We start from the raw sequence: 72,089 nt of genomic DNA on the forward strand, positions 1-72,089 counted from the left end.
TTCCGCAGTAATCACACGCCACTTGAACATTGTTGGAGTGGAAGCTCCTCCTGGTCACTGAAGCTGCTGGTTCATCTTCTGGTGTTGTGATAATTCGATGAGCGGAGATTATTAAGCCATAGACATAAGGGAAGCCAGATACTGCTGTAAATCCCAGAGCTCTCTCATTGCTCTTGGCATCCATTGGAAATGCAGGGTTCTGGCTTGCTCTGGCAAGGTAGGCATTGGTGGCCTGTTCGCAGCTGTGCATGTTGATAGCCAATGGAAAAGCATGGTTTCTTGGTTTAGCAAGCAGCAGGTCCTTCTGCAAGGGGTTATATAGATCAGTGACATCCATGCTGGTGAAATGCAGACTCCTGCACAGCTCATCAGAAATATCCAGGAATGTAACTCCAGGCCTTTTGGCCCTGTAGGGTGTATTAAGCCATCTGCAAACAGTTCCCCTCACTTGCTCTCTCCTAACAGGCTCGGGGTATGAACATATGAAAATACAAACAATGACAGATAGAAAAAGGTCCTCTGGTCCATCGAGACTAACTCACAAAATTACAATATTAAAAAACGTACAATCTTTACCCTAGTCAGTACCATGTGATTACCTGGGATCATGCTGTTCAATTTGCTTTTTCAGGCTTTTGCTGCTGCTTCTCTTCCTCCAATTGTTGGTCCATCCATAGGGGTGAATGGAAAACATCATGCAGGATGAGTGGTGAGTAATAATGAAGGTAGGTAATGGAGAAAAATATGAAAAAGAAACAAACTGGAAACTCTGAACTGGCCTGGAAATGCATCACTTACAATGGCACACATATTCTAATGGTCTAAACATCTACAGTGGGGTACCATTTGCCTCCAGTCATGTCAGTTAGTTTGTGAAACCCGTCACAGTAGCATTGATCCAGTGAGTTGGTCAGGACATCTGATGCTCCAGTTAAGATGTGTCAGAGCCCAAATGACATGACGGACCCTTATTTGAATCTGCTCATGCGACCCACCCCTTTCTGGAAAGTGCATTTATGATGGGTCCCCTCTACAGCAAAAATGATAGTCAGGAGGTCTCCAGCAGGAATGGTGAACAAAATTAATTTTTACAATTTGAACCACTAACCGTCTTTTTCCTGCCACCCAGATTGAGTTAAAATCAGGTCGAGGTGTTTGATTAAACGCACACCAAAACAATTCATAAAGGTTAAATTGATTTGGTTATTCTTGTCAAAGTGACTGACTGAACCAATGCTGCCTCTAAACAGCATGGGTGCATAGCCATGCAGCAATCAGGAATGTGCTGTAGGGAACAAATTCACTGTGCATGAGCAATGTTCCCTTTAAGAGGTGGAATGCATGTCTGCGCACCACTCTTAAAGGGACTGCGCAATGCAACAAGCTAGCTGTGCACAGCAAACAGAAGTTTAAGGAAACATTGGACTGAAGTCAGTAAATAATTTGCCCTGATCTTTACAAGGATGGGATTTCCATATGGAATGGCTGTGGAGATATGGAGGAAGAGTTTTGGTTGGATGAACTTTTAACTCCAAAATGTGCATTTCTTCTTTTTGACAGGATCCTCTGGCCGTCGTTCTGATTGATTGACTTCCCTCCCTATCAGGCAGGAAACCTTGCTGATGGGGGGGTCACACCCCAGGAGCAGGTAGGTTTCCAATCACCAAGGAAGAGATTGCAAGGTGGGTGGGCCGGGTAAAGCCCGCCTGAAGGCTTTTGGGGGTTTTCAAGGGTGATCCTGGGGCTCAGAGAGAGATGGTGACAGAGAAGGGGAGCTTGGACGCCTCAGCGATCATGGAGGGGGTGAACGATCAGATGGTGGGGGTGGTGTGGTTGATCCATTTCAGGAGGGTCCAATTGCAGGATGGGTCCAATCGCCAGCAAGGGATGGGTTGTGGGGTCTAATTGTGAGGAAGGGGAATTGCGTGGAGAGGAGCAGGTTAGCTTGGTCAACTGGAGGGAAGCTCTCCTCTCCCTCTTGGCCCACAAGCATTGTAGTGGCACTTACCTGTTCCATGCAGCAGAACTTGCCTCCGTTTAGCTGAAGGTTTCCTGAAGCCTGGGAAACCTGGCTGATTAGGGTTAAACCTGGAAGTTAGAAAAATCTGATGCTTGCAGTCTCACTACATGATTTAACTGACCAACCTGTTTCCTGGGAGCCTATTGGTCGCCTCCTGACACAGCTTCCATAAAACTGGAAGTCGGAGGGGTTCCAGATGGGTTGGGTTTGAGATTTTTTTAAGATTTAACATCCCAACTGACTTAAACCTACTCATTTTGGCGAGTTAAAATTTTCTCCAATGTTATTGATTCAATCTAATAATTAAATATCTGGTTAATTCATTGAACATATATAAATAATTAACCGTGCAATCAACATATGAATTTATAATAAGCTGTGTTATATGAATCCATATAATCTGTCTGTGAACAACATAATGAGATCAGCTATTATTGAATAGAATGTACAAACACTTTATATTTTCATCCTTTACAGTACACATCAGGAAGTGTTTTCCAGACCCCAGATTTACTCTGATCTACTAGTGATTTACAAATTAAAAAGAATTTGCATTCATCTGCAAGTATCAGAAGAGTTTGCTCTCTAAAGAAAGCTGACATTGAAAAGGAAATGAGTTTAGTAAAAACAAACTTTGGATCCAGTGCATTGATTTCTCAGTAACCTCCTCTAGCAGCAGTGCATGGTGATCAGTTGCTAATGTTAACTGTTTGTGTCAGCTGTCAGTTCCCAGTTCTGCTTGAGTTTAAACAAACTGACATTAGTAAAGGGCAAATTGTTATTTTAGATTCTATCTGAATGATCAGTTGTTTCTATTTACTCTCTCTGGAATGTTCAATCCTCAACTTTGAAGCCAATTCATTATAAACACTTTGGGGCTCCCATCTGTGCCTCAGTTATATTGGGTACAGGGAGTTCTCACCTTAATCCCATTCTTGCTGGGTGTTAGCTACATTGTGAAATCAACGGCAGGAAAAAAGTAGATGTGGGTAGTGACCATGGGCTAGATTTTCCCTCCAGGGGTGGGAAACAGAGTCAAGACTGTTTCTGGGTCCTAGCCCCACCCTGGGGGAGGGGGGGAAACGGGGGTAAGGGGAGAGCAGCCCTTCCTTGGGCTTTTGACAGAGGGGTGCCCTTTAATTGGCATCTAGACAGATTCCATGTCCAACTAAGGATTGCAGGTGAGCTCTTGAAACTGGAGGCCGATCAAAGCAGGTTGCAGTGGAGGCTAAGTAGATGAGAAGATATTTCAGGACGGAGTCTCTCTATGATCAACTTTTTTAGAACTTAAAAAGAAACAGCTAAATAGAAAACCCATTCAATGGCCTTAAGTCACCATTGTGGGGTGGGCTAGGGTGAAGTGGGGGATTTGGGGGGAGTAGGGAATCCCTCTACAGGATGGATTTTGGTTGTGCCCACACCAAGGCTGGCAGGGAGGACCTTTAGGCCTGCCTGGAGCAATGGCCCTACAGCCTGCTGCTGTTTGCATGCCTACAGGCAGTTGAATTGCCCCCATCGGGCCAGAAACTGGAGGCTGATTGGAAAATCCTAATCAGCCTTCTTTGACAGTCATTAACAAGGCTCACAATGAGTCTAATTGGCTACCCGCTCCAAACCCCCCTTGGCACCAGGAACAGAGTCAGAAATCCAGTGTGCTAGCCGGCGACAGTGTGTTTGGGCCCAGTCCTCCTTCGTTCCCACCCTCTGGGGGGCCTGAAAGTTCAGCGCTATGGACTGGATTTTACAGGACACCATATTCCCCACCCTCCACCCTTGACTAAAATGTTAGTCGTGAGCCCAACAATGCAATAGCTGGATGCTCTGCAACTATTTTCTCTGGGAGTAGCATTAATTGGCTCAGAATGAGACTCTGCCCCCATCTGGGGAGGAGGTCTGCTTTAGAGAGCTACTGGCAATCTGATTGGCCTCGGGTGGCGGCCACTGCTGGGACCACAGGCAGTCCCAATGAAGAAGAGGCGATGGAGCCCAGACTGACAGGTAAGCCTGGAATATCGGTCTGCTGGGCTGGCAGATACCAGTGATGGAGGGTGAGGCGAGTTGGGGACTGGGTTTGAGAGGCCAAAGTGTACGAGTAAGGCCGGGGTATGACTTTGGTGGAGGGAGGGGTACCTCTGATGGGCACAAGGAACACCCCAAATGAGATAACACCTCCTCTCCTTCCGCCCTTCTTGCCAGACACTAGTGAAAACTGCCAGGCTACTAGCCTAGCCTGGGACTTCCCTTGTAATGAGTAATATGCTGGCGGAGATGGAATGAAGCCCTTAAGTGGCCATTAATTGGCTGCTTATTGACTTCAATAGGCCCAAGGTCAGGCAGGTTGCTTTAATTTCTGTTCCCTATTTGTTCTATTACTTTTCTTTCCACCTTTCCCTTCCCCTCTTTTAATTATTTTATTCTTCCTCGACCCCACTCTCCTGTCATCATGCCTCCTTAAATTTCTGCCCTATGCCTTTCCCAATTCCTACACCAACCCTTCAGTACTCCTCAATCTTTCTACTTTCCTGCCACCACCCTAACTCTTGACTTCCTCTTAGATGAACATACAGTTTTGCTTCGTATCTCCCTTGGCATCCTCTGAAGGGCCCATCAAGGCTTTTGTCAGTGCCTCCTTAGGAGCAGAAATGCCAACTGCCCAATCCTACCTTCTTGTTGACCTTCCTGCCCAGCGCACCAGCTTGGATCAGACTGTGTTAAACTTCTTCCTGCCCAACTCACCCTTCCTACTGCTGACCCTCTGAACTCTGCCAATGGATTAGCTTTGGCTGCTCCTCTCTGCATCTCCCTCTAGAATATCCATTTACTTGTGAACAAGGCCCATGCCACCCATGATCTTATTGTCGATGATTTCATCAATATCATGATCTTGACAGAAACCTGGTGAAGGCATGATGACTGATTCCCCCCGACCTGAAGCCTCTCTCTCTGACTATACCTTCCTTTTGGGGGGGTGCGGGGCAGGGTAGGGGGAGAGCCTTTGCAAGACCATCACAGTGTGCTGTGGTACTTATTACTAGCTTGGTCTGTCTCTTTACTCCTCTGGCACACTCTCATCCTTTGAGCATTTCATCTAGTCCACTGCCTCATCACTCACTTAAAATCTTTGTTCTCTACTGTATACCCAAGTACCACAAACATTTTCTCACTGAGACATCTTCACTGCTTTCCTCCCTGAGCCAAGGTGATTTCACCTTCTATCTCAATTTTTCATGTTCTCTCTCTCTCTTTCTCTGAGTTCACTCTGCTCATATCCTTCGTTAATCTCACCCTCCAGATAAACTTCCTGTAACGACCTGACGTACCGGACTGGTTTCTACTTGAAACAGATAACTTTATTACAGAGAGATTTTCAGAAGCTACGTGCTTGAACCAGGTCCTCGACTAGAAAGCCATGCCCCCACCCCCCTGCCCCGACCCCAACCTGGATTACCCACGCTTAGGGCTCATTGGTCAGAATCTCCAGGAACAATCACCTGATCCCTGATAGGCAGTAGGAAAGGCTACATCTTCAATTACTAAATTTCATCTCCCTTTAAGTTTTTACACTTCATATTTACAGAGAACATTTGAATTACCCACAACATATACATATATACAAGTCAGGTGATTAAAGATTAAGGGCTGAATTCTCCTGTCTGGGAGGGTTGTGTGGGGGCGGGTGGGAGCGAGCGCAAACCCGATCGGTGCCCCCGATTGGGTGCATGCCGCCATTTTACGTCGGTGGGCCAATTAAGGCCCGCCCAGCATTACGCTCGCCCAGAAGCGCTGAGTCACATGAGCTGGGAAATGTCAAGGAACATTAATTTAAAAATTTATTTAATTTATAAACACTTTATGAAACCTCATCCCACCTGTGGATGAGGTTCCATGAAAAATGTGAAGGCCGCCTGGGCTCTTTGCCTGCCCACCAACCCTAAGGTTGGACAGGCAGCTCATTTAATTGGTTTAATTAGTTTTAAACAGGCCTTAATAGGCCTTTGACAATTCAGCGAGCGCGCAGCTGACTCGAGTGCGTGCCCACTGAACTTAAAATCGAAATGACGCGTGGTGACATCGGGGCGCACCCCCGACATCACCGTGCATCATTTTATGCATCGGCAAGTGGGCCCCTACCCGGCTTGCTGACCTGGGAAAATTCTCCTCTAAGTCTCCAAGGTGCTTTCTTTTTTAGGTTAGACCAGCGTAGCTTTACCAATTGAGGTTCTCCCACTGGATCAGGAACTGCAGCATCAGGTAACCATTAGAAAGTGGCAGTTCAGGGTATGGCATCTCTACAGAGATATCGGTTATGTCTATTCTAGGTCAATCTGTCACCTCAGGGATTAATGGTTCGATGTTAATCACAGGCAGAATAACTAGGTTGGTGGAAAGTCTCTCGATTCCTAAGATGATCCACATGTTTTCCACTTCTACCTGGAAGGACAAGGGATAAGTTCCTGAGACAATTGTATCAAGAACTCAACAAGGTCCAATTCCAAAATTCCACACAAAAACTGTGTCTCCTACAGTAAATCTTCGAGATTTGCTATGAATTTCGTGATTCAATTTTGGATTACTGTAGTCACTGTAGCTTTAAAGACGTAGTAACTGTCACTTTAAGGAATGTAGTGACTGTAGCTTTAAGTCTCATTGTACTGTGTGGTATCACGTGACAGTGTGAACAAATCAGCCTGCAGGGCAGAGAACCTTAAGGGTGGAGTTGGTGTCGAGTTGTAGATCTTGATGGAAACATGTAACTGCTGCTGAAGCTCTGTAAAAAAAAAGTTCAATTTTTTAATGAGAAACCTGTCTGGAAAGTCAAGTGTATAACAACTGGCAATGAGGATAATTTATTCCGGCACTTCCCGCGCCCAGTGAATGTGAGTATTTTGTTTTAAACAGAAGAAAGGGAAAATATACTCACCAGGTATGCCACTTTTTGGCAGGATAGGCCACTTCGACTCATCCACAGAGGATTGGAGTCAATATATAGAACGCCTCAGTTTCTTTTTCCAAGCAAGAGAAATAACAGTGGAGGAAAAAAGGAAAGCAATTCTCCTAAGCATCTGTGGAAGTAAAATTTATAATTTAATCTGTAGTTTGAAGGCCCCGAATGTTCCCGATTTGAAGGCCTTCAGCAAATTGGTAGATCTTGTAGAAGGTCATTTTCAACCCAAACCCTCTGTAAATATGCAGAGGTTCAAATTTAATTCAAGAGTAAGACTCCCAGGGGAGACCATAGCAACATATGTAGTGAAGTTGAAACAGCTAACTGAATATTGTGACTTCGGGGAGACCCTAAATGATATGTTATGGGATCGTTTGGTCTGCGGTGTGCATGATGATGCCATTCAACAATGACTATTAGCTTAAATAAATATCGATGTTAAAAGAGCATTGGAAATAGCGCTTGTGATGGAAAGTGCCAAGCGGGATTTGAAGGCCTTACATGGTGTACAAAATGGTGGTATCTTCCAGTTGGGGCGGGAACAGACTGCTGGATGTGCGAAAACCAGGGAGTCATTGCAAGGCGGAAGATAGTCCCTGCTACCCGAAAATTTACAAAATATACAGGAAACAGCTCAGCAGCAAATCTGAAAATGAATTGTTACTGATGTAAAAGTAATTGTATCCCTGAAACTTGCCGTTTTAAAGAGGTGGAATGTCATTATTGTTGTGAAAGAGGTCACATACTGAAGCAATGTAATGCAAGATTGAGACAGACTCCCAGGCAGCAAATTAAACCGATTGAAGTACATAATATGGAAGAACCACTAATTCCAATGTTTATTCTTTATTTAATGTGAAAGTAGGGAAAAACAGAGCCAATCATTGTTACTCTGCATGTCAATGGAAAACCTTTAAGGGAGCGGATACCGATGCATCAACCATTGTAGTGGGGGAACACACATTCAAATATGTAAACAAGGGTATGCAACAATTGAATATGGAGTAGACTTCAACCAAATTGAAAACGTATACTAGTGAAGACATACAAGTGAAAGGTATTACCACTGTACACTGTTTATTACCAGCACCAGACAGCACAGTTCCCTGTGATTGTAGTGGAAGGTGAATGACCAAGCCTTCTAGGTCATGATTGGTTAAAAGAAATTAAACTAAATTGTTCTGAAATTTCCCAGCTGAGAGCTGGAGTACTGCCAGAGCTGCTAAAGAAATATGACAATGTCTTTTGAGAGGAACTAAGGAAAATCAAGGGCCTGCTGGATTGGATCTATGTTGACTCTGAAGCAACTCATTTTTTTAAAGCCAGGCCTGTGCCTTATGCCCTGAGGGAGAAGTTGGCACCAAATTAAACTGTTTAGAGAAGCTGGATATTGTTCAGCTGATTCAATTTTTGGAATAGGCAGTACCCATAGTTCCTGTCTTGAAACTGGATGATTTCTGTGGGGATCACATAGTAACAGTAATAAGGCTGCCAAATCGGACAAGTACCCTATCCCCAGGATTGATGATGATCTGTATGCCAAATTAGCAGGACAGAGAACTTACACTAAATTAGATATGAGTCACGCATATCAGCAGCTGGAACTGTATGATACATCCAGAGGATTTGTAGCCATACACACACAAAGGGTTGTATCAATACACGTGTCTGCCTTTCAGTATTTCTTTGGCCTGCATGATTTTCCAGAGGATGATGGAGAGCTTTCTATAAGGACTACCTCGAGATGTGGTCCACCAGGATGATGTCCTAATAACTGGGTTCACAGAAGTGGAACACTTGGCTAACTTGGAAGGAGTCTTAAAATGATTCTTGGAAGCAGGGGTGCACTTGAAAAAGGAAAAATGTACCTTTAGGCAAGTGAAATTGTTTACCTGGGCCACTGGACGGATGCCCAAGGGTTAGACCCGATAGAAGAAAAAGTTAAAGCTATTAAGGAAGCACCTTCACCTACAAATGTCTCAGAGCTCAAGTTATTCTTGGGTATGGTAAATTTTTATGGCCAATTCCTACCCAATTTAGCAACGGTCCTAACCCATCTGCACTCATTATTAAAGAAAAACCAACATTGGTCTTGGAAGTCACCTCAAGAAGAAACCTTCACAAAAGTTAGCCAGCACTTGCACTCTTTGAACTTATTAGTACACTAGGACCTGACAAAAGAATTGGTGCTAACTTGTGACACCTCCCCTTTAAGGAATGTAGTAACTGTAGCTTCAAGGAATGTAGTTACTGTAGCTTTAAGACTTATTCTACTGTTCAATATCACATGCCAGTGTGAGTGAATCAGCCCTAAGCACGGGGAACCTTAAGAGTGGAGCTGGTGTCTAGTTGAAGTGCTTAATGGAAGCATGTAATTGCTGCTAAAGCCCTGTAAATAAAGTTTAATGTTTCTTATGAGAAACTTGTCTGGAAAGTCAAGTCTGTAACAATTACCCTGATTCTTCTCTACCTTCCCCTCTAAGTTTGGAAACACCAGTCTTAACCTTATACATAGGCGGCATGTCATCAATAATTCAGACGGCGGTGAACCAATGGTTGAATGATGCACTATACAATAATTGAGAAGAAGGTGGGAAAGTCGAGTTTTTAGAGTACCTTCGGATAACCTCGTCATTCCTGATTTGAAAGTTTGCACATCTCTTTCAGCTAACCCATTTGTTGAAGGGTGATATGGTGCTGTTTTAATATGTCTGATTCCACTTAAACTCATGAATTTTTGAAACTCTGTACTGGTAAAGATAGTACCATTATCTGAAACAATGCCTTCTGGTAGGTCATGTATATTAAAACATTGACACAGCTTTTCAATAGTTGCACTCGTTGTTAGTGATCTGACTTCATACACATCCATACATTTAGGATGCACATCTATGATCAATAAAAACATGGTACTGAAGAATGGTCCTACATAATCAATGTGTAGTCTAACCCAGGGTCGACCAGGCCACTCCCGCAGATGCAGTGGAGCTGAAACAGGAAACTTCTGTTGTTGCTGACACTGGAGACTGTGCTTGACCATGCTTTCAAATGTCACTGCCTATGTCTGGCTACCAGACATTGCTTCGCGCAAGCATCTTCATCTTCCATGTGCCTGGATGTGCACTGTGAAGCTCTGTCAAGAGTGGTTCTCTTCCTTGCGAAGGAGCGATGACTCTTGATCCCCACAACAAGATTCCATCTTGAGAACTTAACTCTGTTTTTCGGGCATGGAATGGTCTCATTTTTTCAGATAAATGCAAATTTGACCAGCGTTGCAATACAAGGACTTGGACTTTTGACAAAATTGGATCTCTGTTCATAAAATTCCTAATTTGCTTCGTGCACACAGGCAAAGAATCCAAGAAATTCAGTACAAGCACCACTCTTTGTGGCACTGGAGCATGTACAATGCTATCTGATAATGAGAGATGACTGAGTGCGTCCGCATTTGCAATATGATAGCCAGGATGGTGCATAAAGCTATACTCATACACAGTTAGTATCAAAACCCAACATTGAATTCTTGCTGAGGCTATTGGCCGAAAGGCTTTATTCTCACTGAATAAACCCATTAATGGTTTATCGTCCGACACTATGGTGAAATGTTGTTTATGAAGGTACTGGTGGAATTTCTTCACTCCGAATATCATTGATAAACCTTCCTTTTCTAATTGTGAATAACCCTTCTTGGCTACAGAGAGATAGGCATAAGGCCTTTCAGATCTGATCCTGTCTTTTCTTCTTCTGTTTGTCACAGAGTTTTGTCTTGTTCTTTATTTTGATTTCACAATCGGTCAAATATCTCTCTGGTGAAATCTTAACTTGGTTCAGTTTGGTAGTTGAGCTACCCATGGCTTCATTATTCACTCACATCTTGGAAAGTTCCAATGCCTCTTTTGTTTCATTCAGCTGATTCTTCAGTTCTTCAGCCTCTTTCTTGTGTCCCTTGGCTTCTTCCTGGAACATTGAACATTGTTGAGTCTTCTCTGCCAACTGTTTCTTCAGTTTGTCCAGAGTGGCACTAAATTCATTTTGTTTCTCTTTAGGGGCAGAATTTTACACCTTGCAGGCAGGTGGGCACACGCCCGACCCGATTGGGTGTAAAATAGCACAAGAAGACGCAGGGCGAGCATCCTGACGTCATCCCACTTGCGTGCAATCTTCAGGTTGGTGGGCACGCTCATGTGTTGGAGCTGCGCCCCCTGTCAATTAAAAGGCCACTTAAGGCCATTAAAAACCCTATTGATCCAGATCTTACGTTGCCTGTGCAATTTTGCGCTCATTGCATGGGCAGGCGGGCAGCCCACATTTGCAAAACCTCATCATCCAAGGGCGGGATAAAAAGGGCCAGCAGTGTTGCCATTGTGAGTAGTGAGGAGTTTAGAAGATAGGTTGCTGCTGGTTGCTTATTTCAACTTGACTGCTTCATCTCTGTCCTAAGCTTTATTCTTATCTTAGCATTTCCAGGCTTCATTTCAGGATTCATTATTGTGTCCACGGCCCCTGGAGGATTTTGACCACGTGAACCCTTCCAGGTATTTGACAGCCTTTTGTAAGCCTGGTAAGCCTGGGGATTGTGGCCTCCACTGGAGGCACCTCCTCTGAGGAGGAAGAGAGGGGCAGAACAGAGGGGAGTCCAGGTGTCCGAATGCAGCTTCCAGGGGATGGACCTGTGGGCGGAGAGGTGCAGGCACAAGGGGGGCAGGGCCAGTAGGAAGTCCAAGGTGGAAGGGGCTGCAGAAGACGCCACTATCCTGCTGCCAGTGTTTACAGGCAGCTACCTCAATATGTCCAAGGTGCAATGCTGAAGGAGGCGCTACCTCTCCATGGAGACTGTGACCTCCATTTGTCATATGATTGGGCCTGAGATCAGCTCTGACTGTGCAAGTGGAAACTCCATGCCAGTGGCTCTGAAGGTCACAGTGGCCCTCAACTTCAATGCCTCTGGATCTTTCCATGGGTCTGTGTGGGATCTTTGTGGAGTGTCCTAATCAGCTGTCCACAGTTGTGTCAAGCTGGTGACAGAATCGCTGTTCGGGTGGGTACTGATCTTTATTCTTTACCGTGCGGATGAGGCCAGCCAAGCTGTGTGAGCCAGAGTCTTTACAGCGATTGCTGGATCCTCCCACATCCAGGGTGCAATCGACTGCACACATGTGGCCATCAAGGCGCCAGCAGATCAGTCGGGTGCCTTCGTCAACAGGAGGGGATTCCACTCGCTAAATGTCCAGATAATGTGTGACTACAGGTCTGTGCAAAGTACTGGCAGCTCCCATGATGCTTTTATCCTGAGAGACTCCAAAGTGCCGGGGGTCTTCAGTGCCCTGGCCCGACTGGCTGGCTGCTGGGTGACAAGGGCTACCTGTTAAAAAGGTGGCTTATGATGCCTCTCTGCCACCCAAGAACAGAGGCAGAGCAGCATTATAACAGGTGTCATGCCTCCACATGGTCGCTGAAAGAAAGGACCTTAGATATTCTGAAGATGTGTTCCTGATGCCTAGACTGTTCAGGGTTCCGTGCTGCACTCTCCACAATCTGGCACTGGCAAGGGGGGGACTCACTGGAGGAAGAGGATCTTGACGCAGGTCCACAGATCACGGAGGATAAATTCAGTCGTGAATCAGAACAGGAGCACGGTGAGGAGAATTTTGAGGGTGTGGAGGCAGACCTCTGTCTCCTTCAGGGAGGCAGGGACACCAAGAGCTCCTTGATCCAATGCTCCTTCAGTTAGGCTACCAAAGATCTGCTTCCACCTCATGCCAGGGCTGCTGCCTCCATCCTGGGTGTCTGAAATGACCCTTTCATTTGAACTCAAAGTCCACTCAGTGCCTGTGCAATAAGGTTTAGAGCCACTCATGTCCAGCATTACATACTGGTGTACCCTGTACTAAAAAAAAAGGTGAAGCATACTCAGGCCATTACAACAAAAACAAAATTTATGTAATTTTCACAATCAGAACAAAGTAATATTTCCATCTCTGGTGTTCATTTCTACACCAGTAAACATAAACAAAACATTAAAGAACAGAAGGTGACCTGTGACCAGTCCCTCTTGTGCTCATGGTGGTTTAAACCTACATTTATGAGTGCTGCGTCTTGGCACAACTCCGCCCCACACCCCCCTTGCTGGCAGTGGCATTGGAGGCAGCCTGCTGACTCTGCTGTCTTGTTAGCCTTGATCTCCTTGGCAGGTGTCCTCTGGCCAGTGGAACCTGTGCTGGCCCCAACTGGGAGGGAGTGGCCAGTTCCATGGCTGGCATCTCCCCAGCCATCGCTGGCTCATTAGATACCACACTCACTGGCATAGGGGTGGAGGAGCTGCTGCCATCATCCAGGGTGCCTGAGAGGAGCCCACAGAGATGACAAGCAGCTCATGGGCCAACGTGAGGTTGCTCTGGACCTCCCTGCTCACCATTGATGGACAGGCATTTAGCTGGGATACTGGGTGCCACATCCATCTCCCACACTGGCACTGACTACCTGAGGTCTTTCAGGGACGAGCACAATCCCAGGAACCCCTGATTCTGTCCCTGGAGCTGCCTCCCATGAGAGTCACCACTCTCTCAATGGAGGAGGCAGTGTACTCGGTCATGAGGGTCAACTGCTTAGGTTCCACATGAACTCCTCCACAATAGAGACCATGGCATACATACCCTCATTGATCTCCGGTAGACCCTCCTGCACATCCCGCTGAACATCCAGCATCTGCTGCCTAACGGACAACTCCAGAGGCTCATCATCTGCCTTCGACTCAGCATCGTCCTGGTCTCCAGCAGTCCTCGACTGCTGGTGCTCTGGGTACTCTTTGTCTCCGCCTCTTCCTCGGAGTGTGATGTGCCCTCACTGCTGTGCTCCGATATTCTAGCCGAAGATCTAATGCCCACCAAGGTGCTGGTATCCGCGCTGGTGCCTTGTTCAGAGACCGGGTGTGATGCAGGTGCATCTGAAGCCTGGCCATCCTCTGGCATCAGGGGTGGCTCTTTGGGGTCCTGCGACAAGTAACTGCCGGTGAATCTAAGGGAGAACAATGACATGTCATTAGTTTAAGTCATCACACTGTCACTGTGCATGCCAGGCGTCCTGGTGAGACAATGGAGATCTGCATCATGGTGCCATCATCTTTCAATGACCAATGGGGAATCCAGTTTTGAGGCTCCCATTAATGATGAGACTACACAAGAATGTTTGAACAATTGGAAACTCTCACCTCCGTGCACTGCTTCCTACCTTCGTCTGGCACCCCAGACTCTCTGCAGCCGGTTGACTGAGGTGCATGTCGCCTCTCCAGCTCCAAGGTGTCCTGCTCAAATCTCGTCAAGATTAGGAAGTTTGGGGGGCCTCCACCTGTCCGTGACCTCTCAATTTGGTTATCGCTCATCTTCTCCTGAAAGGACAGAGGAGCATTGATTAGTCCATACCCTACCTGCAGCGCCATTGCAGCCTGGCCAACCCCAGCTGAGGAACACCTTGCAGGGCACATCTGAGTAATGGCCCTTGAGCAGCAAGGCACTTAGTCCAATCAGCCAGGGCTCACCCCCTTGGCCAGCTCTGGCATCATTGCCAGTTGATACTCAGACTCTAACACTTCCGATCACCACGGGGAGCAGCCAGCCCTTAACACTTCACCACACTGATCCATGCTAATATGGTACTCACCCTTCCCGAGTGCAGCAGGTCATTGAACCTTTTGCAGCGCTGTACCCATTTGTGCCACACAACGTTGTGGCTGCTGACCTCGACTGCCCCCTCCTCCCAACTTTTTTTGTCAGGTGCGGTGGCCTCCTCCTTCCACCTCTGGGGATGAGGGTGTCCCTCCTGGCAGTCAGCTCCTTCAGGAGGACCACAAGGCATTCATCTGAAAACCGGGCAGCTGAGTGCCCATCTGACCTGCCCTACCATCTGGCATCTCCAGCCTCAGTTGAGGCCATAGCTTTGGTCTCCAGAACGCAGAAGATATGTTCTTCCCTGGCAGCCTTCAAGGAGCTGCCTGTGCCATTTTTAAACCACCCGCTCGGTTGCCATTGGACCCGGTGCCCAACAGGCCCCCTCCCGGCCCTGCCCGACCATTGGGAAAAAGCTTTTCATCTAGGCGGGCCTTAATTGGCCCATCAATGTTAAATCGCTGTCATGGACTGGTCTTGGGTGGGGGCCTGTTTCCTGACTGGTCCGGGGCTTGCTGATTGCGTGCACCCGCCAAGGGTAAAATTCAGGCCTATGATTTTCCAGAGGAATCAATTCTGACCTGAGGGATCCTGCATCATGTGAAGGTCCTTCAATTCTCCTAACTCACCCTGAACTGCATTGTCATATTCCCTTAACGGTTCAGGAACTCCTGTTCTCATGTGAAATATTTCAGACCAATTGAGCTTAATTTTTTGTAGCCAGTCTTGGCCCACAAGACTCGGTCCTTCACCTGTGCCTGGAAGCTGGGCTGTCTGTTGCCTATAGGACACAGTTACTGTGGCGATGCCCTTTACCTGTATGGATTCTCCAGTATATGTCTTCAATTGAGCCATTGTTTGTTCAAGATTCAGTGGCAGGGAACCTTTATTTAGGTATTTAAACGTGTGCTCTCCCACCACTTTGGTTGAGACTCCCAGATCTACCTCCATTATTAGTGGCTTCCCATACACTTGGATTATGACGGTTATAGGTTCAGTTTTTACTGCTGTGACATTGTACAGGGAATAGATGTTGGTATCGGCAGCTTCAGGTTCTGTTATATCATTAAATTCAATCCTGTTGGTCTGCTGCCTTATGAGCTGTTTTGATTCTGCCCTGCATTGCTTTATTATGTGACCTTTCTTAAGGCAATAATGGTATTCTGCCTCCAAGGCACCCTACATACTGGCTCCAGTCTTCCAAATTCACGTCATAGGGATCGATTTTTAAAAAAATTCTTTCATGGGATGTGGGCTTCACTGGCTGGGTCAGCATTTATTGTCCATCCCTAATTGCCCTTAAGAAGGTGGTGGTGAGCTGCCTTCTTGAACTGCTGCAGTCCATGTAGTGTAGGTACACCCACAGTGCTGTTAGGAAGGGAGTTCCATCATTTTGACTCAGCAACAGTGAGGGAACGGCGATATATTTCCAAGTCAGGATGATGAGTGACTTGGAGGGGAACTTCCAGGTGGTGGTGTTCCCATCTATCTGCTGCCCTTGTCCTTCTAAATGGTACTGGTTGTGGATTTGGAAGGTGCTGTCGAAGGAGCCTTGGTTAATTCCTGCAGGAGTTCCTCAGGGTAGTGGGAATGTTCACTGATGATTGCACAATGTTCAGCACTATGCACGTCTGCTCAGATACTGAAGCAGTCCATGTCCAAGTGCAGCAAGACCTGGACAATGTCAGTTCTGCTGAAGAGTGACATGACTGGTGAGTATATTTTTCTTTTTTCTTAAGATCTGATATACTCACATTCGCAAGGCGAGGTGCAGCATTGGAGCTATTTTACCCTCGTTGCCAAATGCAATGACTTTACATACTGGACAGGTTTCTGTTTGAAACAGGTAACTTTATTACAGACAGATTTTCAGAAGCAACATGCTTGAACCAGGCCCTTGACTAGAAAGCCACGCCCCCAGATTACCTGCGGCCCGTGCTTAGTCTCCAAGACCCATGCAGTTGGAGTCTCCAAAAACAATCACGTGACCTCTGATAGGCAATAGGAAAGGCTATACCTTCAATTACTGCTCCCCCAACCCATATTGACAGCTACCCTCTTGACCATGCCATCTCATGTGGCCTCACTACTCCCTTCATGCCAATCACAGATGAGGCCATTCCTGGTCCCGTCCTGAATCAATCTTCACCCACATCCCCCTTTCCCTAGCCAACCCTAAATGTAGCTGCGTCCGTCCCTGAAAACGCTCTCTCCCAATTCACTTGCAGCTTCACTTTCAAAATCCCACTTTCCAACCTTTGGCCATCCTCTTTTGATGAAAGGCAGGCACCTCAGAGACTTCTCCTGGCAGAGCTGGAGATAGGAGAAGTGCTCCCTGAAGATCTTTCTATTGAGAACCCTGCTCCCCTTTGTCCCTCTGCTCACCACCTCCCCTCTCTGCTGCCAGTGCTTCAGGTGCAAATCATGCTGTAATCCAAGATAAGTACAGCTCTCATTACTAAAGCAGACTTTCTCCTTCGAGGCCAACGAACTTCCCTGACCTCCTTGTCAAGATCCAGTATCATTCCCTTGTAAGTCCAAAAAGTTTGCAAACCTCCTCCTATAACACACAATGCAGTATTTCCAAAATCTGCAGCAGCAAAAGAAGGTTGAAAGCACCTCAACTGGAAATTGGATTGTTAACTCTTTAAATAGCACTAGTTGAGCGTGGGAAGTCCCTTGTACAGCTGAGCACATATTGAGCTGTTGGTAATTAAGACAAGGCATTAACCAGACCTGCATGATAGTAGATTATGCACCAAATTAGTGTTAGTGGCTGTTAATCATCATGATCCACCCACTCTGCATGTTTTCAGTGCCTGCATAGCACATCTGTGCCAACACCCTATTAGTCAGTACACACAGCACGGGCCACTCTGGAGATGGCCAGAAGTGTTCTGGCCGCCAAGTTTTGAGTTCAGGGTTTCTGTAGCACGAAACCCAATTTCACAGCTATTAGATAGTAAATGGTAAAGAAAAAGTTAATTCAGAATATTGTTCTAAATTAAATGGTGGAACCAGGACAAGGAGATACAGCTTCAAATTAGTAAAAGATAACTTTAGAATTGATATCAGGATAGTTCTTTATGTAGGTAGTGCTCAACATTTAGAGCAAAGTGCTGGCATACTAAGGGAAACTTACTGCCTGTCTGAGCCCTGAGGTTCTTAATTTCATTGCTTAAATCAGCAGTTAATTTGATGCATTTGTTGTAAAAATGTCACAGAACCTTTTAGGCCAAAGTGACACATCCCTCATAGTTCCAGTTACTGCGGAATTACTTTATGCAACTAAGATTTTGGATGAAAATGCAACACTGAGCCCAATCTGAAGTACATGGAGGAATTGAGGTAAATATGAAAAAGTCTGCATTAATAATAATTTAACTTTTAAAAAAAATAAAATTTCCATATAAATCCAAATATACCATAGGCAGGAGGCCAATATATCGACCGAACACCTCATAAAGGAATATAAAGATGGATGCAAATTAGCGAATTAGGTTTAAGATCTGAAATTGATTAAAATATATATCAGCTGCCAATCTTAAGCTCCACCTCAATCTTAATCCTTTTCATTGATTCATAGGCCCCTATATTTACAGGGAATCAGGGAGGCGGTGGGGGAGTGGGATATTGATTGAGGGAAACTCATCAAAGCCAAATTTAATGGCAGGATAGCTGTAATTTTGTCCTCCCATTTGCCACCTGGCAGCTTGCCGCAATGATATGACCCGCTGCCAGGCAGGAAAGTCAGCGACCCTTGGGTATGGCCCTATAAGTGATCAGGAGAAATCAGGGTCAGTAGGGAATCATGCTGAGCTGAGGGAGGGGGCCCAAGCAACAGAACAGAGGCCTTAGGCTTCTTTGAGGTGCCTATGGAACCGCTCCTGTTTCTCTTGGCCAACAAAGAATGCTGTAAATGTATGCACCTTCTTGAGCCGGCTGCTCCTTCCTTCTTTTCACTGCCAGTAGGTTTCCTGATCCTGGAAGACATGGATGGTAATGGTTAAATTGAAATCAGGCTCCTAATTGCACTGTGGGAGACTGATTGAAATATGTTATTGAAGTGTCCTGCTTTTCTCTGATGGGACACTCAGGCTCCTTGAAACTGTAAAGACAGCTACAGGTGTGTATGTGGTATGTGCGAACACATTACCCATTTTAAAATTTTTAACCCTCTCCTGCCTGCATTATGGTAGCTAACATTGAGGCTCTCTGACAGCACAGAAGATTTCAAGAATAAAAAAAAATCACTAAACCTTTCCCCAAAAGTCCAATTTCAATCCTTCACACCCTTAAAAGATCATTTAAATCACTACCATAATTGGACTTTATCCATAACTGCATTCAACATTCTAATATATTGCACAGAAAATAGACTGGAGACAATTGCAAATTGTATATTTGATCCAAAACTGTCTGCTATTAGAGCACCAGACATTTTGTCTGTATTTTTGATCCATGCAATATTTAAAAATTCTGTACTTGAATTTAAGAAGCACTCTGATTTTCTCAATAATGCTCATTGGTGGCAAGAATTCACAGATTTAAATCTTCAGTAACCTGCCAGTTGAAACACTGAACCAAAATTACTTGAATGAGAGGGAGTGAAACCCAAGATTCCTGTGGAAAAGGGGAAGGGTGAAGAATTTGAGTGGAATCTAGATCCATTCAGTTTTCATCCAAAATGCTCCAATCTAAATTTTGATTGGATTGTGGATGAGACATATTCTTCACCTGCCCTATCCTTTATATCCATATTTGGCTTTGAAAATGTACTTGGATGCATTGCTATGCTACCCCAGGAATTTTGGGCAATATGCTGTGCTTAGGCCCAATAAAAGCCATGCCTGCTGAGAATTGCTGTGGGTCCCTTATGTGCTAACGAGAGACCCCAGTAATGTGAAAAGTGAAAGGTGATTGATCCCAGTGATCACCTTTTGACTCCTTCTTATTCATTTCAAGCTTGGAGACATTAAAATCTGGCAAATTACCTCTTCGCCTTGCTCTGCTCTACTGTTGTAGCAGGTGTTATTCTGATTTTCTAGCTCGTCAACAGGGCAGGAACCTCTGTTGTTTCTTCTCAGGTAGGGCACCCATTTTCTGAATATTAAAATGCCTTTGTTTCATGGATCTTGGGCGTTGGCCAAAGGTGTGATTTGCTGTCAGTGGGGAGCCCCATCTTGCTGCATTTCTAATAGAGGATTGGAGGATCTCAGCAATTTTAGGCCTGAATCAATATAAATGGAAAGATGTACCAGATTTCAATGATTGGTTACAGTCTTGATGAGAAACAAGGCTTATGTGGTTCATTGTAGCACATGGCTGTGGTGCCTGAAGACTAAACAGGGCTTTATGCAGAAGATAGAATTAGTCCCATTGTCACTCTTTCTGTCTTAACCTCACTGACTCAAATCTTAATCACTCACTCTATCCTCACATCACAGCTATCACACGCATTGTAAAAATTGACGGTGACAATTGGGTATTAATAAGGTAATAATGGAAGACCTTCACCTCTATGGATAGTTTATCCATTAATATTTAATTCCTTACACTTTGCACTAAGGCTCTAATGGCTTATAATGCTCTAATTATATTCTACCCAGGAAACTGTTGTTCCAACAGTAATACTTGGCTTGAGTAATATCATTCAACTGCCTGTTTAACTTGCTATATATTGGTGTTAAAATTAGACTCTGGATTCAAGGCGATGAATATGGCTATAACTAGGTATCATTATCTTTTTGAACAATAAAGCAAAGCCTGCCTTGCAAAGCTGCTCATATTTTTTTGAATTGTAGGAATGGCCTGCCTGGCAGAGCTGCCATTGTATGCTTTCACAGCCAGGGAGTTACACCTCAGAAAGCTGCCTTTGCCTACTCCAACTTCCAAAATAGGCAGTGCCTACTCCACCAGTTGGGATCATCCAAATTTACAAGGTCATCATTATCTGCACTTCTTGAATAGATATTTGAGTATTGCTGAAAAAAGAGACATGCTGTTGAAGCTTTTTATCTTGCACTCATCAGGACAGTTTTGCAAGAATACCATTAGTAAAGGGAACAATAATTTATATTGCACGAAAAGAGAGTGCTGATTGGTTGGCAAGTGGACCCTGATTGGTAGAGGCATTGCCATCGAGAATGCACCATTTTGCTAACTTTAAAAATAAATTGAGCAAGAGATGAAGCTAGCTGTTCCATATTGCTATTACGCAGTAGCAACACAAGTGATATTCGCCATTAACTCTACCCACATCTGTTCGGACAATGCAACATTCTGTAATAGGACCTTCAATATATCCCCACTTTTCCCCAACCGAGGATTTACCCCACCATGTTTAACAGGGCATTTGACTATGTTCATTCTATTTCACGCGCTTCTCCTTTCATCCCTTTCTCTCCCTCCCAGAACCATGATACGGTTCTAAAAGAGATAGCCATAGTATCACAGTATACTTACAGTGCAGCAGGAGGCCATTCAACCCATCGAGTCTTCACTGGCACTTTGAAAGAGCATTCCACCTAGTCCCACTCCCCTGCCTTATCTCCGTAACCTTCCACAGTCTCTCCTTTCAGGTAGCAATCCAATTCCCTTCTGAATATCTCAATCGAACCTGCCTCCACCAGCCTCTCATGTAGTTTGTTCCAGACTCCAACCACCCTCTGGGTGAAAATATTTTTCCTCACATCACATTTATTCCTTTTGCCAAATATTTTGAATCTGTGACCTCTCGTCCTTGATGCTCTCTTCAGTGGGAACAGTTTCTCACTATTTACCCTGTCCATACCCCTCAGGATCTTGAATACTGAATACCTCATTCCCCTGTCAGGGAAAGGAAGAGGTGGGGGCGGGGTGGTGATGGTGGTGGTGAGTGGTGAGGTTGAGGGGTGGGAGTGATGAAGGTAGGGGAATTATAGATAATGAATACAGTTGTTATGATTTTCCAAAATTCCCTAGATCCTAGAGCAGTCCTGGAACTTTGGAACTTAGGAGTGACTAATAACGAATATTGGTAGATAGCTTTGCCCCCACCTTCCACTTCATCAGCCCCCGAAGGAATCTATTTGGGATCCTGCCATTCACTCCTCCTCTGGGCAAATCCTTTGTTTATTTATTTGCCCCATTACCACTCTTTTTGCTTTTGCAGCATGAAACCATTTGTCATTTAATTTTCTTGCTTTCTGCCCAATTAATGCTTCTCCTTTGTTCTTTTTCCCTTTCTACCCCCCTCTTCAATTGCTCAAAACCTATTACATTTCTAACTTTTCCCAGCTCTGATGAATCCCAGATCAGAAACATTCACTTTGTTCCTATCTCCGCAGATGCTGCCAGACCTGCTTATAATTTTAAAGACCTCAATCAGGCCACCCCTCAACCTCCTCTTTGAAAGAGAAAAGAGACCCAGGCTGGGATTTTTGATGCCCACTGGCATCGAGCGTGTGCAGACAATATGGCGAGGTCAAAAATCGGTTTCACGACGTCATGAAATCAACTTGTGATTGTCTGCTCCGCCCGCTGATGACGGGCTGCATTATCTGCCATCAGACATTAGGAACCTCATTTAATACATCAGCATATCATTGTAAGGCCAGCCCACTGGACTCATTCCCCACCTGCTGGATCACCCGCCTATGTTGGTGGGAAAATATGTCGGTGCAGAACATGCCTTGACAACGGTGACATGCAAAAGTTGAGACATCGCCAGGGCCTTGCTCACATCGTGGACATCCATGGAGCAGAAGATGCTGGAGCCGAAGAATAACGGGATCCTGGAGGAATGTCCATGGCATGCTGGGATTCTCATGGACATGGCTGTGCTGCAAAGCAGCTCACAGAAGTTGGAAAGTCACCGTTGATGCTCACCATGGCCGATTTTCAAGGGGATGGAAGAGGAAGGTCTAGAATCGACTGGGAGAGGAAGCTGTGTCGGCTGTGTGAGGTTGGGGGGTGGGGAATGAAGGTGTCGGAGGGGGTGAGGTTAGGAGGTGGTGAATGAGGGTGTCGGGGGTGAAGTTGGGAGGGGGGAATGAAGGTGTCAGGGAGGTGAAGTTGGGAGGGGGGAGGGAGTACAGGGAGGAGGAGGTATTGGAGGAGAAGATGGCAACTGGGGAGGTAGGTGCAAGGGGGGATGCAATATGTAAGGGAAGGAGTTCAGAGGGGGGAAGGTGTGCAGAGTGGGGAAAGAGTCCAGAGGGAGGAAGGTGTGCAGAGGGAGAAAGGAGTGTGAAGAGGGGAGGGAATAAGGGTGGAGGAAGAAGTAAGGGTTGAAAAAGGAGTAAGGGTGGAGGAAAGAATAGGGAAGGGGAAAGGAGTAAAGCTGGAGGAAAAAGCAAGGTTGGAGGAAGAAGTAAGGCTGGAGGAAGGAGTTGGTGGGGGAAGGACTAAGGGTGGTGGAAGAAATAGGGCTGTGTGAGGGAGTTAGGAAAGGTTAGGGATTAAACGGAGGGGTGGGGAGTCCAAGAAGGTGGGAGGACTAAGGGTGGGGAAGGGGTTCCAGGGGGTGGGATGTCCAAGTGGACGTGCAAAGGAGGGGTCTGATGGGTCCATGACTGTCTCCTGGGGAGCTCCGAACAAGGTTCCGAAACACCTTGCCACGCACACACACTTCTTCCTGCAGAATTACTTGTTTGCCAACTGCTCCCTCTGTGATGGCAGAGGATGAGGCTGAGGGGCTCACAGGCAAAGGGGACTTGGAGGGAGAGGACAGCCTCTGAGATTTCTGAGTGGATGAGCAGGGGTGATCAGATGCTGCTCCTCCTCCCTTCGGGTGCCCGGGGACTCTGGCCTGATTCCTTGAGGGGAAGGAGTACCAGGGGTGATATCGAGGTGCCCCATTTCCCTCCGCATTGCCACTGCAGGAACTCACCCATGGCTCCCGCGACGGAGTGCAGGTCTGCACATATCTCCATGTTCTGCTGCACCAGGGTCTCCATGGAGTTCACCATCCTTCCCATGAAGACCTCCATGTGCGCACTACTTCATCAGAGGACGCACTCCTCTGACTCACGTGGCACTCTGCTGAGGGCTTTTAACAGCTCTTGTGATGCTCCCATGCCTTCTGCTGACTCTCCAGGATGAGTTGGAAGGCCAAATCCAGAGGCTCTTCATCTGATTCAGACCTCACAGGTGCCTGATCCCCAACAGTCATCCGAGTGCTGGAGAGCTCGCACGAGCCTGTCTCCTGCTGCTGTGGATATGTGTTTATGCGGTGACCACCAAATTGTGAACTCGAGCCTGATCTAGATCCCACCGAGTGTCTCTGCGCTGGTGCAGGGTTTGGGTAATCACTGTGATGGGTCTTCCAGGCTGCTTATTTCTAGCTCTTTAATGGAGGAGGTGTCCTCATGGCTGGAGGTGAGAACACGGATGGAGCTGAGGGACTGGCTGGCTGAGGGTGTTGGTCGCTTGGCAGAGCTCCCTGTGAACCAAAGTAGAGATAATTAGTGCATGGCAGCAGAGTCAAAAGCAGGAGAGAGAGCACTCACATTTGCTTTGAGAGAGGGATGATGTGATACAGGATCCTCATGTGGGTATTTACTGCTGACCTCATCATCACCGTAGGCATGGCCCATATCTTCACCAGTCAGTGCTATGGCATGCTCCTCAAAGTGGGTGGAATGTGGGCCACTCAACCCTCAGCCTGGGACTTCTTCCTCTTCCTGCTGAATCTGGGCAGGCTTCTCTTGCATGAAAATAGATGGAGAGAGTGTGAGCAGGACACATGGCACTGTGTGGAATGTTTGTGTGGTGAGCGGAGACATGGACAGGATGAGGATGCGAGCTCCAGAGGATATGAGCCTGATGGAGATGTGAGGGTGTGTGTGAGAGTTAGTGGTGTTGACCCTTGAGGTGTAAGATCCCTGTGGATGTGTGATGGGTTTGTGAGCGAGTTGAGAGTGATGACAAGAGTGAGTTACCCTTGTGGAATGGATGAGACCATTCATCCTGTAGCAGCACCAGGTGCCAATCCTCTTTTGAAGGCGTTGTCATTGACCACCACTGCCACTGCCTCCCAAGCCAGATTAGTGATGTTGCTACCCATCCTTTGGCCAAGGCGGGGGTAGAGGACATCATCGTGAGCCTCCACTGCATCCAAAAGGTGCTCAAGGGGCAGGTCATTGAACCTGGGGGCTGCAGTCCTTTTGCCTTTCGGGGCCATCCTGCCTTTTTTGTGGCAGTCGTGGGCTGGAAGCACTGAGATGTGTGCATGCGGCTACACTTTAAATAAGGTGCCTGGTGTGATGAAGCGGCGAGGTGAAGGCGTGGCGATAAATGAGAGCCTGCCCACCATGGAAACAGCATGTTTCTTGGGAATATATAATTAATGTGGTGGGTTTGGGATGATGCAGCGTGAGAAACTGCCATTGTGGCCAGAGGGTATAGTGTCATTTACCCGCCCGCTACCCAACTTAGTGCAAACCTGGGATGATTCTGTCCGCAGTCTGTTCATAATAAAACCAGAAAATATGGGAATACTCAGTGAATCAGGCAGCATCTATGGAGGGAAACAGGGCTTATGTTTCAGGTCTGCAACCTTTCATCAGAGCTGCTGGAAAGAGGAAGAGTCTTCGTAATGGTGGCCATTCCTGGAAGAGATGTGACAGTAAATGATTCACTAATACAAAAGCCAGATACTGCAGATGCAGGAAAACTGAAATAAAAACAACAGAAAATACTCCAAATGCTCAGCAGGTCTGGCAGCATCTGTGAAGAAAGAAACAGGGTAATGAGTGGGATTTTGCCATAAGAGTGGAGATCCAGTTGTTGGGGTGGTTTTCAGGCAGCTGTTGCACTCAGTGGGAAGTGAGACCTCCCCCACAATATTGGCAGGAAGTGGCAATTAAGAGCTGGCAGATAGGGTAAGTGATCAACTAAGGACAGTGGGTGGGACACCCACTCTGTTTGCCCAATTGGAGGGCTGGCAGCCCTGAAACCATGGCAATGCCACTGAGAGAGATGGTTGCTGCTGAGGTAGCAAGGAGAATGTGAGGGAACCTCCATTTTGAGCTGCCCTTGCAAGGCTGAGCATTAAATACATTCTTAGGTGGGCCAAACAGGAAAGCCTCGAAGAAGAGGAGAACACCCTCCAGTGGCAGCATTTAGGGTGTGGGGGCGTCATTTGTTGTCTGCAGCCTCCTTCCTTCACCACGGAATGGTTTTGATGGCACCTCTGCCCCTGCCACCATGAGGCCTCTGCTTCTGGTAAAATGCCAGCTGCCCTGGGAAAGTCGCCCTTAGTTGGGCTGTTAGTCATTGAAATTGACTACCTGCCTCAGTTTGCTGGACAGCTGAGCTACTTCTGTTCCCACCATTAGGAAACTTCCCTGGTGGCTGGACTGTGTGGGGGATCCATCCTCACTTAGTTTCTCAGCATTTTATTGGACCCCCTGCCTCCATTCCCATCAACCAAGTGACAGTAAAATTCCACCCAATGTTTCATTTTTTCCACTTTCTGGAAAATTCCTATGTGGATTATAGTTGACCAACTAGTCCAGGGAGTTCATGGTATGTCACGCCTAAAAATGTGTCAAGGCCCACTTCAGACAGAGACACTTGAAAAGGAAGAAATGCAATGCAAAAGACTGAACATTAATCTCCTGTGGTTACCACATCTCAGCAGAAACCATCTCCTGTTGAGTTATATCTCAGAATGTGGAAATGGTCTGAGTTGAAAGAAAGCCAATTCTGGGCAAAAGACATGTTTGTTCTTTCCCTTCCAGGAATACACAGGAAAAAGGGGTTAAAAAGCAAGCTGCACATCTGATCTGCATGTTCTAGTTCTGGTGTGCTAGTGTGTGCTGTGAAGGTCACATCAGAAGAATATCAACTAGCTATCACTGCAGCTTGCAGGTAAAAGTCTCTCTCTCTCTCTCTCTCTGGCTGGAGGCAAGTTAGCAAAACTACAATCAAAAAGGAAACAGGACAACTCCTTAAGCTAACCTGCTGAACCAAATGTCTCCAAACCAGCTACTTAACTGTCAAAGACTGGGATCACCCAACTTAATGGCTGCAATGTTTCGCCATCTATCCCTCGTGGACATGCCAAAGACTGATTCATCTATCTTTCTTAACTTTTATCTTTGGACTCAATGTCTCATTTCTGGTCTGTGTGTATGTGTGGTGCATTTTTGTTATTTTTTCTCGGGTTTTTAGCAAGTAAAGAACTTACTCTTTCTTTGACTCAAGAAAGCCTGGTTAAATTGGCTCCTTCTAAAACCTAAACACATTTGGACTGGGAAAAATTATCCCCCATGGAAGGGATCCTTTTTAAATTAACCTTATTGCGACCAACCAAGGGGATTGAATAAATAATGGGAACCAGGACATTCCTCCTCACCCGGAAGCATAACAAAATTGGGGTCCCATTTGGGAAGTTAACAATTTGGCATATCTCGGCCGGGATTATAACAGATGGAGGGACCTAGCCCAGGGACTGGTCGTAACATAGAACTAGTACCGGTATCAGTACCATTTCTAGTCTTAGTACCAGCACCATTACTAGTACCAGTACCAGTACCATTACTCATACCATCACTAGTACCAGGACTAGTACCATTGCTCATAACAGTATCACTACCAGTAACAGCACCAGTCTGTTCACCCTCTCCTGACTGATATAGCTTCACAGTTCTGGTAAAAACAATTATTTTTTGCAATCTCTCCGGTGGTTCTTTATTTTAATATTATGACCAGAATTGTACACTGCTCCAAGTGTAGTCCAACAAGGTTCAATACAAGTTTAGCATGACCTCTACTTTTCACTTCTATCCCTCTAGAAATAAACTTTAGAGCTTGGTTTGCTTTTTTGATGGTCTTATTAACTTGCATCACTACTTTTAGTGATTTGTGTGTCCATACTTGCAGATCCCTTTGCTTCTCTACCCCATTAGATTCTTATTTTATAAGTAATATGTGATATCTTTATTTTTCTTACCAAAATATTTTACCCCGCACTTACCTACTATTAAATTAATTTGCCAATTATGTGCCCATTCTGCATGTTTATTAATGTCTTCTAGTATTTTGTTGCAGCCATTCTCACTATTGACAAACCGCACTCAAAACAGGTGCTGGATAAGTTATAACTTGAAATTTTTAAGCTGATTTCTGATTATTAAAGAGTTGCTAATTCAATTCATACCAAGGCAAGGTGAGGCCCATGACAATGTGTCTTTGTTTAGTGTAAAAAAAAGTTCATTGCCATAACTAGTGGAGCTCTAGAGATTATGGGCCCACAATTCCAGAAATCTAGTGGATCGCTGGATTGGAGAGAAGAACATGATATGGAATCTGGGTTTGTTCTGATTTTTAAATCCTATCATTTCCCTGGAAGACGGGGAGCACAGGCGAATCTTCTACTTGCACCCATGGGCAAGTCTAGAGTAGTTTTCAACCTTGGGAAGGTGTGGTAATCTGATGTGTAATATACCTTTAAGACAAATATAATGTAAGACCACATGATCTTAGTACCCAACAGTAGAATGGCGCTGAAAAGCCTGAAGTAATAGATTCAGATATTTATCCATTATATAATTTAAAGGTAGGAAGAACAGACCCTATCAGAGTGGAGGTGGATACTGGAGCAACCACTACGGTGATAGGTGAGCGTACCTGAATCATGGGGAATGTAACCTAAATTTGGAAGAAACTGATGCCAAATTTAAACTTACACGAGAGAAGACATACAAGTCAACGGCATATGTAAATTAATAGTACACTATGGAAGTCAAACAGTGAAACTACCCTGAAGGTGAAAGCATCTGAGGGACCTAGACTCTTGAAAGAAACTGGCTGAAAGAAATTAAATTGGAATGCACTGAAATCTTCCAACTGAGAACTAATAGGCTATCAGAGCTACTACAAAAATATGCCTCAGTTTTCAAGGATGAACTTGGAAAGATTGAGGGGCTGCAAGTAAAAATTCATGTAGATCCAGAGGCAATACCAAGATTCATTATGGCAAGACCAGTACTTTATGCAATGTGGGAAATGGTAGACCCCAAACTGGACAGATTTAAAAAACTGGGAGTGATACAAGCAGTGCAGTTTTCAGAATGGGCAGCACCAATTGTACTTGTTCTCAAACCTGACCGAAGCATTCAATTTGTGGGGACAAAAAATTAACAGCCAATAAAGTGGCTAAGTTGGACAGACACCCTATACCAAAAATCGAAGACTGTTGAAGACCCTCATGAGACTTGATATGAGTCATGCTTATGAACACTTGGAATTAGAGAAGACCTCCCGGAAGTTTGTCACCATTAATACACACAGAGTGCACCAATACACCCGTTACCATTTGGCGTATCTTCAGCTTGCATCATATTCCAAAGAACCATGGGAAGTTTACTACAGGGACTGTTTGATATTGTAGTTTATTTGGATGATGTTCTCGTGGCGGGACTCACTGAAGAGGAACATTTGATGAACTTGGAAGAAATTTTGAAATGCTTTTTGCAGGTTGGAGTGCAGTTGAAAAAAGCAAAGTGCACATTCCACGCAAAAGAGGTAACTCACCTAGGTCACAAGGTAGATTCACAAGGCCTACATCCAATTGAAGAAAAAGTGAAAGCCATTAGAGAAACACCAGCACCAAAGAATACATCCAAACTGAAATCATTCTTGGCGATGATCAATTGCTATGGAGGCTTCTTGCCTAATTTGTCGACAGAACTGGCACCATTGTGTAACTTGCTCAAGAAAAACCAGCAATGGTCTTAGCAGACATTACAGGAAGAAGCTTTCACAAAAGTGAAAGAGTTGTTCTAATCATCTACACTTCTAGTGCATTTTGACCCAAAAAAGAGCTGGCATTAATGTGTGACACATCGCCCTATGGAGTGGGACCAATGCTTTTCTGTCGAATGGATGATGGATTAAAACAACCTATAGCACATGTATTGAGAACAGTCAATACAGCAGAAAAAGGGTACTCTCAAATAGAAAAAGGCGGCCTGTCAATTATTTTCAGTGTTAAGAAGTTTCACCAATACGTACATGGCCATCATTTTACTATCATATCGGACCACAAGCCATTATTGGGATTATTCAGCAAAGACAAAGCTATATCCCCTATGTAGTCTCAGCAAGAGTACAAAGATGGGCATTGATCTTGGCAGCCTATGAGTATACTTTCATTCATAGAACTGGAACTCAAATTGCAAACGCAGATGCACTGAGTCATTTGCCTATGCAAGTAAAAGATGAGGATGTTTCAATTCCTCAAGAGTTCATTTTAGTTTTGAACTTCCTGCGCTTATCATCGATATATGCTGGACAGATTAAAAATAGGACAAATCGACATCCAGTCTTATCCAAAGTGTGAGATTAAGTTCTTCATGGTTGGTCACAAAAACAAGAATCTGATGAAATGAAACTGTATTTCCAGAGAAGATACGAAATAACCAGCCAGGAAGGTATCTTATTGTGGGGAGCATGAGTGATTGTTCCTCCAAAAGGACAAAAGTAATTGTTATCTGAACTTCACAGTGTACATCCCGGAATTTCCAGAATAAAGGCCATAGCACACAGCTATTTATGGTGACCTGGGATGGATGGAGAAATAAATAACTTAGTGAGGGGTTGTATGCAGTGTCAGCAAGTACATAATTTACCTGCAACAGCTGCATTACACACATGGGAGTGGCCAGGAAGGTCATGGGTGTGAGTGCACATCGACTACATGGAACCTTTTATGGGAACAATATTTCTTCTTATATTTGATGCATATTCAAAATGGATGGACATATATGAAGTGAGGTTGCTGACATCTTCTGCTACAATAGACAACCTACGACAAAGTTTCGCAATCAATAGACTACCTGGAGTGGTCGTATCAGGCAATGGAACAATATTCATGAGTGCTGAGTTTCACCGACTTATCAGCCTTAACAGTATTACTTCTGTGAGAACTTCACCGCACCACCCTTCTTCAAATGGACTGGCTGAGAGAGCAGTTCAGACATTCAAATCTGGTATGAAGAAATTGTCTGGGGATTCTATAGCAACTAAATTAGCACCTTTTCTTTTCCATTCACACCTGCGGAATTGTCGATGGAGCGTCACGAAGGATCGAGATTGAGCCTAATTATGTCAAACTTGGTGGGCAGGGGGAAGGTGGAAAGGAGTCAGGGAAATCAGAAAATTGCATATGACTGTCATAATCATGACAGGACTTTTAACGTAAAGAGAAAGTACTTGTGAAAAATTTTAGAGAAGGACCAACATGGTTGGTGAAATAAGTGCAGTAACGGGACCTCTTTTCTACCCGTGAAAGTGGAAGATCGAGTCATACGGAGACATGTGGATCATATAAGAAGAGGAGAAACAAATAACCCAGAAATGATTCCTCCAGTGTTCGTGACTGAATCAGTGTCTCCCGTTGAAAGAACTCAACTAAGTACAAATGTGTCTGAAGGGTTGGCTGTACCTGAAAGAGTTGAAGAGACAGACTTGCAGGTACCTAGTGAAACATCAGATGCTCAGATGACTACAGCGGGGGAGGTTCTGGATCAAACATCAGAAGCTGTGGAGCTGAGATGTTCTACATGCATAAGGAAACCCCCAGTGAGACTGACTTTGTAAATTATTTATCTGTGTGAATAATTTGATATTTTGAGAAAAATTGTATAGGGAGAGGGATGTAGTAATCTAATGTATAACATACCTTTAAGACAAATGTTGTAGTGTAAGGTCACATGATCTTAGTACCAATAGCAGAGTAGCATGGGTACCTCTGTAGTCAGTAGCCTTGAGTCAGAGTCCGAAGAGAAAATGCAGAGTTTTGAGTTGTAAGCACACAAGTGTAGCTGTTGAATCCTTTTATACATGAACAGAATGTGTTTCTTCTAAGAATGGTCTGCTGATCTTCTCTGTCTTGGTACTAAGTCGGTCACCCCGAAACAAGTGTGTAACCCAGATCCTTTAGCCCCAACAAACCAGGACACTGGATCCAACAGAAGGCTTCAGCAAAATGTTTGTCATCTTGTCTTGAGCCATGCTCAGGGCCTCACAAAGGCCACAATGCTTGTCACCAGGGAAAGGTACCCCATCTCCATTGGGATCGATTAGTGTCTACAGGTGGTCCATTTCCTTCATTTGGAGCAGAAGATATAAAAATTTAAACTTCTAGCTGACCCCATTCAGGCTTCCCTCTCGCCTAGTAGATTGGCATGGCACCAATCCAACATTCCTGTGGCAATTCCATGCTGGTGGCACCAAAACACTCTACCGGCACAATGTGCAGAGTGGAGCCACAGGAACCTCTGGTCCTCAGGGATATTTTTGCTGGGGTGTGGCCCAATAAAGTTTGAGAACCTATGACCTACTCACATTGCCAGGAGTAGCCCGCTGCACCCAACGGCCGTAATGCATTTCATCCCTAAATTTATCAAGAGAAATCTTTTCTAAACAAATTTAACACATATCAACAATGGACACAATGATGTCATCACATGGCCCAGCTTTCCGGTTCCAGTGCTGCCTTTGTTCACCCAATAAAATATTACAATTATAAATCATTGTGTGCATGAAGTGAATACAATTTAATAAGAATTTTAGCCAAACAAAGAAATAATTTTCAGTGATTTATAATCAAAGCAATGTTTGGATTTGCTTGAACAGAACAGGCAATTAGAAGGGTTAACATTGATTAAGGCACTTAAAATTCTTTTTGTGTTCTTAAATAGCTGAATTTGGCTGTGAACAAACATGTAAGTAGTGAAAAAAACTAATCACAATATTTCCATGAATGGTTATTTAATACTCATTACTATACACAGCATTGGGAACACTATAGGACTTTTCTGACACTCGCTGAGGAGATTTATTATCCAGTAGATTTTTAGAAAATCACTGACACAATTGCTAACTTGAACAGTTGCCAGGGTAGAGTTTACTTTAGCACCAACACAGTTGAAACAATATAGGCACAGAATGACTGGCTGCACTAACCTGGTTTTCCCAACCCCTTATTCCCCAATCAGTAAAGGAATCTTGATAATCTACCTTTGGATGAATTTATGTAACAGGCTGAATGTTTCATTACATTGCTAAGATCACACTTTTGTTAGGCCTTTTAAGTTTTAAGTTTAATTCTTTCTCTTCAAGCTACAAGAATGAGAGACAACCTACTCCCCAGGCCTCCACCAGTGGACAGAATGGTTTCGGAGCTGGTAGGGGTACAATGACATATTTTGAAACAGCTACAATAAAAATACCAAGAGCAGTACCATGATTTATACATATTATTTATCAATCCTGCTAAGTCTTATGTTCAGTGAACTGAGAGGCTTGATGGAAAATTCTCTTGAAGTTTGGTTGACTTCAAAAGTTTGGTGCAATTGCCAGACACTTTCATGACAACTTGAAAGGAACAGTACTCTACAGTGGGTCTCAATCTGAATCCTTCCCCATCAAAAACACAGATATGCCTGTCTTGGAGGAAGATGCAGAAAGGAGTAGTGATTGTTGATCTATGAGTAGAGTCCAACGGGATTGTGGCAGATAGGATGATCGGGATGGGAGGTGGTTGGTGAGATCAGCCCCTAATATACGTGAGAGAGGAGGATGTGGAAGTTGGGATTACTGGTTGTAATGAGGCAACAATTGGTGCCACAATGGTCCCATCAGGAAATTGCTGAGAGAGGTGACAGGTTAGATGTTGGCTTGTTCAATGAGGATTCAAGGCTGAGAAATCAGTAGGAGAGGAGGAAAACAGAAGAGTTTTACATTGGCGTAGAAACCAGGGTGGGGGAAAAAAATATATAATAAATAATAGATTGTGGATGTCCAGCTAATAGGAATGGGAGAGGGGAAACATGCGAGATGGGTTGAGAGGAATAATAATCTAGTTGTTCATCCCCTCAGTTCAGGAATGATGCAAGACAAAAGGAAATCCAAAGTGAGGTAAAATGAATTCAATAAGAGACAAACTAACATAAAAGTAATACGTATATAAACTGCAGTAAAGCTAAAGCTGAAGGCTAGTTCTTTTGAAATCAACAGTAGTCGCCACAATTAGCAGCTTCTTTTAAAAATCATCTGTGGTGATTAGTTTTTCTTTGAATATTTAGGAGACAGTCTGAGGGAAGAGACGAGCATCTCATACAGCACATATTGCAGCTATTGAAGAAGTTTATATATGTTCCCTGACAGAGACAAAGGTCCCTGCCCAAAATTGTATATGATTACGCTCAATGTTTTATTCAGTCACCTTATTAAACCATCATGTCTTCTGATCTTTGAAAACAAAGCAGCCACTTAATCAGGATATCACTGCACTACAATTCAGGGGTCATGTTTTTCTCTTGATTTGATCAATTTGAAGTCATACATTGCAGATTCTCCCAAGGGGTTATGACTGCAGAGTGGGCATCTGTTTGGGAGAAAAACAATGTTAGGAAAAATGTTTAAAAGTTACTATTGCATAACTGTCAGGATAGTAGGATTCTGATCTATATTGGAATTTTCATCTTTAATTATTTTATTACAAAGGATATGGTGTAGAAACTGGTATGGCCATTTTCAGGCTTAAACTGGGTGCATGGCATACTAATTTATTGGTGGGTTGGTTGCACACAATCCGCACAGATACCATCCCACTGGTAAATGCATGGGAACAATTTTTCAGACATCAAGGCCAATGTGCCCTCTAATTTTTTTCTTGAATTGTGCGGGTGATTTGTTTACGTGTGCAGTTTGTTGAAATTTTTTTGCACAGGCTGGAACTTAAAGGGGCCGACCTGGAAGGGATTATTCAGATTGCTGCACAGCTGAGCAGCTTAGAGGGTACATTGACCCTGGGCCTAAAAAAATCCATTGTGCAGCCTGAAGCATGAACCCTACAAGTTTCCTTTCCCCACAGTTACTGAGATAAGGGAGGTAACTTGATTTATTAAATTTGAAGCCAGAAGATATGTTTTATATGGAAATAAAATTTGTAACAATTTGAGCTCCAGTATTATTTTGAGTAAAATAAGTTTATTTGTAATCAGAATGAAAGGCCCTAAAAAATTAATATACACCATGATTGAAAAGTTACAAGATGCCCCACTAAGACTTGGCTGGAATCTCCATGGGGGTTCTTTTGATCTCCCACTGTAATATTGGCAGAAAATCAGCAGCAACTCATAAGAAATAGTGTAAATGGCAATTTTCACTGATATTCTTCCAAAGTTACAGTGAAAAATTGGGGAATTCTCAATTTTAGCTGACTATATGATTTTTATTTCACAGAAAAGTGCCTTTTCTGTTAACAGAATTAATGGAGATGGTTAGAAAAATATCTTTGCATAAAGGGTGATTAGAATGTAAAATTCTCCACCACGAACTGCTGTTGAAACATAGCTAATAAACTTTTAAAAAGGGGATTAAATAATTGCAGGAAAAGGTGTAGGGAATGAGCAGGATAGTAGGTTTAGATCAGGGACCTTAAATGGAGAAAACACCACTGGACTCTTAAGCCTGAAATATTGGCATTTCTTCCGTAGCTTCAGGAGGGCTGTGCCAGAAGGGTCACAAGTTATGATGGGACTCGATACACTTGCCTGGATGAGTGCAGCTCCCACAACACTCAAGAAGTTTGACACTATCCACGACAAAGCAGCCCGCTTGATTGGCACCACATCCACAAGATTCACTCCCTCTACCACTGATGCACAGGAGCAGCAGTGTGTACCATCTACAAGATGCACTGCAGGAATTCACCAGGGCTCCTTCTACAGCACCTTCCAAACCCATGACCAGTACCATCTAGAAGGATAAGGGCAGCAGATAGATGGGAACACCATCACCTGGAAGTTCCCCTCCAAGTCACTCACCATCCTGACTTGGAAATCTATTGCCATTCCTTCACTGTCCTTGTGTCAAAATCCTGGAACTGCCTTCTTAACAGTACTGTGGGTGTACCTACACCACATGGACTGTAGCGGTTCAAGAAGGCAGCTCACCACCAACTTCTCAAAGGCAATTAGGGATGGGCAATAAATGCTGGTCCAGCCAGTGAACCCACATCCCGTGAATGAATTTAAAAAATATAATCTTCATGTTTCTACAGTGAAAAATCAGCTACACCTCAATTTTTCATATCAGTTTGAAAATATGCTCACAGAATATGGTTTTTTCCATTAATGTAGCCATCTCCTAGACAGCACAATCAACTTGTACTGTTAGCTCTCTGTGCTTTGTGATAAATATAATGTGTATATGCTATGGTGCATTAGGCTATGGAAAGTTTGTGCCTCATCCGATGGTACCATAGCAGAATTTCTCTACATTTTTCCATGTTTTTCCTTCTTTACCTCACAATGATGCACACCAATGCCCAACTTTGAGGATAGACAAAAAATCTACTTCCACTCCTCTGCCCTGCCACACTGAAACTGTCCAATAAAAAGTGGATGAATCTTCCTCTAGCCTGTCTCAATTTTTGATGGTTTTCGTTTCCATAACTTTCCCCCTGAAACCACAACCAGGGCTGCGAATAACTGGCAGAAATACAAATGTGCATTTATTTTTCATATCCATAACAAGTAACTTTTATGTTTTACGTTTTCATGTTCACTTTCTCCAGCGAACGCGAGCTGCACCCTTGACATTAACATAGAAACATAGAAACTAGGAGCAGGAGTAGGCCATTCGGCCCTTCGAGACTGCCCCGCCATTCAATATGATGATGGCTGATCATCCAACTCAATAGCCTGCTCCTGCTTTCTCCCCATACCCTTTGATCCCTTTTGCCCCAAGAGCTATACCTAACTCCTTCTTGAAAGCATACAATGTTTTGGTCTCAACTACTTTCTGTGGTAACGAATTCCACAGGCTCACCACTCTCTGGGTGAAGAAATTTCTCCTCATCTCAGTCCTAAATGGTCTACCCCATATCCTCAAACTGTGACCCCTGGTTCTGGACTCCCCCACCATCAGGAACATCCTTCCTGCATCTACCCTGTCTAGTCCTGTTACAATTTTATAGGTTTCTATGAGATCCCCCTCATTCTTCTGAACTCCAGCAAATATAATCCTAATCAACTCAATCTCTCCTCTATAGAAATATGTCAGTCCTGACATCCCAGGAATCAGTCGGGTAAATCTTCGCTGCAATCCCTCTATAGCAAGTACATCCTTCCTCAGATAAGGAGACCAAAACTACCCACACTATTCCAGGTGTGGTCTCACCAAGGCCCTGTACAATTGCAGCAAGACATTAGTTGGTGCTTGAAACAATATTGGCAGAGAGACCAATTAACTGAGCAAACACTGGTGGTTTATTGGAACTAAGAATAGGGCACTAACACAATGGGCAGAATTTTTTGTTGAGCGGGCAGGCGCGTACCTGACCTACTCGAGCGTAAAAAGACATGTGATGACATCGGTCAAGTGTCCTGACGTCATTGCGCACTCACGCAATATTTCGCTCGGCAGGCGCGTGCAGGAGCCGGAACTGTGCCCGCCATTAATTAATTCAGAGGCCAGTTAAGACCCTTGAGAACCCAGTTGATGGTGATTTAACATTGCCTGTGCGATTTTTCACTTGTCGCAAGTGCAAAACTGGCCACAATTTTCAAAACCTCATCCATGGGCGGTATAAAAAAGGTCAGTAGTGTTGTCAATGTGAGTAGTGAGGAGTTTTGGACAACTTGCTGCTGGTGGCTTATTGAGACTTGGCAGCTTCATCTCTGATCGGGGCTTCATTCTTAATATTTCCATTGTCATTTCAGGACTCATTGATGCCTTCCAGGCCCCCTGAGCATTCGGACTGTGTGGACCCTTCCAGGTATCAGACAGCCTTCCCTTACCCTGGTAATGGGGATTGTGGTCTCTGCTGGAGGCACCTCCTCTGAGGAAGAAGAGAGGGGCAGAAGGGAGAGGAGACCAGGTGTCCCAGGTGTTCCAGGGGAGGGATCTGTGGGTGGAGAGGTGCAGGCACAAGGGGTGCAGGGCCAGCAGGAAGTCCAATGTGGAAGGGGCTGCAGAAGATGCCACTGCCAGGGTTTACCGGCGGTGATGCAGCTACCTCAATATGTCTGAGGTGCAATGTCGAAGGAGGCTCTGCCTCTCAAGGGAGACTGTGATCTACATTTGCCAGGTGATTGGGCCTGAGATTACCTCCAACTGTGTGGGTGGATACCCCATGCCCATGGCACTGAAGGTCACAGTGGCCCTCAACTTCTATGCCTCCAGCTCTTTCCAGGAGTTAGTGGGGGATCTTTGTGAAGTGGCCCAATCAGCTGTCCACACTTGTGTCAAGCTGGTGACAGAAGCTCTGTTCAGGTGGGTAATGACATTTATTCATTTCCGTATGGATGAGGCCAGCCAGGCTGAGTGAGCCAGAGGCTTTGCAGCGATTGCTGGGTTCCTCCACATCCAGGTTGCCATCGACTCCACACATGTGGCCATCAAGGCGCCAATAGTGAGCCCGGTGCCTTCATCGACAGGAAGGGCTTCCACTCCATGAATGTGCAGATAGTGTGTGATCACAGGATGCTGATTCTACAAGTCTATGCAAGGTACCCAGGCAGCTCCCATGACGCCTACATCCTCAGACACTCCCAGGTGCCGGGGCTCTTCATTACTCCAGCCCGGCTGGATGGATGGCTGCTGGGTGACAAGGGCTATCCCTTGAAAAGGTGGCTGATGATGCCTCTCTGTCACCCAAAAACAGAGGCGGAGCAGCAGTACAACAGGAACTATAGTTCCACAGGGGCAGTGATAGAGAGAACCATTGGTCTTCTGAAGACTCGTTTCCAATGCCTGGACTGTTCAGGGGATGCACTGCAATACCCCTCAGAGTGGGGGTCACTGATAGAGGTTGCATGCTGTGCTCTCCACAGTCTGGCACTGACAAGGGGGGATCCACTGGAGGAAGAGGATCTTGACGCAGCTGCTTAGGCCACAGATGATGAATCTAGTAGTAAGTCAGAAGAGGAGCACGGTGAGGAGAAGGCTGAGGGCGTAGAGACAGACCTTGGTAACCTCCAGGGAGACAGGGGCACCAGGGAAGCCTTGATCCAACACTCCTTCAGCTAGGCTGCCAAATAAGAACAACCACCTCATGCCAGGGCTGCTGCCTCCATCCTGGATCCCAGAAATGATACTTTTCTTGGTCCTCAAGATACACTTAGTGCTTGTGCAATAAAGGTTGAGCCATCCACATCTAGCATTACATACTGGCCTATCCTGCATCTACAAAACAAATGAAGCATACTCAGGCCAATAGCACAAAAGCAAACATAGTATAATGTTGGAACGCACATAGTATTGAATGGAACAATCTCTGGTGTTGGTGGTCACATCATTAAAAAAAGAGAAATGAAATGGGGGAGCAAAAGATCACCCGTGACCAGTCCCTCTTGTGCTTAGGTGCTTTACACTTATGTTTACGGTACTACGCCTAGATGCTCCTGTCTCACTTGCACTGGCATTGGATGCAGCCTGCTGACTCTGCTGTCCTGTTGGCCTTGATGACCTTGGCAGTTGTCCTTTGGCCTGTGGAGCCTGTGCTGGCCCCGCCTGGGAGGGAGCGGCCAGTGCCACGGCTGACATTTTCCCAGTTGCTGCAGCCTCATCAGATGCCATGGTCACTGGCAGAGGGGTGGAGGAGCTGTTGCCATCATCCAGGACGCCCTGAGACGAGCCCGCAGAGATGACAAGCAGCTCGTGTGTCAATGTGAGGTCGCTATGGAGCTCCCTGCTCACCATTGATGGACGGGCACCTAGCTGGGAAACTGGGCGCCCTATCCACCTCACACATGGACACTGACCAGTTGAGGTCAGTGCCTGCGTAAGGGCTTGCAGGTCCAAGCGCAAACCCAGGAATCTCTCATTCTAGAGCAGCCTCTCCATGAGAGTCACCACTCTCTCCATGGAGGAGGCATTGCTCTCAGCCATGAGGGTCAACACAGTGCTCACACTCCGCAGGGACTCCTCCACAATGGCAGGCATACCTTCTTGGATCTCTGTTAGATTCCCTGCACACCCTGCTGGAGGTCCAGCATCTGCTGCCTAATGGATAACTCCAGAGGCTGATCATCAGCCTTCAACAGAGTGCCATCCTGGTCTTCAGCAGTCCTCTGAGTGACGGTGCCCTCGGCACACTCTGCCTCTGTCTGCACCTCAAGTGAGTGTGAAGTGCCCTCATCAATGTGCACTGAGATACTAGCTGCCGAACTAAGGCCCCCTAATGTGCTGGTATCTGCACTGGTGCCTGGTTGAGAATGGGTGTGATGCAGGTGCTTGGAGAGATGGTGGTCCTCTGGGGTCAAGGGTGGCCCTTCCGGGTCCTCAATGCGAACTCCTGTTGGCGAACCTGAAAGGGAAGAACAAGGACATGTCATTAGTTACAGTCATCACACTGTCACTGTGCATGCCAAGCACCCTGGTAAGACAATGGAGATCTGCATCATGGTGCCCTCATCTTTCAATGATCAATGGGGACTCGAGGTTTGAGGGCCCCATCAATGAAGAGACTACACAAGAATAGTTGCACAAGCCGAACTTCTCACCTCAGTGCACTGCGCTCTTACCTTCGTCTGACACCCCAGCCTTAAAGCGGCCGGTTGACTGAGATTCATGGCACCCCTCGAGCTCCAAGACCTCCTGCTTGTACCAGGAGAGGATGGGGAGGTGTGGGGGTCCTCAGTCAGTCTGCGATCTCTCAGTATTATTATGGGTGATCTTCTCCTGAAAGGACAGAGGAACATGGATTAGTCCACTCTCTACCTGCAGGACTATTGCAGCCTGGCCAACCCCAGCTGAGGGGCACCTTGCAGGGCAGATCTGAGTCATCGCCCTTAAGAAGAAAGGCACTCTGTCAAAGTAGCCAGGGCTCAGCCTCTTGGCCAGCTCCAGCATGATTGACAGTTGGCATTCAGACTTTAACACCCCTGAGCTCCATGGGGGGAATGGCAAGCCCAAAACAATTCAACACACTGACTCACGCCAACAAGTTACTCACCCTTCCTAAGTGCAACAGGTCTTTGAAGCGCTCCTAACGCTGCACCCAGGTGCGCTACACCACGTCGTGGCTGCTCACCTGGGCTGCCACCTCTTCCCATGCGCTCTATGAGAGGTGCAGTGGTCTCCTCCTCCCATCTCTGGGGACAAGGGTGTCCCATTTGCAGCCACCTCCTCCAGGAGGGTGGCGAGGCACTTGACGGAAAAACGAGGAGCTGAGAACCCACCCAACCTGCCCTCCAGCCTGGCGTTTGCTGCCGCACTCGTGTCCATCTTTACAACAGCAGACAGATGTCCTTCCCTGGCAGCCTTTCTGGGGCTGCCTGGGCCATTTTTAAACAGGCTGCCAGGTCTCCTTTGGACCTGGCAGTTGACAGGCCCAACACCCCCGCCCCTAACCGATGAGCTGTTTCACACTGCGTGGGCATTAATTGGCCCGCTAGTGTGAAATTGTGGTTGGACCCTGATTGTGGGCAGTGGCCAGCTTTCCGACTGTTCCCGCCTGCCCCTGCTGAGCCCACCTGACGAGGGCAAAATTCTGGCCAATGTGTGCTTCTTCAATCACCTCCAGCTCCAGACTTACAGTTACACAAGTAGCCTGCGCTGTAATAACAATTGGTCGACACAGTCACATGGTCAGTTAACTACATTCTCTTAAAGGTACATAGCACTCCACTTTACCACATCCCTCCCCCTTTACTTGAAAGTGCAATTGACAAGATTCACAACATCCCAAATATTTACATGAATAACTATTTTCAAGTTAAGTCTCTCAGGAGGCTTGCTTGGACGTTTTGGGCATCGTAGCTCAACCAACCCTGGTTGGTTTTTCCAAGATCCCCTTCTCAGGGGCCAACTGCCCACCAGGCTGTTCGGTGCAAGTGAGCAAGTTTGTGTCTTTGACCCTCTCGCGTCCCACCGGTACTTGCAAATCATGTGACGTTTCTTTCATGTGCGGTGCAGACTCAAATGCAAATGATGACGGCATTCCTTCTTGTGGGACTGTCTCTCTTCTCCAGAGATGATCCACGTGTCATCTAATTATTCAGCCATTTACCAGCACATCATGGGAGAGAGGTCCTGTCACGGCACTCACTTCACCTAATAGCCAATTGGGCCCATCTCCAAAGCTCTTCACAAGAACTGTGTCTCCCACCATGAAATTTCTTTCATGATTGTGGTCATCATGTCTAGCCTTCTGGACCTTTTGGCTTCTTTCCACCCTCCCCCCTAAATTCGGCCTGATAAGAGTTAGACGGGTGCGGAGATGTCTCTTCATTAATAATTCAGCGGGGGCATTACCAGTGGACGTGTGTGGCATCTGGTATGTGAACAGGAACCGTGACAATCTGGTGTTGATGGAATTCCCGTCCAGCTTTTTCATTCCGGACTTAAAAGTTTGGACCGTTTGCTCAGCCAAACCATTAGAGTTGGGGTGGTAAGGCGAGGTTTTGATATGAATTATTCCGTTGAGGGTTATAAATCTGTGGAACACCCTGCTGGTAAATGCAGTCCTGTTGTCTGACACAATCACCTCTGGTAACTCATGCACTGCAAAACTGTGTTGCAAATGGTCTATGGTGGCAGCAGACGTGGGTGACTGGACTTTGTAGACATCCATCCACTTGGAGTGGGCGTCTATTAGTAAAAGGAACATTGTGCCCAAGATGAGCCCCATGTAGTCGATGTGGAGATGTGTCCAAGGCTGCCGCAGCTATTCCCAGGGCTGCAATGGAGCTAAGGAGGGGTAGCCTTTGTACCTACTGGCATTGAAGAAAACTTTTGACTAGCTTTTCAATGTCTGTGGCCTTCTCTGGCCACCACAAGTAGCTGCATGTGAGCATCTTCATCCTACTAATGCTAGGGTGACCACAATGTAATTCAGCCAGTAATGGCCTTTGTCTCTAGGGGGCACGATAACCCTTGATCCCCAGACAATATGCCATCCTGGCAGGTGAGCTCATATCTGTGATTGAAATAAGGCTTCATGTCATCAGATTTTGGCTCTCCTGACCACCCATTCAAGACATGCTCCCGGATGTGAGATAAAAGTGGATCTTGGCTTATCCGCTCATGGATTTGTTTGGCCTGGACAGGGGAGGAATCCAAAAAATTTAGTACTAAGACCAAGTTCCTGGGGAATTGGAACCTTCATGTTGTTGTCTGGCAGGGGGAGACGGCTCAGCGCGTCAGCATGTGTGATATAGCTTCCCGTTCAGTGAATAAAAGTGTACTTGTAAGCAGTCAATATCAGTGCCCACCTCTGGATGTCACCAGATGCGAAGGGGGGTATCATCTTATCTTCTCCAGGAAATCCCAACAGAGGTTTGTGGTCAGGTATAATGTGGAGGTATTGATGGGAATTCCGAACACCAAACACAACAGACAAGCCCTCCTTCTCAATTTGAGAATATCGTTGTTCTGCAGCGCTGAGCGTGTGAGATGTATAACCAATGAGTCATTTGGAGCCATCCACCATCCGATGTGAAAGTACAGCCCCGACAGCATAATGGGGTGTGTCTTTCCCAACTTATTTCCACAAATAGGTTTGTGTGAATGCAACAGCTTTTCCAAATAACTTTGACACTTGTTTGGGACGTAACTCAATATTTCATTTAAATTTTCAAGCACCCCCTCTATACCCAATTTGATTAGAGGAAAATCATTTTCAGAGTCCTGCATTTCTACCTCTTTCTCATTATCCACCATCCACTAATAATTCTTTTTGTTCCTCTTCCCTGTCAAAGTACTTTTTACGCATATTTACATGACACACCCTTTGCTTCTTCTTTCTGGAGAATTTATTAAATAATTTATTTCACTCAATTTCTTTTCAATCCTGTAAGGCCTACTAAATCTTGCATTTAATGAGTCACCTAGTACTGGCAACAAAACTAATACTTTCTCTCCAGAAATAAAACTGAGTTTTGGCCTTCTTATCTGCTTTCGCTTTCATCACTTGCTGTGTTGTTTTTAAATGTTCCTAGCAAACTTACATGCTCTGTTCAATCTTTCCCTGAAATTTGATATGTAACCCAGGAGAATAGTTTCTGAATTTTGACCCACCAATTTCTCATGAATCAATTTCAGTGGTCCCGTCACCTCATGACCATAAACTTGTTCAAAAGGGCCAAAACCAGTCGATGCATTAGGAGCGTCTCTAATAGTAAATAATAAGAATAGAATTCCTGTATCCCAATCCTGTGGATAATACTGATAGTATGGTCTCATCATAGTTTTTAAAGTCTGATGCTATCTTTCCAAAGCTCCTTGTGACTCTGGATGATAAGCTGTTGACTTAAATTGTTTTATCCCCAAACTGTTCATTATTTCTTTAAACAGCTGTGACATGAAGTTTGACCGCTGATCTGCTTGTATTTCCTTAGGTAAACAATATCTTGTATAAAATTTAGTTAACTTCTCTATAATCCTCTTGGTTGTAATATTTCTTAAAGGTAGCGCTTTAGGAAACCTGCTAGACACATCATTATTGTCTGTAAATACTGATTTCTATTTTTAGTCTGGGGAGGGGCGTGGGGGGGTCCTACACAATCAATCGTGACCCTGGTAACAGATTCTTCAAATGTCTGGGATTAAAGGCACTGGCTTAATCACTGCTTGTGGCTTTTCTGTTACTTGACACGTATGACAAGTTCTACAGAATTTGACTACATCCCTATGCAATCCTGGCCAAACAAAGACCCTCTGTATCTTTCCCTGTGTTTTCCTAATTCCTAAATGCTCCCCCATTGGAATTTCATGAGCAATCCTCAGAATCTCATTTCTATACCCTACTGGGATAACAATCTGATGCACCACCCTCCAGTGTTCATGTGCTGAGACATGATCTGACCTCCATTTTCCCATTAAAATATCTCTCTGAAGGTAATAACGTACTGGAATACATTTTGCTTCTGTTTCTGAATAAGCTTTCTGAGATAACTGCTTTAATTGCAAATCATTTTTCAGTAACTCCACTAACCTCCATGAGTTAAACACTTTAGCTGAATTGTTCTGTATTCTTTCCTCCTGAACAAGGTTATCAAACACAATGCCAGCTAATTGATTTCAACACCTTCTTCTTACCTTTGAACTGCCTGTCCTACCATAGGCATCACCCACATTTGCGATCCAGCTATATCATTGCCCAGAATAAATTGAGCCCCTACAATGGGCATTTTTTCCACCACTCCAACTATAACTTCACCTATCTTCCATTTTCCCTTTAAATTTACCTTCCACAATGGAATAGATTTAGCATCTCCATGAACCTCACTTATTATTACCTGCTCCTGCAATACTCCCTTTGAGCAACAAATATCACTAGCCCACAACATTAAGGATTGACTAGCCCCTGTGTCTCTTAAAATTTTAAGATCTTTACCTACTCCATCCTGTACACATGGAAAGACTTTCCCTTCACACACAAAATCTTTAAACATTTCTGCAATTTGCTCCTCAGAATTCTCTTGAGTAAACTGTGAACACATTTCCACTTATTCATCTCTCACTGATTCTCCGTTTCACCTGTACACAAATCACTGGTTTCTCCTGTGCCTGAACCTCAGAACCCACAATACTTTTACTTTCTATGCTTTTCTGTACCCCAATAATTCCAACAGAGTTTCCCTGCAATTTCCAATGCACTGATGTCATGTGCCCCACTTTATTACAATAAAAACACCTCAATTTTTGAATGTCACTTCTACCTTCAGCACCTTCCTTTTTATTCTGAGAAAAAAAATTCCCGGGAACTTCCAGCTACTCCTTCTCTTCCCTAACTGCCAACTTTCCTTTCACCTTCCCAATTTTTATCCTTTTCCAATTTGAAAGGGTGATGGAAGGAGGTTTATCTCTATGAACTAACTCATAATCATCAGCTATCTCTGTTACTTGTCCTACAGAATCAACCCTCAGTTCCTCCACGTGAGTTCTCACTACCAAAGGGATTGAATCTTTAAATTCTTCCAAAAGAATTACTTCCCTAAGAGCTATATACATTGTCCCAATTTTTAGCGCCCCTATCCTCTGGTTAAAATTACTTTGTTTTACTCTTTCAAACTCAATATAAGTTTGCCCAGGCTGTTTTCTCATATCCCTAAATTTCTGCCTGTATGCTTCAGAAACTAACTCATATGCACTCAAGACAGCATTTTTCACCATATCATAATTTACCGACATTTTTTCTGATAGCAAAGCATACACCTCATGAGCTCTACCCACCAACTTAGACAGTAATAATAATGTCCAATTTTCCTGTAATCATTTCATCTGTTTAGCTAGCTACTCAAATGAAATAACGAAAGCTTCAATATATTTTTCCTCAAACTTTGGAAGAGCTTGTACAAATTTAATTATCTCCCCATTGGTTTCTACTCTGGAGATAAATATTTCCTCACCGACTGGCGTCTCTTTTTTAACTACCAACATTTTCAGTTGGAATTATCTCTCTCTTTTTCTCTTTCCTCCTTCTTTATCTTCGCAATTTCTAATTCCCTTTTAAAAGCCATTTATCTGTACCTTGCTTATAATTCAAGCCTTTTGAGTTCCTTTGCTTGTTCAAATTCAAACATCTTCATTTGTAACTGAAGTCTCACTACCTCCAGCTATGACTCACTAGTGTGAGGTATCACTTCCAACTGTATATGCTGTGCTACATTTTTAATTATATCTGATTTCCTAGTCCCCACTGGTAACCCCAATTTTAACTTATCTACCAACTCTGTTAACTTACTCTTGGTTATTTGTTGCAACCTAATCAGAGTTATATCTTCTACTCCCAGACAAGTCTTAGCAATTGCCAAAACTATCTTGCAGTCTCACCACTTCTAAAATACCTCACCAACTCCTGAATTCAAAATGCTTCTTGTACTCGTTAACCTTAGGATTTACCAATTCCAAACCAATCAAGGAATTATAAATATTAGCCCGCCAAGAGCCCCCAATTGTTATGACACAGCAGTTTGTCAAGGCTGAGTTATTTAAGATCCCCAGTGGAAACTTTAAACAACTGTCAAAACCTATATTTTCAATTGGCATGTTTTGAGTTGCAGCTCTAAATTCAGGAATAAGACCACCAGTTCTCGAGAGGTTTTTATATCAAACTAAATGAGACATCTATTAATTTATAACAAATTAAACAAATGCACATGACTACAAATTAATGCTATCTTAACTTTTAACAAATTCCCAAATTAATTTCCACTGAGGCAACAATAACCAACAGACTTAAACAGACACCAGGCAAAGCATTTTTCACCTCATAAATTCAAAATGAGGTTCCTTTCAATTTGGTTCCTTTGCAGACATAGTGGTAGGCTTACAGGCTTAGATCTTACATGCCTCTGACCTGCACACACAAACTCCTTTCTGTATACCCAGCCTTTCTCTTTGAATGTAAATTCTCATTGTACCACCAGGCCCCCTGTACCCCTTTCATAGTACCTATTTTATTAGTAATATAAACATTGCTTGGAGTCTCCTAGCTAGATGCAAGATTTCACTCCCACTCTTGAATGTTCTACTCAACAAAATGCAAATGTACCCTCTACCTTACTGTTTACATCTCAAAACTATTATACATCAAAGCACCCAGACTAGCTGGCGTTAATTCAATTACCACACACACACACAGACTAAACCTGTAATTAAAAAATAATAATTTCCAATAACATTACATACATTGATATCGCTTCCTGACACATGTCGAGATTTGAATATGTGCTGCCCCCTGCCAATTTTGAATATAATTCGTCAATCTTCGGCATCAGGTGTCTATCAGGTTTAGTCACTCTGTTTACAGATAACTTATAGTCACCGCATAAGCAAACACTTTGGTCTGGCTTCAATGCAGGAACTATGGGCAGAATTTTTCCCTTGTTGGGCGGACGCGGCATGCAGGCCTGGGAGCAGTCACAAAGCTGACCGCTGCCTGTGATTGGGCCCCAACATGGATTTCACGCTGGCTGACCAACTAACAGCCAGCCAGTGTGAAACACACGCGGCATCGCTGACCACTGCTGGGGTGGGAGTGAGAGAAGCGTGAGCGCAGAAATGTGTGCGTGTTTGCGGGTGCACGCAGTAAAAGCTCCGAGGCACAGAGCTGCCTCAGGGAGCAGAGAATTTTATCAATATAAATAAAGAATTTTAAAATAATGAAAACTTGTCCCCTCATTTGTCACGTGAGTAGGGACATGTAAAATATGAGTGCAAAAAGTTTTTTTTAATGAGTGGACAAAACCTTATTCCACCCATGGATGAGGTTTTGCCAAAAATGCAACCTTTTTGCCCGCCCGCCAATCGAGCATGTTGGACAGGCAGTGAAAAATTCTGAATGATTAGTTGATCAAGGGCCTTAATAGGCCGCTTAATTGTTGGCAGGCTTGCTGCCAACTCACGGGCATTCCCACTGACTGAAATATCGCGCGAGTGCACGATGATGCCAGGATGCTCATCTTATGCTCGTTCGGGTCAGCCACACGCTCGACTGATGAGCGCAATATTCTGCTCTATGGGTGTCGCCCGCTCGGAAAATTGCACTGGTTGTTTGATACTGAACTTTTCCAGTCTGTTTGGCTCGGTCTCAACCTTGTCCCGTACAGCATAAGGGACTGGTCTGGCTCTGATAAATCTGAGGGTTGCGTTCTGACTTATGTGGATTTTGGCTTGCAGCCCATGAATCCTTCCTAGCACGTCACTGAAAATGGAAGTGTACTTCATGTAAGTTTCTCGTTCTGATTTGAAAAATCTCAGCCCATTGCAATATAATCTTTTTGAGCCAGTTGCAACCAATTAAACTGGGGCCTGCCCAGCTACTAATTTAAGGGGTAAATTTGCAGACTGATCCCCATGTTGCACCAGGACTTAACATATCCTTTTCATCCCTTTCACTCTCATTTCTTCGTCCGTATATGTTTTTAATTTAGTGCCTGATTCTTCCAAACTTAAAGGATGGACTCCTTTATTCAAGTGTCTGGGTGTATGTTCTTCTATGACAGACGTTGATGCCCCAGTATCGATCTTGAATGGTTGTTCATTGACTCTAATGACTACCTGAATTGGCTCAGTTTTACCCAGTTTCAGGGTGTATAATGTATAGATGTCAGATTCTGCTTCCTCTGGTTTTTCAACAAGACAGATTTTGTGGTTTCTACCTTTGTTTTTAAAATGCTGTCTCAGTCTATCTTGACAGTGCCACGTTATGTGACCATTGCGATGTCAGAAAAAGCATTCGATATTTCTGAACTGTCAATCGCCTGCAGGCTGCTTGGATGCATTTCTCTCATTAATGTTGTGGGTTTTCACCGTGGTACTGTTGTTCTTCAATAGCGTTCCCTACCTTTCTGCGGAGTATGACGTTTTTGCGCCTTTTGTTATCGGCCCTTCCTGCCCTACAAGACGGACGGCGCCAATTTGAATATCTTTTATTGCCTCCGAGTCTCTAACAGGGCTCTCCATGGCTGTTGCCAATTCTAATGCCTTACTGAAGTCTAGATTGGTTTCAGAAAGCAATTGCTTTTGAATAGCATTGACCCCGATTCCGCATATCAAATGTCTCTCAACATGTCATTGATTGAAGTTCCAAACTCACAATGTTCCGTTAATTCCTTTAAAGCAGCTACATAGCCAGTGATGGTCTGCCCTGGAAGCCTATTCCTTGAATTGAATTTAAAATGCTGCATAGTGACTGAGGGCTTTGGCTTCAGGTGATTTTTGACAATGTTTAGGAACTCGTCGAAAGTCTTCGTATCGGGGGGTGTTGGGTGACATGAGGCTGTGGATCAGCCCATACATTTTGCTCCCTCATGTGGACAAAAGAATCGCCCTCTTCCTGTCCTCCCCCACAGTGTCATTAGCAGTAAAGAAGAACGCTAGGTGTTCAACATAATGAGACCAGTCATTGTGGTCGATTGTTCAAGATGCCCAAGTCACAGCATACTTGATGACGAAGGAGACTGCGCTTTCAAACAGATTTCAGGATAGTAGTGAAATAACGGAGCTGGCTTACCACGGCTTTCTTCATTGCCGTCAATTGGTCCAGTTTTATGTTTTAGGTTTTCAGGTTTGCTTTGTCCTGCGAACGCTAGCTGTGCCCTTGATATTAACACATTAGTTGGTGCTTGAAATAATATTAGCAGAGAGACCGATTAACTGAACAAACACTGATGGTTTATTGGAACAAAGAACAGACGACTAACGCCATGGGCTGAATCTTCCGGTCAGCGTGTGGGGGTGGGCCCAACACACTGATGCGTAAAATGATGCGCGATGACATCAGGCTGCATCCCGACGTCATCGCGGGTCATCTCGATATTTAGTTCGGCGGCTGTGCGCCAGAGGCAGCTGTGCCCCCACCGAAATGCCAATAGCCTATTAAGGCCGTGAAGGAAATAATTTCTTAAGGCCATTAATGACGTTCAGAATGCTGCCCGTCCAACCTTAAGGTTGGTGGGCAGGCGAAAAGCCCAAGCAGCCTTCACATTTTTCAGGAAACCTCATCCATGGGCGGGATGAGGTTTCCTGAAGCTTTTATAAAATCAATACATAAATTTTCCCACTTTCAAAAACATGAACCAACTCATGTGACACAGTCACAGGAGGGGACATGTTTGAATAAATTTTTAAATCTATTCTTTATTAATTCTCAAAGCCTTTCAATCTCCCCGAGGCAGCTCCTGACCCTCTCTCCTCCCGCCGCCTGCACGTAGCACTACCGGCCACGCATTGCGCTGGGCGGGCCTTAATTGGCCAAGCACCCCACCCGGTCCGGTCTTGCCCGCCCGTCATAGGAAAAACCCAGGCCCATGTGTGCTACTTCAATCATCTCCAGCCTGAGACTTTCAGTTACCCAAGTCGCCTGCGCTGTATAGCGATTGGTCGTGTGGTCAAGTGGTCAGTCATTCTCTTAAAGGCACATAATACTCCGCTTTACCACAGTAACATTTTCAAAATAACATGTTCAAACAAAACATAAAATAATCATTTTTGTCTATAATGTGCCTTGAAAAGTTCAGGCTTAGGCCACTAAAACTCCTTCACAAGTGGTTGATGTTACAGAGGGAATCCAATACAATCTTAGGTTCCAGTAGAGATCTATTTAATAGTTGCTCCATATACATTAAAAAATGTGATTAAAACCGCATGGAGGCCCAATTACTGGACAAATGCCAGTACACTCACATCTGAAGTTAAGGAGAGCACCAAGCACCATGTTAGCTTTTCTTTTGTTTTGAATAGCAGGGGTTAATGGAATTATACAGAAGCCTCATTGGGACATCTAATTAGACTGCCTTTATTGGGGAGTAAAAACTCCCAAAGTATTGAATTCATAGCTCTAAGGCACCATTTTAATTTCAAACCAATATCGTATGTGAAGACTTTAGCGTGAGTACTGGGTTTAATATGGGATAAAGTCTCCAACGAAATTTTTATGTGCTTTGTGTTCAATTGAGATTCATTTCATAATTTTGCTAAAATTATATGGCACTTGTGTGCAGTTCTTGCTTAATGTCCTGCAGATGCAAAATGATCACACAAAAGTAAGAGAGAAGAAACAGTACAAATCATTAATGTCATCCAGCAGGCATTTTCTTCAAAAGCTAAGTATAGTCAATTCATCTTTTCAGCAAATTGGATTTTCCAGTTGAAACAAAGTACGAAGAATAAAAGCACTGAGATCATTACTTGATCCAAACATTGCTATATAAGGTAAATTCCTCTTAAGAAGAAATTGCCCCTAAATTGAGCAACTCTATCCATTTATATGGAAGAAGGGCTAAAAGGGTTTAATTCTGAACAAGAACATGTTTAAAAATTGTAAATGTAGCTATACAAGGCAGCAAACAACAACAACACAACTTGAAAGTGAATACATTTCGCTAAATTAAATGGTATAGGCTTAAAATTCCATCTGCTAAAGGTGGTTACAAACAACATTGATTAGTGAATGAAACATAAAAAGAGCAAAGACCACTGAAGAGTAAGGGGAAAGAATTGCACATTTTGCTGCATATGTTCACTGGGTTTCAGGGACGGGGATGTTGTCCAAATCTCCTATTTGCTATTTTTGAAACTTCAAATGTACTGCTCAGCAAGATGCTTATAATCTACAGTGGCTTGATGTGCCTTCACTGTCCTCACTCTGTCATAAACCTAAAACTTACTGTGAAATTATATCTCCCAATGATTAAACTATTGGTGAGTGAAATTTCCCTTAAGCCTCTTCCACATCCTTCAGTTTGACTTCTTTAATCAACCTTAGTATTTGTTCAGTGTCAGCATTGCCTGTCATTATACCAATTGTTAATGCAAAAAGAGCTATAGGAGCATTTGCACATCACAGTCAAAAAATATATGGCAGGGATTTGGGTTTCCCATTGAATCAACTTAATGTTTTCTTTCCCCCACTTTTGTAATGTTTATATTACAATCTCTCAATGTTGTTGTCAGCATGAAGTGCTTTCAGTATGTAGCTGCATGTCACAATTGAGAGGAAAGGCAGTGCTGAAAGAATCACTGGCTCAAATCTTGCAATCAGTGTCGGAACTGTTGCGTTGACACTTATCACACCAAAAAGTAAGTGCTTACATGCCTATGTTTTTTTGAGACCAGGCACCTGAGTGTGGCCTGGCCCAGAAGCCTCCGTCGATGCAATCCAGGATGGCCTCCATTGCAGTGAAGAAGAGGTGAGGCCATCCCCCCTATGATGCTGGAAGAGCTGGAAACTCCCATTGAGGGCAGATTGCTCGGGATTTAAAAGAGTCAGGTGAGTGATTTAAACTTCTCCAGCATTGCATTTTTTATTTTCTTTCAAACATTTGATGTTATTTAATAAACCTAATTGTAGCCAAGTGAGATATATTTATGGTTTTACATGTAGAAGTTGTCAGAGCAGAGTGTCTGGAAGAAAAGGGGTCAGAATTTCTTGGAGGAAGAAATGAACATTCTTCTCAGTGAGGTGGAAGCAAGATGTGACCTCAGGAGGTGGAAAAGTGAAATCGCCCAAGAAAGTGAAGTCCTTAGTCTGTAAGGAAGTAGTGCAGGCAGCCAGCTTAAATAATAGTGTGCCATGTTTGGTAGGTCAATGTAGGAAGGAACTTAATGACTTGATGCATTCTGCCAAGCTATGTATATTATGTTCTTTTACGAACAGGGTCGGGAAACAACTGAAACCTTCGTACCCTTTCCCTTACTGCCCATATCAGTGTGGTTTAAGAGAGGAACATGAGTGTGTGTCTTAGCCCCCAGTGCCTGTGGGCAATTTAAATAACAGCAGCAAGCTTTCATGGGTTTAAATAAAGATGACTATTTATTCATGCATTCACCTCAAAAGTCTAAACACTACATCACTCATGCATACACATACACACACACATATGCAAAAAAGATATGAGAAAATTGAAGAATCATTCATAGCTCATGTGTTTGGCTTGTTGTAGGAAGAAAATAGTCATTGCGGGACTGGTGAAGGTGGCATTTTCACTCTGAAAGGGTAGTTTAGGTGGTTTCAATAAGTGTAGTTGTATATCCAGGGTTATTGTAGGATTCCCTTGAAGAGATAGATGTTTAGCAGGTTGCAAATCTGGTCACTTGTAGTTTATTCTTACCAGGAAATCAAGTTTCTTTACAAGTGGGCTTAGAATAGAAACCAGGCTGGGAAACCTTTAAGATGGAGCAGTCTTCAGGTTCAACATGGCATAGGTATTACTGCATCGTTCTGAAGCTGGCAATGCATAGTGGGTGTTCTTTGCAGATTGACTGACTGGTTTCTCTCTGGTTCTTGGAATAGTAAAGGATTTGATATCAGAAGCTAGTTTTGATCACATGATGGCAAGTTACAGGGCCTTCCATTGTCCACATCATTGGTTGGTGCCAGAGTGATTGATAACAACAGGAGAATGACTGATAACCCATCAACATACCAGCTATGATTAGTTCATTGATTTGACTTTATTTGATATTCCATCTTCACTTCTCCGACATGCTCGGATGTCATTGTTTGTTAGATCTCTCCCGTTGAGCTGGGAAGGATGGTGAATTTACGTCTGAGAAACCTATTTGTATTTGAGAACTTTTCAGAGGCATTTTCAGACATGAGTTAATCCTTTGTCCGAGCAAAAATTGCTAAAATCACCTGACCCTTGGCAGCCATCTTAGCCACCTTCCTAGTGTCCATTTTTTTAAATAAAAGACAGTTCCAGAAAATTATATAATGGATGAAGTCCATGCTTAAAGTTATGAAGGGACCATGCCTTCACTGGGCATGACAATATACATTGCTGAAAAAGGAGACATGTCAAGGCTTTTCACCTTGCACTCATCAGGATGCTTTGCAAGAATTCCAATATAAAGGGGAAAACAACAATTTATACTATATGAAAAGAGAGTGCTGAATAGTTGGCAAGTGTACTCTGATTGGTAGAAGTGTTGCCCTGCGGAATACAGCAGTGATGGTGACTGATAGTTAACTGCCAAGCATTGTTTGAAACTTAAACATGCAGCTTGACCCTGATTGGTCAAGGCATTGCTTTGAGGAATGAGTCAGCAAATGGCTGCCACTTATTTTGTTTAGCTGAAACAGGCGCAATGTGTATACATGTTCTTTCGGTCTGCAAAGATTAGTATTAATATATATAGCTTCCAGTACACACAAATGCATATGTGTGTGTGTTTGTATATATATATATATATATATGTAAAATATGCTATTTTCTGAAACTTGAAATCCTACTTTTTGAGTTGAAAATACTGAAAGATCATGAGATGTTGTTTATGTTCACTAAATTTATGAGGTTTCATGAAATGCAGTTGCCTTGGAAATGGCTCTGACTTTGATTAGTTTTACTCTAAATGTCAAGACCACAGATAATAGCCCCGAATTACTTATGGATATATTGAACTTGTAAGTAAGATGTGTATTTTTTTTTTAAAGGACATACAGCAAAAGCTGGCACAAACTGTAAAGTAACCAATAGCTAGTAAATTACTATGCAGATTACACTTGTCTAATTAGTTCAGGGAACAGAATGTCACACTTAAAATGGTGTCAAGGTCTACTGCAGACAGAGACACTTCAAAGGAAAAGATGCAATGCATAAACTGAACTGTAATCTCCTGTGGTAGAGGAGATAATGAAAGCTGATTACCATCTCAGCAGAAACCATCTCCTGTGAGTTATATCCCAGACTGTGGACATGATGTGAGTTGAAAGAAAGCAGATTCTGGGTGAAAGACATGTTTGATTTTTCCCCTCCAGGAATACACAAGAACAGGGGTTAAAAGCCAACTGCAGCCCTGGTCTCTGTGTGCAAGTTTTCGTGTTCCAGGTCTGGTCTATGAGGATGTGCTGTGAAGATCACAACTGAAAACATCAACTAGGCATCCCCATGCTTGCAGGTAAAAAAGTCCTCTCCCTCTGATCACTGGAGGCAAGTCACAAGTCAGCAAAGCCACAATGGAAAAGAAAGCAGGACAACTCCTTTCAGCTAACCTGCAGAACCAGGAATCTCCAAACCCACTGTTCAACTGCCAAAGCCAGCTCAACCGTAATCACTCAACTTAACGGCTACAACATTTTGCCATCTACTCCTCATGGACATGCCAAAGACTAATTCATATATATTTTAAACCTTTATTTCTGAACTCCCTTCTCATTTCTAATCTCTGTGTATGTGTTGCATTTTTATTATTTTTCTCATATTTTAGTAACTAATAAGCTCACTCTTTCTTTTACTCAAGAAAGCTTTGCTAATTGGCTCCATTTAAAACATAAATATATTTGGGCAGGGAAAGGTATCCATGAGGGAATGGATCCTTTTTAAATTAACCTTGTTGCAACCAACTGAGGGGGTTGAATAAAGAAGGGGAGCTAGTTCATCACTCCTCACCTGAGAGCATAATTTGGAGTATGTTGTTCCGTGATCATAACAAATTGGGGGAGTCTTGCCCAGGGACTGGTTGTATAACTAATCACAACTCCATTCTGAGTACAATGAGCAAGATGTCTCTGGTAGTTTTAAAATGCATCACAAGACAGCTCTGCAAAGTCTGGAGAATGATTTTTAAAAAAGAAATTCATTTCTTCTTTTAGGTAAAGCTGGTCCATAACACCTGGGACCGCTCATTGACTGGGGCAGGGGTGGGGCATGATGTACATCGAGCCGTGGGCAGAACATGAGAATTTGACGAGGGAGCTATTTGGCCTCTCTGCCCACATGATAACTAGTGGGGATCTGATGTGGGGATAAGCAAAGGTGCTGTCATCAGCTGAATGCTTAAACCATCAGGAGGAGAGATAATTTATGTGACAAAAAATAGTTATAATTTTTTTTTCTCTAACAGCTGCACAGGTGCCCATGGACACATCAGGTGGTGATGGAGGTGATTTGACAGCAGCATCCAACGTTTCTGAAAGGGGTGATGTACAAGGAATGGAGGTGAATCCTTCACACCAGGGCAGTATGGCAGCTGCAGCGGAAACGGGAGGGGAATATCAGGAAGGTGAGATCTCTGATTTGGAGGGGAGTCACAAGAGTGCTGAAACTTCTGTGGTAACATTAAATCTTAAAATTTATGAGGAAAGGGAGACCTGTGATGTTATGGCTGCTGTGATGGAAAGTGCACAGACCTTTCAGGAGGTGAGGAACCTGTGGCTTTGGGAACAGAAGCCCTGACACCTCCTTGAGCACATGAGCAACTTGAGGCCCATGTCACTGGTGAACAAAAGCAGATTGTGCAAATGATCTGACGGTCCTTGAATGGTTATATCGGGATTAGGTTCAGGATAGTGAAAGGCATCTGACCATTTCCAAGTTGTTTCAGTAGACTTTGACTGAATTAGTTCAAAGTGTGTGTAACATGGCTGCAGGTGTTAGTTAACATCTGCAGGTTCTTCCTCAGCAGAATGAGGTCCTTTGCTAGCTTCTGCAAAGAAACAATGAAACTCTGAACGAAATGAGGCAGATTATAGTTCAGATTGTATGCTTGCTCCTTCTGGCCAGCTGCAGCCCAGTGCTAGAGACATCTGCTGCCAGGCATGCCTCTGACTCAGGAGACCATCGCATCATGAGAAGGGGGAGAGGTAGAAACAATTAGGGTCCCTTCCCCCATCACTGCCTTCTCTACCTCATTAACACCCCTTTCAACATGACAGATATTACTTTTGTTTTTTCATTGTCTTATGTTTTGTTCTTTATTAATAGTTATATTCACCACTATATTTGACCGCACAGTTTCCTGTCACAGACTTGAGTTTTTTTGTTTACTGTGCTATTTATTGATATATTTATGCCATTATTTAAATATGCACTGTTCTGCTTCAGATTTGTTGTTCATTTAAATAATATGTTATTCATTAATAGTTTGCTTATATTATATTTAAGTTCACTGTCTCTGATGCTCGAATAACACATTAACAATAGTCTCTGCAAAGTTTTCTGAAAAATCTTATTCACATATAACTAATGAAAAGAGATACAAAATGTTTAATATTTGAGAACCTAATAAGCTTTTACTTGAACAGCTGAACTTTGTTCAGTAGTAACTACCTCAAAAGTCCTTCAAATATTAGGTACAAAATCAAGTAATTTGTTTAACTTTCAAACAACAGTTCTATTGTCTTATTTCAGAGGGGAGGGACGGACAAGAAATTAGTACATCTCAATGTCCAAAAGCAGTGGTGACCTCTCGCTGCCCTGGTGGTTGTCGGAGCCCATGCCTCCTTGCATGCTCCAGGGGGCAGGTCTGCATCTGGCTCCACATTGCACTCCTCCAGCTCTTCCATTTCTGGCACTAAATCATCCTTAGAGTGAAGGCCCAGTTCTTCCTGGAGGGCAAAGTTATGTAATGCAACACATGCAATTTTGGAAACTTTCACGGGGGAGTACTGTGAAGTGCACCTGACATGTCCAGGCAATGGAAATGTGACTCCAGGACACCTATTGTCCTCTCCATCACCTGACATGTTGAAACATGGTTGTATTTTTACTGCATTTCATTGCTGGTCCTCCAGTATGGTGTCATTAGCCACGTTCTCAGCAAGAATCCCTTGTCACCCAGTAGGATTTCCCAATGATGCACTGGTGCAACCTTGAGTTCACCAGGATAAAGGAATCATGCGCACTTTCCAGTTAACTGCATTTACAGTCGGGAATTTCATTTGGGCATCACATACAATCATCGCATTCAAAGAATGGAAGCCTTTTCTGTTGATGAAAGAAACAGGCTCATTTTTTGCTGCCTTTAGTGGGATATGCATTCCATCTATAGTTCCAATCACTTTTGGGAAGCCAGCAACCTTGTATAATGCGACAGACCACTCCTTCACAGAGGACATCTCAAAATTAATGAAGTCAGAAGCCCTATGATACATTGCCTCAGTAATCTGGTGAATGCAGGCCCTCGCAGAGCTCTGGGAAGTACAAGACTGAAATGACCCATATGCAAAAAACTTCAGTACCGTGGTGACTTACATTGCCAATGATAAGGCAATGCAGCATTGTGGGCTTGGCTTTAAGCATCTTCCAATTGCTTCCCTGCTGAAGCATAGCCTCCTGACGCACAACTCCTTCGACATCATTTTATAGTACATCCTCTGCCTATCCCTTCTCTACGGTGGGGAGTTGATCTTTCTGGTCAGCAAGTAGATATGTTGCCTGACTCTTCTGTCATGGTCTTTGCACCTGCTTCATGCCCTCTCCCTAAGTACCAAAGTTTCAGTACGGAAAGCTCCGTTTCTGAAACACAAGTGGTGAACATGTCTCCAGCTTAGTGTTTAATTCTGCATTAGATTCTGGAATACCTGTTGTAGTGATAGCTTGCGTCAGTTTACAGATGGCTTGCATTAGTCATTTATAACACGTTGCATGTTTATAAAACATGCTAAAAAGCCAAATTACATAAATAGACTTGTAACATGCTGCAGGCCTCCTATATCTTATAACTCGCATTTATTTTTGAAAAAGATTCTGAAGATCAACATTGTGTTAAGGAGACTTCTAAAACATTAATACACCTTGATGCATACACAAAGCCCTTTTCAAAAGCATTCTAAACAGCCAAACTGTATGGAACAATTTGTAAAAAAATAAATCACATCTATCTTTTTTAAACATCCTGCAGAGTTACAGATCGTAGGCACATTTATTAAATATCCAGAAATAATTTTCACCCACCTTCATAAGTTCTCCAATGCAACTGTTGCCTCTTTTCCTTGGTGTCAGACCAACAATGAAAATGTCTAAGGAAGCCCCCCTAGCTATCTTTGTAACATCTGGACATCTAGCCCAAGTCTCAGCCATTCTGGAATTTGAATGATGGCCCATGACTGTGATTGTAAAGATTGGAAGTAATCGGGCAGTTTAAAACATTTGATTGAAAGTTTAAAATTTGCATGTCCGAGCATGGAGACTTCTGCAGAGCCCTGACGCACAATTCTTATCTACGCAGGTGGTCTGACAATCTTGAGATCAGAAGACCTGGGCCGATGTATTCTATGAAATTATGCTGTGAGCTCTAGGGTTTCTCCTGTGAATAGGTGTAAGTGTTTAGAAAATTAAGTTAATAATTGCTTTAAAACAAAGTTAATAAAAACCAAAATGATTCTTTTCCATGACAAAGCCAGCAACTAGTACAGGTGACTATTTAGTATCATTGCTCTTTTAGACTGGAAAATTGCTTCTTTTTCCCTCATGTGAGCTCCAAACTACTGGAGGTCAACTAACATCATCTTTATGATTTCCTCTGAAGGCCCTTATTTGTCTTCAGTGGTTTGTACCAACTGCTTATCCTGTACTCTGAAAAATTGCTTTGGGTTTTTTGTAGACATTTACAACATATATTCCATTAAAAATCAAAGTGCGCCCCAGTTCAAATAAAGCAAGAAGCTGTTTTTATAATGCAACCATACTAGAATCCAGCTAGATTTCCAATAACTGCTTCAGTGTTACTATAAATGAATAAATATTAAATAATGGATAGCTGGCTGCGAGATATAAGATTGTAACCTAACCGAAGCAGTCTGTTGCTGTCAAAAACCAGAAGAATGAAGCTTATGTTGTTTATATCAGTCATCAGAACCTACAAACTAGATTACAGCTTTAACGTACTCCCTGATTACTGATATATTATATTACATACACTATTTGTTAACTAACCTTTTTTTAAAGGTTCATTGTTTCTTACGTTTCTTCAGCACTGCTTCAGAGTCTCAATACAGTGTTCAATGACACTTACAAAACATATTATACTTTTAGTATCATTGTTGTAGTATCTTTTAAGCAAGCAATTTGTAGAACATAAGAAAAATTTTATCAATAGTCTTAGGATAATCTTGCAGGCTTCAACAGATTGTGGGGAACTGAGACACTGTAGGGCTGATTCCTCAGTGCTGGTGATGCTCCACACAGCCATATTTGAGGAAGTTTATATATGTAGAAAGGCATTAGCTTACTCTATTGCCTCTTCCTGGTTAAACATTGAGAAGCTATAGAAATGACACTCTGGGGGATAAATTGAATAGCCCTGAAATCGGGTACAGCGATCATGGTGCGCGATTAAGATGTGCTTGTTGATTGAAGTGCAGGCAGCAGTCAATTTCAGCATGCAGCCAGTGCTAACTGCGCTGCTCATTGGCTACACACATCTGCAGGGGGGCCAAGCTTGTAACTTTCAAACACCACTTTAATCTAGTCTGCACTGATTAATGCTTGCCTGAACTGCTTAAAGGGAAGGTGCATTGTGGCTGAGGCAAATGCAAGAGGTGAATCTGTCCTGGGGAATAATGAAGAATTGTTCATTGAGAGTGGGCTCCAAAGTTTTCAGATGCTACCTTAGAGGTGTAGTGGAGGTGGAAATGAGGAAAGATGTCCTATATCTGAAAAAGGAGAGCAGGGTGGGAGGCCCTCCAGACACACAGTCAAAAGGTAATGGGAGCAGGTAGCTGTGGAAGTCAATATCAGGAGCCAAACACCAAAGACCTGGTTATGGTGCTTTAAGAAGTTCAATGATCTCACATGAGTGGTCAAGGGGTAATTGAATGCATCTTCAAATGCCATAATCTACCAACTGCACCACTAGCCTAAGCCACTGCTTAATTCACCACACTTGGATCATTTATCTACCAACAATCTCTATCAATCAGCAATCAAACTTAACATTCATATGCTTCACCTTACCCTCACAAACTTAGCACTGCTGCAAGCCTCACATCCACTTCTCAAGAGTTGAACTGGCAGCTATTCAACCATGACAGCCACATCACCTAAGCACATTGCAAGACACTCACTAACAAACTTCCATCTCTCTTGCAGGAAAATGTGGAACACAACTGGAGGCAGCAGGAGCTGACCAACAGGAGATGGACACACCTGTATATCTTGACTCTGCTAACCACTATTGGAATGGTCATTGCTGAAACCAATGAAGATGATAGTATCCTCATACCTAATCTTGCTTTTCACATCCTACTTCTCCTTCATCCAGCTGCAGACAGCGTAAAGAGGTCTTGTGGTGCAGTGGTAGTGTTGCAGCCTCTGAGCCAGAAGCTCTGGGTTTGAGTCCCACCCCAGAATTTGAAGACCAAGGAGGGTGTGTTCATAATGTGGCCAAGCATGTTGAGTGTCAACTTTTAATTCTTTCCAACATACACAATGGCAGAGTGGGAGCGATTCCTGGTCAGCCAGGTGATGGAAAGAAATTGGAACCTCTAACATCACAATCCATAGCTCCAAGCTACAACATGCATGTAAAACCGTGTGTTGCCATGGTGCCTTGGGGGGCTGGCTGACGGGTGTGCATCAGATCGGTGTCAACAGCATAGGGCTTGATCGCCATTCCTGCTGGGGTGGATTTGGGACCTGCCTCCTTGACCTACCCCTGGTGGAAATTGAGGCACTCTGGGTCAGACCTGCTTGGGAAAAGAACTTAAGAAGAGGAAGATGGTGTAAGCATTCAATTCTCTTATTCCCTCTCTCGCCTCACCACAGCCCTAACCTTGTTCTTTTATCTATTCAGATACCCATGAGGACCAACCTAGTGAAGCAGTGGAGACACCACGAGGGAAATAATGATAAAGACACAACAGCGCCACTTGATTTCACGCACACAGCCACCAGCTCAGATGCTAACACTCTGCATTTCATAGAAGATGGATTAGAGGTGGATCTGCACATGGTGAGACACCAGATACAAAGTGGTTTGCTGCCAGGTTGAAGGGGAACAGGAATAACATAGATGCAACTCACTCGTGGACATGAGTTCCACTGCAGGAAATTCAGATGAGAACATTGATGGGGCAGCCTATAGAAAAGCACTGATGAGCATGCACAACAAAGCATTTTGTACTCAATGTCAAGGAGCATGAGAGAGTCTGGCACCAGTTTGGCACAGGGCTTTGAACAGAGTTTGGAGCCCATCCTTCCCAGTGGAGGTGGTGACCAACTCCATTGTGGACCCAACCATGATGCAGTGCCTGATGCCTGATCTCGCAACTTCCATTGTAGCTCAGGTAGCAGCTACCCAATGTCTGACTGCTGCAGTGTAAGCTCAGATTTCAGCCATGCAAGGCCAGCTCGCTGTCATGCAAGCTCAGTCTGCCGCCATTATGGCTGTGAATTGCAAAGGGGTTTGAAGGGTGTCACACCAGTTCAGCAAGCTGTCAGATGAGAACCAAGGCCCTATGTGCTTTCCGTGGATGTAAAATATCCATGGCACTATTTCAAAGAAGAGCAGGGGAGTAATCACTAGTATTATGCCCAATGTTTATCCCTCAGTCGACATCACTAAGAGAAAGATTACCTGGTCACTAACACATTGCTGTTAGTGGGAGCTTGCAGTGTGCAAAGTTACTGCCGTGTTTGCCTACCTTACAACAGTAAGGTTACAATGACTACACTTCAAAGCTACTTCATTGACTGTCGAGCGCTTTAGGACAACCTGGGATCAAGAAATCCACTTTAGAAATGAAAGTCTTTCTTTGTTTCTCCAAAAGATTACTAGTAATGCCAAGGCATCATCACAGGGGATTGACTCTATGAAGCACAAACCTCCTGTTCAATCTAAGGAAGACAGCATCCTCCCACCATTGCCATTTCACCAGTGCCCATACAGCCAGCCCAGACTGCTACTGCCCATTTCGAGATGGCGGAGTCTAAGCCAAGCCTTCTAGGCCCAGAGTTGCAAGAGGTTATCCAGTAAGGCCATTGGCTATCTCCCTCCCTTGTCAGAACCATATTGCAGCTACAGAGGTAGCACTGCATAAGAGCATTAGCACAGGCAAAGACACGTGCATGAAAGGCACTATCTGCCATTTAATTTAGCTAAGAAAATAACTGCCAGCTGTATTGCTTGTGACTCTGTATGCTTGTGGGTGTGTGTTTGTTGGGGTGTGTGTGTGTGTGTGTGCATGTGTGTGGGAGTGTTGCAAAGGTTGAGATGTGCAGGATTATCCTTTTAGGTACTTTTTTAACTATGGGTGATCAATTTATGTCTGTATGCAATATAGCATGATTTGTAAATTTGGTTTGGAATGTTTATTTTGTGGTGGCTTTTATTTTAATATTGTGGCCAAGCAGATGGTTTAATGAATGGCCAGTGACAGCAGGAAGGCAAAGTATGGGATTGCTGGTGAATGGAGAACTGGGCTTGTAGTACCTGATATCAGACTCAAACTAAGTCTTTATGGGCAGCCCAACTAGAAAAGGGCTGTCTAAATTGTCTCCTTTCTATCTTCCTCCTCCATCTCCTTGTCTTCTTTCTCCTCCGTCTGCTTCTGCTCTTCAGCTGCTTGCTGTATAGCTTGTGGCAAAAGCTATTCCTTCATGATGGTGAAGCTTTGCAGCAGGCCAGCACCAATCTTAACATTGCTTTGCCAAATACTGCAGGACCCCTCCAGAACAGCCCAGAGAGCAGAAGCATTGTTTTAACACACCAATGGCCAGCCCTATCACATTTTGTACAGCAACATGGCTTTCATTATATATACGCTGAACACTTTTATGGGTTTTGCACTGGATTCATGAGTCATGTCATCAGTCGATGGCCCTAATGTCCAGTAGCCACCCTTTGGTTTGTTGTGGTGGCACAAATGTAGCTGGCACAGCGAACTGTTGCAGAATGATCTAGGCAGGAAATTAGCAAGCAGGACCTCAAAAGTAATAATATATGGATTACTCCTGGTAGCACACACAAATGAGTATAGAGATAGGAGGACAGAGCAGATGAATGTGTGGCTGGAGTGATGGTGCAGGAGGGAGGGTGTTATGACCATGTGAGGAAGGATAAAATTGACTCCCCTAACCTACCACTTCAATTCTAACTGCAACAGTGTTTTGTTGTGAATTTGTAAAGGTGAAGGAATTTACTCAATGTATGTTCTTAACCATTTATGAGCTGATTACAAAGAAACTAGTCTGGCAGACTTCCTTGAGTTTAAAACAAAAAAAGAATTAGTTTCATTGAGTTAGAAACCCACTCAGATAAAGATAGTTTAAAAAGTACCTAAAAGGGTAATCCCACACATCTCAACCTTTGCAACACTCCCACAAACACACACACACACACCCACAAACACACACTCACAAGCATACAGAGTCACGAGCAATACAGCCGGCAGTTATTTTCTTTGCCAAATTAAATGGCAGATTTTTCTCCACTGTGATCTTGAAATTTCAGGAGTGGAAGCCCAAGTATAGCTACAATTGCCGGAGATGATTTATTTTTAAAACTTAAGCTGTCTTTTCCAGAAGTCAATGATTTTTGCACCTGAAGTTCCTTTCAATGGAAATTCACTATCTCTCTGCTGGATCTTTAAACAATCAAGGTTAGAGCCTTGACTTTAGGGAGAAGGGAAGGGAGCTCATTACTGCTTCAGTGTCAGCTTTTCCGGATTATTGCTTTAGCAGCTTGTGTGCTATGTTAAAGAGTTCTCAAAAATGGTTACTTCAGTCACATGATTTCTCTTCCCATATTGATTTCAGAAAGTATTTGCTTAGCTGATATCTGAACCAACTGTGGCTTTTGTTTCATGGTTGAGGTGATTAGATTCTATATTGTCCCAGCCATTAATTCCTTAATACCCATTGATGAGATAGGAAGAATACATTTCCATGTAGCTATTGTCCTAGTAGACATCCTGTCTCCAATTGAGAGGTAGCCTTATAGAAATGAAAATGTGAGGCCCAGTGCCATTTTCAGTAAATGCTTTTGAAGTTCTTTTTATCAGCAGGTGTGAAATTACAGAGAAGGATGTTGTGGCATGTCTGAATTGTAATTCACATTGGAACTTTCATGAAGCTGGACAACTTGCAATACCAGACATCAGATGACTTGTGGTAGCCATTTTATGTTAGTGTCTTTTCTTCCTTTTAAAAAGCCATTTTTAAACATTTAAATATATATGTTTGATAAGCCGGTAAAATTACAGATTGATAGCACTCATGCACAAGTCACATAATTGTGACAAGGGCTTTAGACTCTTGGGACCTGTACAGCCTGGCAAGTTGCACCGAAACAGAGCCAGGACCAATTTTCTCGCAATGTGATTTGCTCATGCTATTGGTGAAGATTTAAACAAATTGGCAGGTGTGAGAACGGAAGGTAATAATAGAGAGGAATAACAAGGTGCAAAGAATATTGGAAGAGATAGACAGTTCTAGAGTAAGATATTAGGTGGGTTCAGCATAAGAGAGAAAGTAATAATACTAAATCAGGGTTAAAGTGCATGTACATGTATGCATGGAGTGTATTGCTTAAGATTAGTGAGTTGCAGCTGCAAATAGGCACGTGGAAATATGGACCAGAATTTTATGCAGCGCTGTGGTCCCAATTATTCATGAAATGGGGCACAATGACCTCAGGAGGGAGTCCTAATGTCATTGTGCCTCCTCACGATATTTCGGGCGGCAGGCACGTGTGGAAGTCGGAAGCGCACCCACTGACAATTTAAAGGACCAATTGAGATAACTTAAAGGGCAATTGACTGTGATTTTACATGACCATGCACTTTTACACTTGGCTCATGGGGCCCTTGGCTGGACGGCCTTCACATTTTTCACGGATTCTACATCCAGTGTGGGATTAAAGGCCTACAGGCAGATGCAAAGTTGGATAGTTAGGAGTTTGACTGTAAGTGATGTTGAGCTGGTCTATAGATAGCTTCTGGCATTTTTGTGTTGTTCAGGAGAACCTTCTGATTTCTTATCATTTGCTGAGGCCTTCTGCCAATATGCCCCTTCAGTACAGAAACCTACGGAAACATCAGCACAAAAATGGGGATTGTTTACTCTGCTGGAGGGATCTCCACAGAATAGGAGGAGAGTACCAGAAAGAATAGCAGCCCAGTTGCCCACAGGCAGCATCCAAGAGTGGGGCCCATGGATCGAGAGCACAGCCAGAAGGGGTACTGGTCCAGCAGCAAGTGCAAGGCAGATGGGTCTGGAGAAGGCGTCATTATCCAACAGGCAGCACTCCTACTACCAGAACATGTCTGAGGTTCAGAGCCAAAGAATGTTCCCCTTCTCCAGGGAGACTGTCACTTCCATATGTGAGATGATTGGTCCAAAGATCGCCTCTAACGGTATAGGTGGCCATCCTATGCCAGCGGCTCTTAAGGTTACTATGGTCCTGAACTTTCATGCCTCTGGTTCTTTCCAGGAGTCAGTGGGAGGTCTATGTGATGTCTCCCAATCGGCTGCCCACAGCTGCATCAAGCTGGTCACTTATGCTCTGTTCTGAAGGGTTAATACTTTCATTCACTTCTGACCAATGAAACCAGTCAGGCTGAGTGAGCAGGATGATTCGCTGCAATTACAGGATTTCCCTTTATCCAGGGAGTCATTGGCTGCGCACATGTGCCAATAAATACACCAGCAGGGATCCAGGTGCCTTCATCAACAGAAAGGGCTTCCACTCCCTTTAACGTCCAGCTTGTTTCTGACCACAAGGGTCAGATATTGAGGTCTGTGCTAGGTATCCTGGAAGTTGTCATGATGCCTACATCCTCCGTCACTACCAGGTGCCAAGGCTCTTTGTTTCTCCAGCTCGCTTGGATGGTTGGCTCCAGGGGTTCAAAGGCTATCCGCTGAAAAGGTGGCTTATGATGCCCCTGAGACACCAAGGGACAGAAGCCGAGGAGAGCTATAAACTTAGGTGCCTCCACAAGGGCAGTAATTGAAAGGATGAGGTTCCGCTGCCTGGACCGCTTAGGGACTCACTTCAATATCCTCCAGAGCACGTTTCCCTTATTGTTATTGTTTGCTGTGCACTGCACAATCTGCCTCTATAAAGAGGGAACCCATTGGAAGATGAAGACAGCGATCCTGCTCCACAGGCCACAGAGGATGACTCAAGAGCTGGGTCTGAAGAGAAGCCCTGGGGTGAGGAGCAGGATCCCAATGTAAGGATCCTTATGTGAGGCAGGGAGACTAGGGAGGCTTTGATTCAGAGGACTCTTAGCTCGACATCCAAAGCAAGGAGTCAAGGTGATGGCAAGGGGTACACCATCTTACTGATCTTTCCTGATGAGGCAATCATGTCACCCTTAAGTCAAGGTCCAACCTCTGAAATAAACATAAACTTTTCAGCCCTTCTTCTGTGTCACAGGTGACTCCCAGGCCTCTTCCCTATCAAATGCACGAAGCACACTAAGACCATTGCACATATTGAGACAATTTTACAATGAAGGAAAATATATAAATGAACCAGTACACACGTGACAAGGAAACATAAATCACCCGTGAGAACTCTTTAACTGATCAAAGTGACTGAAACTTTCATTTGCGAGTGCTACACCTTGGCCCCCGCTCGCTGGCAGCTGGACTGGAGACAGCCTGCTGACTCGAATGTCCCGTTGGCCTTGATGACTTTGGCTGCCATCGTCTGGTCAGCAGAGCCTGTGCAGGCCCATCTAGCCTGGGCACTCCTCAGTTGTCACGGTCTCTTAAGATGCAACGCTCACTGGCAGAAGGCACGGGGGAGCTGCTGCCATCATCCAGAGCACCCTGACTGGAGCTTGCTGATGTGAGCTGCAGTTTGTCTGTCAGCATGAGGTTGGTTTGAACCTCCCTGCTCACCATAGATGGACAGGCAGCTAGCAGAGTTATTAGTTGCCTCATCCATCTCTCACACTGGCAGCGACCTGCTGATTGAGCTCCAGGTGCTGTCTCTCCATGAGAGTCACCACCCCCTCTGCAGAGGAGGCAGTGCATTCTGAGCTCTGGATCAACGCAGTGCTCACACTCCGCATGGACTCCTCCAAGACAGAGACCATGGCACGCAGACCCTCAGGGACCTCTGCCAGATCTTGCAGTGCATCCCGTTGGACATCCAGCATCTGCTGCCTGGTGGATAATACCAGAGCCTCATCATCTGCCTCAGACTCAGCATTGTCCTGGTCTCCAGCAGTCCTCCGACCGCTGGAGCCTTTTGGATTCTCTGCCTCTGCCAGCTCCTCAGATGAGTATGATATGCCTTCAACACTGTGCACTGCCATCAGGGCCGAGGATGTGACATCAGTGCATCTGGCAGCTGGTCCTCCTTGGGGGTCAAGGGGGGGATTCTCAGGGTCCTTTTGGGATGGTGATAATGAGCCATCTGAGGGAGGAAGCAAAGCGTCAGCATCGACCATCATTGCAAAGTCAGAGTGCACTCAGTGTGCTTTCTCATTCGAATGGACAGCTGGCTGAGTCGATACTTTCGAATGGATGAGCAACGGGAATAATTGCATTTCACATGTCAGTCTTACAACCACAGCCCCACATACCTCACACCCTACACCAATCTCTTCCCTTTCCATTGGACTCTTACCCTCATCCAACAGTCTGCCTCTTTGTGACCTGTGGACCTGACTCCACACTTATAGGCCATTTCCAAAGCCTGCTCCCCCACACGACTGAGAATCACTAGGTTTGGTATCTCCCAATCAGTCTGTCCTTGCCTGTCACATCACCCTGACCTACATGCCAGCCACGGTCTATCAAGGCACATGACGGGCCACATTGCGGTCTGCATTTCACACCCCTGAGCACCAACATGTGCTGCCACCCACAGGCATCTACCCAATGGTCCAACAGGAATTGGTACTCACCCTGCCAGAGCGTAGAAGGACATTGAATCTTTTCCAGGACTGGATCCAGGTTCTGTGTACTAAGTCATGGCTGCTGACCAGGCTGCCACCTCTGTTTAGGCCTCCTTCATGACACAAGACAGCATCCTCTTGCCGTCCCTTGGCAGCAGGAAGCGATGACGGTCATTTACTGCCTCCAGTAATATCCTCAGATGCTCATCCAAAAAAAAGGGGGTAGACTGGATCCAGGCATTCCCATCACACCTGACGTGGGATGCGGGCATCGCTGCCAACTTGCACAGTGGAGAAGCATTTCAAATCTGTAACGGGGACCAAAAAAATTCCCAGTGCAAACCAGCTCCCTGAGGTGCCAAATGCAAGACTTCCAGCCTGCAGGGAGCTGTATTTAAATCTCCTGCCCGCCCTCTTCCTGTTCCTGGCACCCACCCTCTTCCTACCCTCTCCGGGTTTATGCTGGCTGGCCGTGAGTTGACCAGCCAGCATGAAATTGAATTCGACAGCCGATCAAGGGTGGCAGCGGATTCCACGTCTGCTTCCGGGCCTGCCGATCACACTTGCACACCACGCTGAAACTTCAGGCCAGGACGTTGTGGTAATGATAGAGACCTGGCTCAAGGAAGTGCAGGACTGGGTATTAAACATTCCTGGATACAAGGTGCTCAGGAAAGATAGGAGAGGAAGGAAAGAGGAAAGGGTGGCAGTATTAAGGAGAACATTGCAGAGAAAATGTCCCAGAGGGGTCAAAGACAGAAGCCGTTTGACAAGAGCTAATGAAGAAAAAAGGTGCAATTACATTTCTTGGTGTTTTTATAGGCCACAAACCAATGGGAAAAATGTAGAGGAACAAATTTGCAAGGAAGTAACAGAGAAGTGGAAGAACTATAGAGTATTTATAATGGGGAGGGGTGGCTTTAATTATCCTAACGTAGACTGGGATAGTGATAAGGTAAAGGGAAGAGAGGGGCAAGAGTTCCTAGAGCGTGTTCAGGAGAATTTTTTACCGCAGTATGTTTCCAGTTCAAGATAAAAGAAGTACTACTGGACCTGGTTCTTGGGAATGAGGTAGGCCAAGTGGATCAAGTGCCAGTAGGAGAACATTTACGGGACAATGAATATTGTGTCATAAGTCTTAGGTTGGCTATGGAGGACAGGAGCAATCCAGAGTAAGAATAATTAACTGGAGAAAAGCCAACATCAACGGGATAAGAATGATTCCAATTTATCCACGTCAGAACATGAAAGGAGATATAGTTTGGGTACAGTTGAGGTATACTCCCAAAGGGGAATGGCAGGACAAATAAATCCAGAGCTTCCTGGATGATGGGAACAATAGAGACTAAGATGAAGCAGAAAAAGTGTGCTTATGACAGAGGTCAGGTGGGTAATACCATTCAGGATCAGACCGAATATAAAAATTCAGAGGGAATTGAAAAAAGCAAATAAAAGAAGCAAAGAGGCAATATGAGAAGCAACTAGAAGCTGACATAAAGGGGAATTTAAAAGTCTTCGGTCGTCATATAAATAATAAAAGGGTGGTAAAAGGAGGAGTGGGACTGATTAGGGACCAAAAAGGAGATTTACATCTTGAAGTAGTGGCATGGCTGAGGTATTAAATTAATAATTTGCATCTGTCTTTATCAAAGAAGAAGATACTGCCCAGGTCATGGTGAAAGAGGTGGTAATTCAGACACTTCAATGGTTTAAAATTGATAAGGCAGAAGTATTAGATAGACAGTCTGTACTTAAAGTTGATAAGGAAGCAGGAGAAGATGCATCCAAGGATATCAAAGGAAGTGAGGAAGGAAATTGAAGAGGCGCTAGCCATAATTTTCCAATCTTCTTTATACGCTGGGATGGTGCCAGAGGGCTGGAGAATTGCAAATGTTACACCCTTGTTCAAAAAAGGGTGGAAAGAATAGCCCAGCAACTACAGTGTAACGTTGGTCATGGAGAAGCCTCTAGGGACAATAATTCGTAACAAAATTAATAGTCACTTGAGCAAATGCGGATTAATTAAGGAAAGTCAGCATGGATTGGTTAACGGCAAATTGTGTTTAACTTGCTTAGGTATTTTGATGAGGTAAGAGGGATGGTTGATGACGGTAATGCTGTTGCTCTGGTGTACCTGGACATCCAAAGGGCATTTGATAAACTTGCATGACAGACTTGTGAGCAAAATTAGAGCTCATGGGGTAAAAGGAACAGTAGAAACATGGATACAAAATTGGCCGAGTGAGAGGAAATAAAGAGCAGTGGTGAATGATTGTCTTTTGGACTGGAAGAAGGTTTATATTGGAGTTCCCCAGGGATCGGTGTTAGGACCCCTGCTTTTCCTGAGATATATTAATGACCCTAGACCTTGATGTATGCAGGCTACAATTTCAAAATTTGTAGATGATATGAAACTTGAAAGGATTTTGAACCATAAGGAGGACAGTGTAGAACTTCAAAAGGACAAAAACAGGTTGATGTAATGGGTAGACAATGGCAGATAAAATTTATTACAGAGGTATGAAGTGATTTGTTTTAGTGAGAAGAATGCAGAGAGACAACATAAAATGTACAATTCTAAAGTGGTGTGGGAGCAGAGGGACCTAGGTTTATAGGTGCATAACTCATTTAAGGTGGTAACACAGATTGAGAGCATGGTTAATAAAGCATACAGGGTTCTGGGCTTTATCAATAGGGGCGTAGAGTACAAGAGCAAGGAAGTTATGTTAGTTCTGTATAGAAACATTGGTTTGGCCTCGACTGGAGTACTTTGTTCAGTTCTAGGCACCACAGCTTAGGGAGGATATGAAGGCATTAGAGAGGGTGCAGAAAAGATCTGCAAGATTGGTTCCAGGGTTGAGGGATACCAGTTATGTAGAAAGATTGGAGAATTTTAGAATGTTCACCTTCTGGGAGAGAAGAATGAGAAGAGATTTGATAGAGCTATTCAAAATCATGAGCAGTCTGGCCAGAGCAAATAGGGAGAAACTGTTCTCTTTGGTGAAAGGATCACGACCTGGTGGGTGCAGATTTAAACTAATTGCAAAAGAAGCAATGAGGATCAATCTTTTCACGCAGAGAGTGGTTAGGATCTGGAATGCACTGCTTGAGATTGTGATGGAGGCAGGTTCAACTGAGGCTTCCAAAAGGGAATTGGATTATTATCTGAAAAGGAAAAATTTGCTGGGTAACAGGGAAAAGTCAGGGGAGTGGCACTAGGTGAGTTGTACATTCAGAGGGCCAGCACAGATACAACTGACCGAATGGCTTCCTTCTGTGCTGTAACCATTCTATGATTCTATGAAAGTACCCTGATTTCTGTAGCATACTGGGAACTGACCTGCATGACTCGCTGCTTATGGTTGCACAGCAGCTGGATTTTGAGGGAATGGAATTCCTTTTGGTTCCGGTATATGATGCCCACAAGGCAACATG

At 44.2% G+C, this 72,089-nt stretch overlaps 1 long non-coding RNA gene across 1 annotated transcript; it reads left to right on the top strand.

Annotated features, from left to right (window-relative positions):
• Positions 1 to 6,743: 6,743 nt before the first annotated feature.
• On the top strand, positions 6,744 to 59,159 carry LOC121289583. The gene is made up of 5 exons (XR_005945611.1): positions 6,744 to 6,897; positions 52,196 to 52,349; positions 54,840 to 54,979; positions 55,925 to 56,083; positions 59,030 to 59,159. It is a non-coding gene; the product is annotated as an uncharacterized LOC121289583 (long non-coding RNA).
• Positions 59,160 to 72,089: the final 12,930 nt, after the last annotated feature.

The sequence above is a fragment of the Carcharodon carcharias genome, chromosome 2 (assembly GCF_017639515.1).
Source record: "Carcharodon carcharias isolate sCarCar2 chromosome 2, sCarCar2.pri, whole genome shotgun sequence".
Classification (NCBI taxonomy): Eukaryota; Metazoa; Chordata; class Chondrichthyes; order Lamniformes; family Lamnidae; genus Carcharodon; species Carcharodon carcharias.